Source organism: Crotalus tigris, unplaced genomic scaffold (assembly GCF_016545835.1).
Source record: "Crotalus tigris isolate CLP2741 ecotype Arizona unplaced genomic scaffold, ASM1654583v1 scf7180000018167.688565, whole genome shotgun sequence".
In the NCBI taxonomy this organism is placed as follows: Eukaryota; Metazoa; Chordata; class Lepidosauria; order Squamata; family Viperidae; genus Crotalus; species Crotalus tigris.
Window position 1 is genome coordinate 145,040 of NW_024096860.1, and position 72,089 is coordinate 217,128.

Sequence of the window (72,089 nt, forward strand, 5' to 3'; positions counted from 1 at the left end):
ATTTAACTGCTCAGAAGAAGAGAACTTAGATCCTACCATCCCGCCGTTGTGCCTGTGCTGACATTTTGTAACATTAAAAGACTTTTAGGAAAATAAATGCCTGGAAGTTCTTTGGAATGTTTCATTAGCCAGAACCACATCAACAACCTTATTCTATTGTTTTTGTGCTTGTACTAGATGCTCAGTTATTTTGTTTCAATTCTTCTTTTTAGTTATTATTATTTGTCTTGCCTCTCAACATATCACCATTATCTTAATTCTAGATTCAACCTTCCTTCCCATCCAAATCTCCAAAACTAAACTAACTTTTTGGGCAAAAAAAACCTGATGCCAGGTTAAAAAAAAAAAAAATGCAGCTGTAACATACCAGACAACTGTTAACTTTCTCTTGCTGAATTCCAAGTCAGTTCTAATTTGTTCCAATGTAGACTTCCATTTTTATTTTAATTATAATCCAAATTATCACTTGACAAATGCATTTGATATGCAGAGAAAAATTGGGTCTTGAAGCCATTCTGTGGGACAAAGCACAATTAATGAAAAGCCAATGTAATTTTCTCCAGGGCCTTTGAAACATTCAACTGAGGAGGCTAAATAAAGGAGTAAAATTCAAGGGTGTGTTAATATTGGAAAGGATATTTCTTTGACCTCAGGGATGGTCCAAATGAACAAAAACATCAGGGGATGCTAAAAACCAATCCCCTCCCTGACTTCTGACCTTCACCCACTTTAATTAACATGTTAATATATTCTGCTATAGATTTAGTGGCAAGTGACAAGTGCAAGGTGGAGGCAGAAATAAAATCAAAGACAACAAATTTGTAACTTGTTTAAAAGAAATCATTATTGTCTACTCAACTGCCATGAACCTTGATTTCCCTCTTCCTATTTTCGCCTGGAGGAGAGATTGCTGTTTCGGAAAAAGAGGTAAACATTCTCCCCCACATATTAAGCAGAATTAATGATCTATTTGCTTAAATGTCATATATTACCTCTAGTTTATACATCCACTGCATAAACGATAGATATTACTTGGTCACTCTGATAGATTTGAATGCAGGAAGGATCATCAATCAGCGTCGGCAACTGATTAGTTGTTTGTGTCTTTGACAGGCTCTTCCATCTCGCTGAATGAAAGCCTGCTGATTGCCTACACTTCTTTCCACATTCATTGCCTTCTGCTGCCACTATATTATACAGTTAATGCTGATAGTAGAAAATCCTCTGTGACAGCTAACCATGATTTTATCCCATTCCTTTATTATTACACTTATATTACTTTATATTTCACTGGGTGACTGGAATGGCTGCGCAAGGTGGCTAAAGGTACTGGGAATGTCTAATTTTTTAGAAATAAACATTCCTAGTATAATTCAAGATAAATCTCTATTGTATTACCAATTCTGTATTGATAATTGTGCATTAATGAGGCCTGGCTAGGCCTGGAGGGGGTGATGTCCTTCTCTTAAATGTGTCTAGATGGGTTTGGAGCATGGAACCAGCTTAGAACACAGAGCAGGAGGGGGGGTTATCTGTTTTCCTCTGGGAGTCTCTGTTGGTCTTCAGGGGCACTGCTGCCAAAGTTGCTGGTTGTGAGAACTTGTTTTTGAAGATAGGTTCATCAGATCAGTTGGACAGCTGCTATTGTATCATCCTCCCTGTTGTGTAACAGCCTCACAGCCCAAGCTATTGAAGGCCATCTCAGAGTTGGCTGTGGAGTTCCACAGGGTGATGGTCTTGGGGCACTTCAATTTGTAGACCTCAGAAGCAGACAGGCGTTCAGGGCCACTATGATGGCTATGGTCTATCCAAGGTCATTCATGGCCTGACTCAAAACAGTGGTCACACCAGACATGGTTTTATTGTCATAGTAGTGGCACTGTAGTCACTAACTATCTGTCCCTTCTGCCATGGTCAGATCATGTCCTTATTCTTTTATGCTATCCTCATCTGCAAGGAGTTAAGACTTATTCATTCAGACCACCTCTAGTGATGGATAGACCCATTGGGATTCCAAAAGAACTGGGGGTTTTATCTGATATTCTGTTGCATTGTCCTGCTGAGAACCCATGTAACTTCTCTTGGTCCATCACTCTCAGAACTTCCCATGGTTTAGGTTTAGGAGTTGAGGGAGCTTAAAAGGGTCAAAAGATGTCTAGAGCAATGCTGGAGGAAAACTAGGGATGAATCCAATCACTCACAAGTTAAAGCATATTCCAATATCTCAGGGGCTGCCATAAAGAAGAGGGAATCAAGCTATTTTCCAAAGCACCTGACGGCAAGACTGGTGGAAACTAATCAAGGAGAGAAGCAACCTAGAACTAAGGAGAAACTTCCTGACAGTGAGAACAATTAATCAGTGGAACAGCCTGCCTCCAGAAGCAGTAAATGCTCCAACACTGGAAGTTTTTAAGAAGAGACTGGACAGCCATTTGTCCAAAATGGTATAGGGTTTCCTGCCTGAGCAGGGGGTTGGACTAGATGTCAATATTTGCTCTTATTCCTCCACAGAGAATTGCCCCATGGTCTTGTTTAAGATAACCCAGGTCCTTCTGGGAAAGAGGTTTACTTCAGGATCATGCTGAGAAATTTGGGGTTCATCTAGCAGATAAAATTATTTGGACATGTTCTCAGGTGGAGATCAAGTGTGGTGCAGGGTTAACTTACCCAGTTATGTGAGAAAAGTTTGATTGTATTGGATCCAAGGAAGTGTACGGTATTCTTGAGACTGTAAGTGTGGCCACTTCCAATTAGATCCATGTCTCTTCTGGCTGTCTAGGTCATCTAGAAGGTGACATGTGGGTAAGTCTAGAAGGTGACATGTTGGTAAGTCTAGAAGGTGACATGTCAGTAAGTCTAGTGATGGTTAATTCATCCTTGAAGGAAGGAGTGTTCCCAACACCATTTAAGGGAACTCTATTGTGCCCCCTTCTCAAGAAGCGATCACTGGACCCTACAGCATAATAATGTTGTTGAATATTATAATAAGGTCTTGGTATATCAATGTGATTATCCAGTGAGAATGAAACTTATTTGTGCAAAAGAAGAAAAGAACAGTCAGTGATGGAAACTGGGAATCAGAATGCTCATTTTTTCTAAACAGTTCAAATGTAGGTTTCATATCCAGTGTTTTTTCTCCACCCCAAACCACCTTCTCATACAAACTATTCCGCAGGTGAACAATCACTAGGACCTTGGTATACATACCCTCCTTATTAAACTGATATTTAGAAAACTTATTTTGTACATTTTCAGCTGATACCAAGGTGGGCTTTGTACATTTCCACATTGATCTATCAATGTCCTGGAGAATAACTTAAGCAGATTGGACCTCTCTAGCATCTCCCATAGACTTTTTAATAAAAGAGCTTTAGGAGTATTTAAGAATTGAGTGCAAAAGCTTGCTAAATTATTTGATCACTTAGTGTACACAGCATTTTCTGGACTCCCTGGGTGAGGGAATTGACTTTTAAAGGATTTAGTGAAGAGCAAAGATATGGTCACTGTCAGGAAGAAGGCAACACAAAAGTCAGAACAGTAGGTAGCCAAACTGTGGGCAATTAGCATGTAATCAGGCATGTAGTTCCTTGTCCTTTCCAGAAAGTGATTTGCCCCTGGAGATTTTGCCATTTTGTATTAAAAAAGTAAATTTTAATGGCTAGTTGGGTCAATCTACATCTGTCTGTATTCCATATGGAACTTTGAGGGCCAAGCAGATCAGATTTAACTGCATGCAGATGTGGGATGTTAAAAGGCTAGAGATTCATAATCAGGACACACCCTAGTATTAAGGATACTGAAGAAGAAGCTACTTGGATAAGCAGCAAAACATTTCAAACGAAAAGAAAGAAGCCAAATTGCCATGACTCAACTTTCAGACAACCCTACCTGGATGACTGAGAATCTTCACCAACATCCTAGTATTAAAATCTCCTGCAAAAACAGCGGTTCTCAACCTGTGGGTCACAACCCCATTTGGGGTCGAACGACCAAACAATGCAGTCCACCATTTTTTTCCCCTTTTCCTTAGCTGTGCTACTCCCTTTTATTCTATTGGCTTTTGAAAGTCAATAGAATAGACTCTCTTGAATAGAGTATAATTCTATTGGCTTTCAAAAGCCAATAGGAATTGTCCAGGCTGTCTCTGCCCTGCTGAGCCCGCTAAAAGTCCCATTTTGCAAACGTTGCTGCAAGTTGTCTGCAGCAAAAGTGAGCTGTCTGGAAGTTTCCACCCCTCCCTGCTGAGCAACTACTAAAAATGTAAGTAAAAGAGGGCCAGGGGTGGGAGGTGGGAGGCCGGCGGGCGCAGGGAGGGTTGCTGGTGCTCGTGGGGCCCAGCGGGTGCCTTACCTCCCTTGGGCTGGGCCAGCTGGTGGCCCAGCTGGTGGTCGGCCTGCTCCGTCTCTGCCACTTGCCAGCTACGGCTTGGCCGGTGCAGGGGGTGGCACCACACATGCGTGGCGCTCCCAGGCAGGGAAAGTCCTTGACGTTTGACCGGTTGGGTAGTCACGACCGGTTGGGTAGTCCTCGACTTACAACCGGTTGGGGGTCGCGGCATTAAAAAGGTTGAGAACCACTGTGCTAGAACCTTCTCTGAATTGGAAAGCTGGGCTGTCAGTTCAAATAGGCAGAAACTGTTGGGCATGACTTTGAGATTAGTGCATTTAGTTCCGGCTAGGAATAGACTTTTTATCTGGATTATTTTGTTTTATTTTTTATTTTAACACTGTTTCCCCCCTTTTTTGACCTATGGCTATACATTCTTTAACAAATAAAATAAAAGTGATAGGGAAAGTAATATATATAAAGAAGGAAGAAAAGTAGTTCAAATACAGGAATGTAACATACACAACTAGAAAAGTCCTCAAAGGTGATTGATAAATTCAGGAAAACATACATATGTATCTAGGTATCTTATCTATCTATGATTCATGTTGACACAACATTTTAAAGTCAATATTCCCTCAGGAGAATATATTATTAACAGGTCCATGAAAAAGACTTAGAAGGTAAGTAAAGACGCAAAGAGCCACAATGGTACAGTGGTTAGAATGTAGTACTGCAGGCTAACTCATTGCTCATTGCCACGAGTTCGATCCTGACTGACACAAGGTTGATTCAGCCTTCCATCCTTCAGAGGTTGGTAAAATAAGAAACCAGATTGTTGGGGGGCAATATGCTGACTCTTAGGGCTATAAAGCACTATGAAGTGTATATAAATCTAAATGCTATTGCTATAAATAATAATGTTTTACTTGCCTGGCCCCATCTGCAACTGTGGATCAGGACAAAAGTGTGCAGTTAGCATTTTATCTGCGGGCTCCTCTCTTCTGGAACAGTCTGATTCCCACTCTAATGGCCTTCTCTTGTCTTTCAAAAAGACTGGATTTTCCAGAAACCATTTTGGATTTGATTAGTAGAGCAAAAATCACTAGAATACTTTGATTCCTGCTTGTTTTATTACTACTAATGTTGCTGTATTATTTTTATTAGAATATATTAACAAAATGTGGTGCTGACTACTATCTTGACTGCTCCAAGAAAAAGTTGGACCAATTCATGGGCATCATGGGGATCAATGGCTATTAGCCTTGATGACAGCAATCCCACTTTCCTAGCTTGCTCTAAAATAGTCTGATCTTGATGTCAGGAGTTAACATGATTAAGAGTCCATCTGACTGATAGGCTTTGTTTTCCATTCTCCTGACTTCATCACTCTTATAATTTCCCTATGGTCTTGTCTTGTAATCTCTGTAGTTAGAAAAATGAATGCCAAGAAGTCAAATTTCAATATCCTTGAGAAAAATCGCAGACATGCCAGTGGGGCAGAAGAGGTAGAATTTAAATAGTCATTCTGATTCAGTTTGATGGAAAATAAATTACTCTTCCTTCTCCCCCTTCCCCCCCCATGCTGCCAAAAGGTAAACAAAATACCAGCAAAATCCTCATGCTAAAGCTATACACACTTGCCTAAATCATAATGTAATTGAAGGATGCATATGATAAATCCATTTTTCACTGAGGAATCATCACTCCAGTGGTTTGTAGAGTCCATGACTTCCCACACTAGAATGAAGTTCAAAAAGAAATCATCTAAGGAAATTTTCCCATGGGGCTTTTTTCAAATAAGGAAATGTGGCCTGCTGTGGGAATTACAGAGTGATGGAGAGATGTGTAACAGAAAGAAAATAACATCAGTATGTTTAATCATTGCGATACAATAAACTCAGCTCCAATACATTTCGCAAATTGATGGGTGTAATGACAATATAATAAAAAAAAATCATTTCCTCAAGAGAACATTTTTGAAGATTAAAAAACTGACTTTAGAACTTTAGATGATTTCTTTTTTGAATAGAATTATAATTTGTTGATATACCATTTAAACAATTTTAAAAAAAATTGAGCACTTCAGGAGCTTTGTCGGGCACCAGGTTAAAGAAGATACATAATGTGTGTGTGTGTGTGTGTGTGTGTGTGTTTACTGTACGTATTTGTTTCCCATCCTCAGCTATTATGAGTCCCTTTATCTGGCCTGCTTTGATTGTGAGACATAGAATTTATGCTATCTTTTTTTACAGGAGCCACAGCATTTTGCTACAAGCCTAAGAGGAATAACACACTTGGGAACACAATGAAATCTTGGAATGTATTTTCACTAGGAAAATTGAACCTCTAGTCCAGCCTCTCTAAATTAATTTCAATTTAATTTAGAGGTGAAGCCTTTTATGTTTTAGCAAATGTTAAACATTAGGAATTCTTCCAATGTAATTTATATTATACAGAAATCTCTCTTCTTGTTGGTCTGGTAGATTATTAAGCACATATGAACAATTGCATGCAGTACAGTGGTACCCCAGTACACATCCTTAATTGGTTCCAGGAGGCATGATGAGAACTAAAAAGGATGAGTACCAAACAAACTATATGATCTTCTGGTTCGGCTGAGAAAGACTTCTTATCTGTCTCTTTTTCTATGTCAGCAACTTTCCTAGCATGGCCAATTTCCTGTCCGCCCTCTGTGGCTATTCCCCACTTTCTTTTGCAGGAACCTTCTCAGCATGCCAACTTTTTGTCCACCCTCTGTGGCTGTCCCCCCACTTCCTTTTGCAGTGAACTTCCCAACATGGCCATCTTCTTTTCTGCCCTCTATAGTTGTTCCCCATTTTCTTTTGCAGCCCGTCAAGTACCAAACAAACAATGAGTATTGGAACAACATCTTCGCATCAAAATACGTCAAGAACCAAATTCTGTAATGAGTTATGAAGTAGCCACATACTGAGGTACCACTGTATTTATAAACTTTGACCACCCTTCCATCAGTGGTGGGATTTAGCCAGTTTGCACCAGTTCAGCAGAACTGGTAGCTAAATTTTACTGAATGTACACTGTTCTCGAAGTCCATTCTAGGCCTAGAACAGCCCACTGGAAGTGCATGGAGTGGGATTAAATAGATGAAAATCTAAATATCAGTGCAATCTTTAAAAAAGATTTTGATTTCCACTAATTACCTGCAGTCTCATTCCTCAGCTTGCTTGCTTACTATACAAAACATCCATATAAAGGCTGCAGTCTTGAAAGCTCTTCACGCAGCCAAACTCTGTGTAGGATTTTGAGCCAAACAGAATAGAATAACGGATCACTGAGTTGGAAAATTTATTTTTAATCTATTAGATAATCATAACCGATGTAACACTTCAGACAAGATTTACCCACTAACTTGGTAGAATTATACAGACATTTTATTTGATGAGGTACTTAGACAATGTCATTTGATGTGATTCAAACAAATTACTGCTCAGAGTCCAGAAAATAAACCTTCCAGCTACATCAGCATTGGAAAAAATCAAAGCCCATTTTCTAGAAAAACAAAACAATGGATTTTGACACTTTCACTATTAAAACAAAATGAGTTACAGTCAGAGAACCATCAGTTCTTTTTTTCCAGTGCCACCTTGTAGAATATTAAATAGGAACTATAATCCAAGCCATTTTTATTTAGACAGTATTTCCTAAATGTACAGAAGGAAAAAAAATCAGTTTTTAACTGTGAGTGTGCAGTTTTGGGTCAGTATTTGACTCATAGTGACTGCCTGAATTAGTCCCAATAGTTTTCTTGATAAGATTTTCTATTGCCTGCTTCTCAGGGCTAAGAGAGAATGACTGGCCCAAAGTCACTCAGTTGGCTTTGTGCCTAAGGAGACACTAGAACCGAGAGTTATAGAGCTCACAGTTCTAGAACTCACAGACTAGAAAGTGGAAGATTGGTGAGTTCACAGTTTCTCGCTTTCTAGCCTAGGGCCTTATCCACTACACCAAACTGATTCTCTAATTGTAGTGTACTTTCTATAAATACATCTCACTATAGTTCAGCAATGTGTATCTTCTTTCTAGCAGCCCTCTACCAGGATATAAAAAGAGTTGCAAAACTAAAAAGTATGGTTACCTAGAAAGCAACTCCAGTTCAGCTACTTTTATGTGGGTAAATGTGTTGCTTTTAACTAAAAAAAAAAACTTCTGAAAAGTACTGTATTCAGAATTTACATAAATCTTATTGATTGCTTGAACTTCTCAGTAGAGAGATCTGGGTTTTGAGGGGATGAACAATCTTCTACCCATGTCATGGACCCATCTATTTTTTTTTTAAAGCCAATCAACATTTGTATTTCATTCATTCATTCCTTTAATTTCTATAGTGTATATTTCAAGGGTATATCTTGATAAAATATATATCTTATACACTTGAACATAGAGCTCAAAATGCATTTTCTTTTAACATTTTAGACATATCTTCTTTCAGAATACAGGTTCTGAAATATATTTTCAGTTTTTATTTGAAAGTATGTGGCCACAAGAAGTTCATGATTAATTTCTGACTGGTGTATTTCTCTGAAGGGGTGAAGACTAGGTCAGTTTGTGAGATTAAATTCCTCCAACAAAGGAAAATGATACTTTATGGTATGGCTTGGCTGTTTTAGATGGGATAAATGTGATAAATGAATAAACTTGGCCTCCGTGGATAATGGACCAATGGACTTGTAGATCCCTGATCTTTCACTACCAGCATCAAAGTAAGCAACTACACCCTTCTTCTTAGAACAGGGCTCTCCAAACCTAGCAACTTTAAGACTTGTAAATTTCAACTCCCAGAATTCCCCAGCCAGTTAAAGTCCACAAGTCTTAACGTTGCCAAGTTTGGAGAACTCTGCTTTAGAGAAAGGCATTATGGGAACAACAGGCAGAGACCATTGAAAATAGCCACCTCCCAATCTGGTAGATTGCCTCTTCCCAAATTTCCCAGCCTGGAAAGCCATTGATAGGCTGGTCATCTGATGGACATCTGTCTGATGAAGTTTGCTTTAAAGCATAGGTAGAATGCTTGCAAAATTTGCTGTGGGAAGGAATATTAAATGAATCATATCTGCAAGATGAAGGAAGAGTTCCAAGTTTAGTTCCAAAGCATCGTGTTATTTTGCAGCAACAATGCACCGAATGAATAAAATATAGGCATTTGGGAAAGATAGAAAGCAATTCAACTTGGGCTGACGGCTTCAGGCAAATGTTTATATTTTATGAACGTTTAAATAAAGAAATATATGTTTGAATGTTACAGTTTTCTTCAGGACATTAGATACCTCTGAATAACAGGTTATATTTGGGATTTTATAAAAGAGCTTTGGTCCTTTAGAGGATCAGACTGCCAAGGCATAATATGCACCCCAGATCATAAAAAATGTCTAGCGTTTATTTAGCATAATTCAAGTCTGGCATTTATCTGAGAGTTTAAAACAAACTCAGGAACCCAGAATTGAATACAGTAAAAAAGGCCAGTAGTTTCTCATGTAATGCAATTCGTGGAATCTGACAAGAGAAGGTTTGATAACAATGAAAATCACATTGCAGCCCCTGCCTCATTTACCTCATCACATATGAGCTCAGTTTGCACTGAGATCAGTTACATTTATCTCCAAGTAAACAGGATGTGTGATTGCAGCTTTAGTGAGCCTACGCACACACAATAGTCTATGAAAGGTTTCAGTGAGATAATAAATTGTGATGCAATGGTTGGCCAGGAGCAGCAGTTCATGTATTCCTAGACAAAACTATAAAACTGTATGCGGAAGACTCAAGGCTGTTGACCTGGGACTTAAGAGAACAAAGAACCGTACCTTCACTGTGGGGATCAAAAGACCAATGCTGAAGCCATAAGGGTGGGGTAGGGATTTAGGTGGAAGAGAAGAAGGAGGGTGGGTTGGAGAACTAAAGCAGTTAACAGCTGTGGGAGGTGAAATTAAGGAATTGGTGAAGTGAGCAACAAGACCTCTTACAGCAGAAAAAGAAGTAGCAGACCCTTATAGTCTCATAAGAGTTGCAAGATGCAGGCCAGCTGTAGCAATAGCACTTAGACATATATACCATTTCACAATGTTTTACAGCACTCTCTGGGTGATTTACAATGTCAGCATATCGCCCCCATCAATCTGGGTCCTCATTTTACCAACCTTGGAAGGATGGAAGGCTGAGTCAACCTTGAGCTGGTCAGGATCGCATTCCAGGGCTGTGGGCAGAGTTAGTCCGCAGTATTGCATCCTAACCACTGAACCACCACGGCTCTTATGGCCACCGATAATCGATTGCTTTTTCCCTGCGATAAGCTGATAAGAACTGAAAGCCACAAAAGCAATTCAGTAAAAGAGAGCAATCACAAGGTCACTGCAAACTTCAGCAACACTTCAGCTACTGAAGCATAAGGGCTGGGAGAAGGAGGATAATATAAGGGCTAAGTGTAATGTAAAAGGACATGAGGCACCTGGATAAAAGGAACAGTATTTGCACACCTTACAGCAAAGGTCTAAGTACAAAACTTTTTTTATTGCAAGGAAATGTGGGCTATTGGAAAAACAAGGCTGAAAGGGAAACTTGAAAATGGTATTGCTGCTTTTTACTTGTAGCTAAGTTATCACTTATAAATATATTATCAGCTATGTAGATGAATTGTGTATATTGGGTTTAACAAATTAAAGGTATATATTTTGTATAATAAACCAACCTTGTGTCTATATCAAGGGAAACACATCAGCCTCCTGGTCTGTGGTTTGCCTCATACTTCAGTTGGAACCATCTCCCACCATAGCCTTGGCTTAAAAAGTGGGCTCATACTCCAGTGCACATTTATTTTTATTTGTTTAGGGGGGTGGGGTGCCTTCACGTCAGTGTTGACTCTTGGCACCTGCCTAGACTAGTCCCTGCAGTTGTCTTTGGCAAAGTTTTTTGGAAGTGGTTTGCCATTGCCTCCTTCCTAGGACTAGAGAGAGTGACTGGCCCATGGTCACCCAACTGACTTTGTGCCTAAGGTAGAACTAGAACTCCTAATCCCCCAGTTCCTAGTCTGGTGCCTTAACTACTACACCAGATTGTCTCTCTCTTCAGTACAGAATTGCTGCTTCAAAAAAAGACAATATAGTTCAGTTCTCATCAGGACTGTCTCATTTTCTGACATTTATACACACTGTCTAATCCAGGCATGTCAAACTAATGACGTCGTGCAACATATCGGGCCGGTTTTGCCATTGCCGGCAATGGGGTGGGCATGGCTTCCATGTGACGCGTCCGGCCCGCGGGCCGGCAGTTTGACACCCCTGGTCTAATCTATATGCTTTCCATTGACATCAGTGAGATACCTACAGAATTTTTGTCCAGATTTCCCGTGGAAAATATTTCAGAGCTTAATGGAGCATGTTATGCACACTGATATGGAAGCTAGACTTATCTGTAGCTGATAGCATTCAGTGTTGCAAATGCATCTTCCATGTTTTATAATTAAGCATAACTAAAAAAATTATGCACTACACAGATTTTGAACTTGTGTGCTCGCTATCTCTATCCAGAATGGTCGCTGTTGAAAGATTATGGAAGCTGCATTCCAACAGATTTTTAAAATCATAGAATTATGGTGTCAGAAGGGTCATTTGGGCCATTCAATCCAACTTCTTGCTTAGCATAGGAATCCAAATAAAATAATCTTTGACAGATGATTGTTTAATCTTTGCTTGAAACCATAATTTCTATATGTTGCACAAGCCAATTGTGGGTTTCAGCCACTCATGGGAGAGGATAGTGGGCATGATCAGGGAAGCATGCAGGAAATCTCTATTTATTTATTGCTAAACTAGAATTATATAGTTTGCATGTAGAACAGAACATGCAAAGAGCAGTCAGTATCAAACAGCAATAGAAACATCCTTGAAAAGCTGGTCTCCAAAATACAATGTATTTGGCTGTACTGGGAAGACTTGTATTCATCCACAATGTGTAAACAAGTCTATAAATAAGTCTATAAATAAGTCAAGTCTATAAATAAATCAAGCAAAGCTCCCGTAAGCAGGACAAAAACAATAAATAGAAACTAACTAAGGAGAAAAGCAACCTAGAACTAAGGAGAACATTCCTAACAGGGAGAACAGTTAACCAGTGGAATAAATTGCCTTCCAATATTGTGGGTGCCCCAATACTAGAGGCTTTTAAGAAGAGACTGGACAGCCATATGTCAGAAATAGTATAGGCCTCCTGCAAGAGCAGGGGGTTAAACTAGATGACCTCAGAGATCCCTTCCAACTCTGTTACTGTTGCTGTTACCTACTGTTACTATTCCAAAGTGAACATGCTAAATTCTGCAGTCCTCAGTCCTAGGAAGAGGGTATCGGCAAATGCTTAACATATGGGGATATTTATAATCCATGCAACAACTCATTATTCAGATCTATGGGTACAATAATCATATTTTATTAGAAAATAAAAAGGTCAAATCTGAAAAAGGTGCATATCTGAAAAAAAGTTCCTAAGGATAAAGACATATTGTTTATGTCTATAATTTTGATTTACAGAGGAAAATTTTAGAGCACAACTAAGAAAATAAGTAATTAAATTAAATCTAAATGACAACTTTCTGCCTGTCCTTTATAACAAAGACTGTATCTTCACTGCATCTATGGGCAATTGATTCTTGTTAAAATTCTTAATATTTATATACATGCAGCCTGCTATTCTTACAGACCTAGATCAGACAAGCATAGTATATATCTTTTATTTTAGAATAGAATAGAATATAGCTGGAAGGGACCTTGGAGGTCTTCTAGTCCAGCCCCCTGCTCCGACAAGTGACTGTCTAGTCTCTTCTTAAAAATCTCCAATGAGGGACTTCCGGTTTTTGTGCCATAGCGCACAGATGCAGGATTGCAGAGCTCTGCACCCCATGGCTGATTTCGCCCTGCCAAGGGACCCTAAATGGGTCTGCAGTCTCCCCAGAGAGGCAACGAAGAAAGAGGAGTGACCCAATGAACATGGAACAATGGAAGTCATTCTGTTAGATCCGGGGGAAGCTCTAATCAGATAGGAGAAAGGTTAGCTGCACACCAGCATTTAGCCCAAGCTACTTGTAGCTGAAGTCCAAGAGCACGAACCAAAACAACGGTGAACAGCGTGCTTGGAACTGATGAGAGTATCGATCTTCTCTCCTCTACTCTGTAACTAAGTTCTTGGGAAAGATCCCCAAAGTAAGAAAACTTCCGGAAGTGAAGGGAGGGGATTACACCTCCATTCCCTCATATACAGAAGTGGCAAACTAACCTTTAAGGGGGAAAGAAATATATTGAAATTAAAGTTAAAATACTACAGTCTGGATAAATCTAGAAATAAAAAAAAAACTTGCTAAGATTATACTTTAAAGCAGTGGTTCTCAACCTTTCTAATGCCGTGACCCCATAATACAGTTCCCCATGTTGTGGTGACCCCCAACCATTTATACATCACCGGGAGCCAGGGGCGTGGCCAAAGAAAAGGGGAAAAAAATGGCAGACAGCCTTGTTTGGCGACCCCCATGAAATGGTCGTTCGACCCCAAATGGGGTCCCGACCCACAGGTTGAGAACCACTGCTTTAAAGGGTTTTGATGGAACTATAATAATAATAATAATAATAATAATAATAATAATACAAGCAGCGGCATAACAAAGTAGCAACAATGGTGCATTGGAAAATCTGCAAAAAATATCATTTGCCTGTAAGCAAAAACTGGTGGGATCATAAAATAGAGAAAGTCATAGAAAATGATAAAATTAAACTGCTCTGGGACTTCAGAATTCAAACAGACAAGCACCGCAACATAACACCCCAGACTTAACAATTGTCGATAAGAAAGACAAAAAAGTCTGGATAGTGGACGTGGCAGTGCCTGGAGACAGCAGAATAGACGAGAAAGAACTGGAGAAGATAACAAAATACAAAGACCTACAAATAGAAATAGAAAGACTGTGGCAAAAGCAAGCAAGGGTAGTACCAATAGTGATAGGCTCCTTGGGTGCAATCCCAAAACAACTGGAGCACCACTTGAACATCATTGGCATTGACAAATTTGCTATTAGTCAATTGCAAAAGGCACCCTTACTAGGAACTGCTTCCATCCTGCGACAATATCTGTAATAGCATCAAACATCCACATCTGCCTATCCCAGGTCCTGGGTAAGGACTCGATAGATAGACAAAATGCCAAATCCAGTCTCAACATCTGGCTGACTGTGTGATGATCAATAATAATAATAATAATAATAATAATAATAATAATAATAATAATAATAATATTTTTGTCTGAAAAAGCTGAAAAACAAACAACTACTGACACGTAGTGGAGAACTAGAACATAGGTCATAGAACATTAACAACACTGACTCAGAAATTGGCAAGATGCCCAGAAACAAAGAATAATCTGTTCCCTTGAACTTTAATGACCCTCAGAAGACAGCTGGGTGGGAACAAAGAAAGAATATATACTGGGCCATCCATAAGATTAAAAAGTCTCTGAAGGAAAAGAAATACTCTGATTGTTGTCTAAACTCAAATATTGTTTACAGAAAAAGAAAAACTTTGACTCTGGGCTAATCTTTTAGGGGAGAATTTACAGGACTCAAAGTGGCTAAATATACTGAATTGCAACTTTGACTGGTTGACAACTGATCCCTGAATAAAAGAACTGTTATAAAATACTGATTTTACTGATGCCTTGACAATTGGAAATACAGTGGAGTATAAAAACTATATATAAAGATAACTATACAAAATTGGGCTGTTTGGATTCTGAGTTTGGCTGGTTTGATAAGGCTAATTATAGAGATTATGGCACTGATGAAGGACTATTTGAAAGGGGGAGACAACATGGATATTGCATACTTATCAAAAAATGACAGAAAATCACGTTTAATACTTATTCCTGAAAGACCTAGCCTGGAATATCAAAGACCTCCAGAAGCAACATTTCAAGACAAGACAAATACTTTCCAGGAGGAAATGTATGTAATGCTATGACAGATACAAATGATAATAACTACAAACCACAAGGAGAACAAAAATAACTTTGATGACATAAATGAGCACATCTCTAATCTAAACCCACAATCAAAAAACACTCAGAAAATGATGGTAAAAAACGAACAAACAAATCAGACAACAGAAGATAAACTAGAAGAAAATGACTTAATCAGCGAAGCTATAAATGCAAAGAATTATAATTTAACACAAACAGGAAAAAAACTATTTTGACATAACAATAAAAATGGAAAAGATACTTTATTCATTAGAACATCAAAATAAATCTGAGGATAAGAAAGAAGATCTACGCATCCTATCTTCTCCACTCCCAACAATACTTACTAAAATACAAGAACTTCCTGGCAAACAGAATATATCAACTTGGAAAGCTATTTGGCAAAAGAAGAAGGCCAGAGATTCAATAGATTTGACTTGCCCTACCAGATGGAGTATTACATGAGCAAACACTTGTTTGAATACAGTTAAACGAACAGATAGCTTTGGATATAAAGGGACCCTACAATAAGAGGGATAAGAGATATAAGTAATATAGTATTTTTCATAATATATAAAATGTGAAAATATTTGGATGATGTTTGTGAATGAAAAGTTTGAAGTTTAAAGGTAAATTAAGCTGAAGAGAATTAGGACTAAGGAATGACTAAATACTGAGGGGAAATTGAACTTAAATAAGAACTTTGAATATAAGATTTATAGTGATTTAACAAATTAACTTTTACAAATATAAGTGAAATTTAAAAATCTCGAGTGATGGAGCGCCTATGATTTCTGGAGGCAAGCTGTTCCACTGGTTAATTGTCCTCACTGTCAGGAAGTTTCTCCTTAATTCCAGGTTGCTTTTCTCTTTGATCAGTTTCCAACCATTGTTTCTTATCTTGCCCTCTGGTACTTTGGTAAATAATGCGAGCCCCTCTTTGTGGCAGCCCCTCAAATATTGGAATACTACTATCATGTCTCCCTAATTCTTCTTTTTCTTTAGATTAGCCAAACCCAAATCCCGCAGGCGTTCTTCATATATTTTAATCTCCAGGCCTTTGATCATCTTAGTAGCTCTTCTCTGAATTTTTTCCAAACTCTCAACATCTATTTTTGTGATATGGTGACCAAAATTGGCTACAGTATTCCAGGTGTGGTCTTGCTAGGATTTTATAAAGTGATACTAATACTTTGCGTGATCTTGATTCTACGCTCTGTTTATATAACCCAGGATTGTATTAGCTTTTTTGGTTGCTGCTGCACACTGCTGGCTCATAGTCAAGTGATCTTCCATAGTCAAGGTCCTTCTCACAGTTACTGTTTTTGAGTCAGGTCTCACCTAATCTGTACTTATATCTTTGATTTTTCCTGCCTAAATGTAAAACTTTGTTTTTATCCACATTGAAACTCATTTTATTGGATAGGGCCCATTATTCAAGTTTGTCAAGATCTTGTTGGCTACTCCTGTCAGTTTGGTGTCATCTGCAAATTTGATGAGCTCCCCTTCAATTCCCTTGTCTAAGTCATTTATGAAGATATTGAAGATTACTGGGCCTAAGATGGAACCTTGTGGTACCCTGTTGCTTACTTCTATCCATGTGGATGTGGTGCAGTTGAGGACTACTTGTTGAGTATGGTTTGCCAGCCAGATACAGATCCATCTGGTGGTGATGTTGTCTATTCCACCTTTTTCTAGCTTATATTCCTTTTTACACAAGACAGGCTGTGTATAAAGAAGACTATACATATTTTTAAGCCTTTTGACTCTCCACTGTATGGAAAGCAGAATTTTTCAGTTCCGATACCTGAAGTGCTGGACAACCGAAACCTATCTCCAAAATAATCCCTCATGTATGTAAGCTACAGTGTGAATAGTAGCAGCAAAAGGACTATGCAATTCACCAAATGGTGATTCCTTTCTTCAAAGGGAAATCATTTAAATCACATAAAACATTCTGATGGCATGATCATACTTGGATGGTCCATGCCCCTATAATAGAATATTCTTAGCTAAACAAAAAATAATTATGATAAACCAGTATGAAGACAAGAAAAGATACAACATGACAGTGAGCTCAAAGGGAAGAAGAGGCCTGGGGGTGGGTTATTATTTTTTAAGCATCTGAGGTAGATCTTTCAGTTGTCTTCTCTCGTCTGTTTTTTTAGTAAACAGTAAACATTGAACGTGGGTTGGTGTCTGCATTTTCTCTTTTTCAAGTAGGTTTAATGTGGCTAAAGACACAGTCTGCAAAATAACTTCAGGAAACGCAGTTCAAATGCTAGAGGCAGAATGGGCTTTGGGGCCCATATCAAGTTAAAATATAAAAAGAAAATTGCCTCAAGACTGGCTATCATTGTGTAGTGGAAACCCCAATACTTACATCAGAAGACAAGACCACGAAGGGTTGGAGAAAACAGGTTTTTATTCGTGCACGATGGCTCAGAGTATTAGCATGACAAATTCTGAGCCCTGAGCTATTCTCAGGGGTTAATTCTTATAGTATTCACCACCCACGCCTTAGCCACAGGGTGGTCCTTATCTACCTGTAACACACTTAAACAGAGAAGTTTATATCTTGCAGCTACACGAGTAAAAAGGAGAAGTTTGCCCAAACGGTTGCCTTACCACACCTCTCTTCCCGGGTGTTATCTTACAACATCTGTGACTTTTAGTTGACACTGACACTTCTTGTAAAATGGTTTCTACATAGCATTAACACATCTCTATAATTATGACACACACAGGTTATATGATTTTAGTTACATTGCACAGCCAAACTTAATATCATCTATTAACTATTATTATTATTAGCAACAAGCATTGTTATTAAAATATATTGAACTTACTGCCCACCTCATTTCCTCCCCTTGAAACTTCACGAAAATCCCAGGATTATTGAGGAGTTTCATATCTAGGAGGATAATATAAGGTAGTATATTCTCCTTCCTCCAGAAGGGCCATGGCCTGGATTACAGATCTTTTCTCAACTAGCATAGAGAGGGTCTTGGAAATGGTGCGAGTAGCAAGAGGTAAAATACAAGGTAGAATTAAACAACCAACAGCAATAATTCCCACAAGTGCTACAATGGCTTGTAAACCAGGTAGTTTAGGAAACCAGGATGTAAATACCTGGGTAAAGTCAAAACCTTTCCATTCCTGATCTGCATTGTGAGTAAGTTGTCTCATTTCAGTGGTTAACTGCTTAATGACCCCTTATATCCACCTCCTGTGTAAACACACACACATTCCCATCCTGAGCACTTGACTGATCCTGCACATGGCAGCCAATTATGTGCTGCAGTGATCCAGGATGTGTCCGTAGTGCACACATACTTATGATTACTCTTATAGGATTGTTTCCAGGCCTCAGATCCACATCCCACCTTCCCATACTTGCCTGGCTTATCTATGGCATTGCAAGCATCAAATTCCAGAAACACCTTTTCCTGTCCTTGTTTAAGGACGGTGGTGTGATTAACATAAGCATATAGGCCAATCACCCTTCCATTCCGCCATTGTCCAAATCCTGTATATAAGGTAATGTTCAACTTTTCTGGGGTCTGGGGGCGATAACAAACATCTTTTTCCCCCAAGGTGCACAAGGTATACATTGTGCCATTATTCAGACAAGTTTTGCCTGTGGGTTTACATCCTGCTGGCATTTGAGTGTGATAAACTAAGGTAGTTATGGTGGTTGCACCTTGAGTTGCCTTTGTTATGCATTGATGACAGTTGTCTGATTCCTCTGGGGCCCTTTGGATGCGATGGATAGGGAGAGATGGAGGCTCTCGGTAGCAAAGAACCCCCTCTGTGCTATTGCATCTTTTATAAATTCTCATCCGTCGTTGGCCTCTTATCCGTCGTTGGCCATGAATGCAGGGAGGCAGATCAAACTGGCAAGTTTCGGGCCTCCCCATCCTCCTTTGCACCCTCCCATCCAGTTTGAGACATTGTGTACATGGCTCTTTCACTGGCCTTACCTGGGAATCATCCCTTACTGAGCGATGAGATACATGGCGGGGCATGTGGATTTGTACAGGAGGTATCCATGGAACACGTAGGCTATGGCACCTGACAGTGGAATTAAGTACACAACGCCAATATCGATGCCCCTCATTGTCACAGGGCAGGTGAGTGAGAACTGAACAATTTGGAGGTTGTGTGATAGAATAAACAAAGTGTTTCCCTGTAGGAAGGTCTACAAAGCATTCATCACAAGGAGGGACGTGGTCCGAAGGGTAAGGGCGTGGGTCTCCTAAGAGATATTCATCACCACTTACTCCCTTAGGATCTCCCTCCCTTATGGAAAGACTCTGTCCTACAGAGGTGGATACAGGTCCCAGAGATGTAAAAGTGGGGAATGGGGTCATATCCTGACTAATATTCAGATCATCGGGTTCAATTAGCCAATCCTCAGATACACCCTCAACCCCCTTGTCTGTGTTCCCCCTATATAAAAACAGAGAGTTAATTATAACAATGATTAACAACAACATTACCACCACCCAAATTGTTGGGATAAGCCCTTTCCTAATACAGGCAGTTTCCCTCATCCTCTGGGTGGGATCCATAACTAATTAAAACTTTTGAGATCAATGATGTGAACGCAGTTTCCAAGGTAGGGACCTTTTGTTGCCCGTGCGATGGGTGTTAGCTTCCGGGGTAACACCTGCAGGGGGTTGCTTCACCTCTCCCGTTCGCAGGGGTGCAGCGTCCGGGGTGTCACCAGAAGGGGAGAGGCTCCTTCTTCTACGATGCAGGGTGAGTTTAAGGGGTTGACCTGGAACACTCTGCACTTTCCACTGGGTGGGGGCGGCCAATTTAACCCTGGACCAATGGATCCACGACTTGATCTCAGCCACCTTAACAGCAAGGGGAGAACACATAACAACAGTATACGGCCCTTTCCATTTTGGGCTCAAAACCTCCCGTCTCCAATCCTTTACCCAAACCTCCTGTCCTGGCTGGATATTATGAGTAGGAGTGACCAGGACATGAGGTCTTTGGGCTAGAACATATTGTTGCAGCCGCTGGACTATAATGTTAAGAGCCTGCAGCTGTTTAAGCTTGACAGTGTCTGCCACTTGCCCAGTGTGGTGAACATCTGGTTTTAGTAGGTTGGGGACCCTCCCATATAGTAATTCAAAGGGAGATACTAACAAACCCCTTTGTGGGGCACACCTTACTGCCATCAGAGCCATATTTAAAGCATCTGGCCATTTAAGCTGTGTTTCCTGACATATCTTTGCCAATTTATCCTTAATGGTCCTATTCATTCTTTCCACCCGACCCCCAGATTGAGCATGGAAACTGCAATGTAGCTTCCAAGTGATCCCTAACATAGCTGCTATCTTTTGGGTGGCCTTATGGATGAATTCAGGGCCATTATCTGAAGAGATCCTAGATGGCAACCCATACCGAGGAATAATAATGTGTAGCAAGGCTTTTGCAACCTCAGTTGCTTTCTTTGTCCTTGTGGGGATGCATTCTGGCCATCCAGTATATGTGCAGATTATGACTAACATCGCTCTGTATGGACCTGAACAGGGCATGTCAGTGAAATCAATCATCAAGGAATCAAAGGGATAGTTTCCTCTGGGCTGATGTCCTTGAGGCAGTTGGGGTCCTTGCCTTGGATTGTTGGCAGCGCAGATCTCACATCTAGCACAGACATTTGCTGCAATACTGTGCACTTTATCAATGTAAACCTCTCTCTTCAAAGCATTTGCCAGTGCTCCTTTTCCTAGGTGCAGCTGCTTATGAACCTGTTGCACTGCATCCCATGCCATGTATCCTGGGATGAAGACTCTCTGATCTGGCAAAATCCACCAACCATCCTCCTGCCTTGCTTCCAACACCTCAGCTTTGTCCAAATCTTCCTGAGAATATTTTGGTTTCACCTGGTCTTGTTCTTTAGGGGTCCACAAGGCTAGACAACTCGTGTGTTCAGTGGGTGCCTTTAGAGCAGCATTGCGAGCTTCCCTGTCTGCCTTGTTATTTCCTATTTGAACCTCTGAGGCTCCCTTTTGATGGCCTCTGCAATGCATTACAGCTACTTCCTGAGGCTCCCACACACTATTCAGCAGACGCAATATCTGGGGCCCATATTTAATGTCCTTTCCCCCTGAAGTTATAAGTCCTCTTTCTTTGTATAAGGCTCCATGGACTTGCACTGTTAGAAATGCATACTTAGAGTCTGTATAAATATTAACACGCTTTCCTTTTGCTAGTTCCAGAGCCCTAGTTAATGCATGCAGTTCAGCTAGTTGGGCACTTGTACCGGGCGGAAGCGGTTCGGCTTCCCATATTTCTTCTAAGGTAACCACAGCATATCCTGCCTTTCGAATCCCTTCCTGCATGAAACTAGTTCCATCAGTGTATAAGGTAAAGTCTGGATTCAGCAGGGGAACATCTCTCATGTCTGGGCGACTAGCATAAGTTTCTTCAATAGCTTGTATGCAACTGTGTGTGGTTTCCAAGTCTGGTTCAGGCAGCAGCGTAGCTGGATTCAGTGAGTTGGATTGAATTAATGTGACTGCTGGGTTATGGGTTATTAAGGCTTGATACTTCAGTATGCGTGGGTTGGTCAGCCACAAGTGTCCCTTTGCTTCTAAAACAGCTTTAAGGGCATGGGGTGTGTAGATATCTAGCCTTTGCCCAAAAGTCAATTTGTTGGCTTCCTGTGTGAGTAATGCAGCTCCTGCAATTGCTTTGAGGCAAGCCGGCCACCCTCTAGCCACATTATCAAGCTGTTTAGACAGATAAGCAACCGGGCGATGCCAGGGCCCCATCTTCTGAGTGAGAACTCCTACAGCCACATTCTGTTTAGTATCTACAAACAATTGAAAGGGTTTCTCCAAATTCGGTAACCCTAGACTGGGAGCACACATTAAAGCTTCTTTGAGGGCTGTAAAACTCTTATCCTCTTGCTTCTCCCATTGCAACGGTTCTTTATCACTTCCCTTGGTTGCTTCATACAGGGGTTTTGCTATCAGGCTGAAGTTGGGGATCCATATTCTGCAAAAGCCAGCAGCCCCTAGAAAACCTCTTAACTCTTTTCTATTTTTCGGGATGGGCAGCTGACAGATGGCTCCTTTCCTTTCATGTCCCAATGTTCTCTTTCCTTCCTCTATGTCATATCCCAGATATCTAACTCTTGTAGCTACCAATTGTGCCTTTTTCCGTGATGCTTTGTAGCCTCTGTCCTGTAAAAGCTGAAGCAATGCACAGGTGTTCTGCCAGCAGTCCTCTTCTGTCTGACCAGTGACTAATAGGTCATCAACATATTGCAACACTACGTCTGGGTGGGGGATGTCTAAGTCCTCTAAATCTTTTCCTAATGCAGCTCCAAAGAGAGTGGGGGAATTCTTAAAGCCTTGAGGGAGTCTTGTCCAAGCATATTGGTGTTTCCTTCCAGATACGGGATTCTCCCATTCAAAGGCAAATAAATGCTGACTCTTCTTATGTATAGGTATTGTGAAGAAGGCATCCTTCAGGTCAATTACTGAGAACCACTTAGCCGTAGGGGGAATCAGTCCTAAAATGACATAGGGATTTGGGACAACGGGGTGGATAGTGACTGTAGCGTGGTTCACAACCCTGAGGTCCTGAACGGGCCGGTAGTTCCCTTCCGCCTTGGGTATTGGCAGAATTGGGGTGTTCCATTTTGATTCTATAGGGACTAGAATGCGATGAGCTAGATAGAGGTTTATTACCTCCTGGATAGCTTGTGCTACCACTCTGGGATATGAACGTTGTCTAATTCTAATAGGTACTTTTGTTGGTATTTCTTCTATTATAATTGGAGGATGATGTTTTGCAAAGCCAGGGGGGTTGTCTTCTGCCCATAGGTGCGGCACATTGAACTCTTTCCATTTGGTATTTTCTTCTACAGCTTGTGCCAGCATCACCATTCTCCATCCTTCTTCACAGGGAACTTCCATGGTTACTTTTCCATAATTAATGGTCATTGTGCCATCTTCCTCAAAGGAGACCTGCGCCCTTAATTTACACAGCAGGTCCCGTCCTAGCAACGGAATTGGACAATCGGGCATGTAGACGAATTGGTGGGTGATTGTTCTTCCCCCTATTGTGCAGCTTAGTGGCTCCAAAAAGGGTCGTTGTAATATCTTTCCTGTTGCTCCTTGTATATTGAAATGATGGGGGGAGGCTTGGCCTAAGGGTTGGGTTAGGACCGATCGGGTGGCTCCAGTATCCACGAGGAAGGGAATGGATTTGCCTCCTACGGTTAAACTGACCACAGGTTCTGGGAGGCGGGCTGAACCTGGTCGGCCTCAGTCCCATTCTTCAGTTTCGGCCAGGCCTATGAGGGGGGTCCTTGAAGATTGTTCTCCTCTTCCTCTCCCTCTCTGGCCCCTTCTTGAATTACCTCTGAAGCCTCTGGCAAAACTTGCAAATCTTCCTCTTCCCTCTTCTCGTTCCTCCTCTCTCTCTCTTTCTGGACATTCACCCTTCCAGTGTCCTTCCTTCTTACATATGGCACACTGGTTCCGTCCCAACACCATTCCCCTTCCTCTGCCTCTTCCACCTCCCCTTGGCACCCCCATCATAGCTACTGCAAGCAGCTCAGCCTTCCTTTGCATTTTCTGATCCTTCTTCTTCTCCTCCTCTTTTTCCCTATTCACAAAAGTCTTCCTGGCTACTTCCATCAGCTCACTCATGGGCTTTCCTAAGGCTCCTTCCAATCTTTGCAGCTTTCTTCGGATATCAGGGGCGCTTTGTGAGATAAAAGCCATGGCAAGCATTCTAGCATTGTCAGGTTCTGTTGGGTCAATAGGGGTGTACATTTGATAGGCTTCAAGCAGTCGAGCATAAAATGCTTCTGGACTTTCTGTGGCTTCCTGCACCACCAAAGAGGGTTTAGACATATTAACAGCTGGCTTCCCTGCTGCACGGACTGCTTGCACTGCTAATTGCTGATAAGCCTGTAACTCTTTGAGGTCACGATATGGATTCCATTTAGGGTCTTTAGAAGGGAACTTCTCTTCGACATAGTCTTCGATAGTGTAGAGTGTAGGCAAATCAGGCTTCACAATTTTTGCCACTGCTATTCTAATCTTTTCCCTTTCCTCCGGATTGAACAATGTTCCCATAAGCTGTTGCATATCCATCCAATTGGGGTTGTGGGTGTCTACAATAGTTTTAATTAAGTCTGCAACTTCGGTGGGCTTTTCACTAAACGGCCCATAGTGAAATTTCCAGTTAAGAAGGTCCGAAGTTGTGAAGGGCACATGTTGAAATAGAGGGGCAGTTGCTGTATCTGTAGGATCATCTTTATTAACAACCAACTGATCCACTTGTCTGAGGGGAGCGTTCAAAGAGACTAGCTCTGTCCTTGCCCTGGTCCTTTCAGCTACTGGCTCCTCTTCCTCCCTGTCCTCACTTGGCTCTTCCTTCTCCTCTGTCCCCGAGCTCCCCTCTGTTGCTTGGAGCGAGGGTCCTTCCTGGGCTCCTTGATCCTGGACTTCTGCTTGGGCTGGTGATCGTCCCTGACCTTTCCTTTCCCCAAGTTGGAAGCCTTTTAGCATTGGGGATAACATGTCTAGACGCCACATGGATCCCACTGCTGATGATGATGTCCCTGGGGTTCCTCTCAACCCATGTGGAGGGATGTACGGTGGTGGATGTGGCAGTTCTTCTGGACAACTTGGTAGAACTGGAATGGGCTTTCTAGGCTTTGGAACTGGCAGGGTGCGTGATACCAGAAGCTTACACTGCTCTTTGTTACACTTTTGAATCCGGGGGGGAGGTCTTTGCAACAAGCCAAGCCACACATCTATATAGGGTGCCTGGTCTGGGTGCCCTAATGTAGGATTGAACACTAGCTGGTGTACCTGTTGTGCAATGTATGGATCTAGTGTCCCTGTATTTGGCCAGCCTACGTTAAAGCTGGGCCAATCTATCTCACAGAAATTCCTCAACTTATGCCTGCTCCACTTAATGCCATAATCCTGTGTCTCATAAGCAGACTTAAAATGCTGTAGCATACACCCCAAAGGAGTAAGGGGTACACTTGCACCACCTCCCATGAGCCTCCCAGGGCACCAGACAAGACAAATGACGAAAAGGGATGAGAGGAAGGTAAGGGGTCCTTCCACTCGGGATAACACTGAGGGTTTCACTTATACGCGCTAGACCCAGGGCGCCGGAAACTCAACGGTCACCGATGGGAAATTCGAACGCCATTCACTCACAACAAACACTCAAGACAATTCCTCCCACCTTATCCTAAAGAGGGGGTGATCAGTCCTCTCCTCCGTCCCTGCTTACAGGGAGGGATTCCTTATTTCCCTCAATACTTGCCTGCAGGCGAATCCTCTGTCCTGAAGCCGGCTGGAAAGATGCCTGGTCTCCTCACCCTTCACCAGTGGTTCTTGGAGTGGCCAACCGCCGATGTCAGAGCCCCGTGACACAGGGAAGTCCCTCGGAAGAAAAGGTCCGATGGCGCCTGGGATGTTCCCTCCTCACTGCAGGCTCCTGATGTCGGGGTGGGTCCTCCAGAGAGCCCCAAGGCTCCTTGCCATCCTGCCGCGGTCGCCAGATAATTGTAGTGGAAACCCCAATACTTACATCAGAAGACAAGACCACGAAGGGTTGGAGAAAACAGGTTTTTATTCGTGCACGATGGCTCAGAGTATTAGCATGACAAATTCTGAGCCCTGAGCTATTCTCAGGGGTTAATTCTTATAGTATTCACCACCCACGCCTTAGCCACAGGGTGGTCCTTATCTACCTTTAACACACTTAAACAGAGAAGTTTATATCTTGCAGCTACACGAGTAAAAAGGAGAAGTTTGCCCAAACGGTTGCCTTACCACACCTCTCTTCCCGGGTGTTATCTTACAACATCTGTGACTTTTAGTTGACACTGACACTTCTTGTAAAATGGTTTCTACATAGCATTAACACATCTCTATCATTATGACACACACAGGTTATATGATTTTAGTTACATTGCACAGCCAAACTTAATATCATCTATTAACTATTATTATTATTAGCAACAAGCATTGTTATTAAAATATATTGAACTTACTGCCCACCTCAATTGCATTATATACCATCAAGTTCTTCGAGGTCTTGTCAGGGGCTATTTAAGTACTCCAATGCTTCTCTGCTCTTTGTTCTGCTGCTGCTGAGTCAAGATTACTGTGAAGATTTGAAACAAAACCAAACTTCACTTTTTCCACGTAAGAAATACATTCTTTTCCTCGTTTCTCCATGCAGCCTGAACTGTCTTTCATTTGAACTTAGGTAAGAGGTTTCACCCCTTTATGGATTACTGCCTTGTCGTGGCGAAGGGGCTTGTGTAACTCAATGAAACTATAAGCTATGCCGTACAGGGCCACCCAAGACGGACAGGTTATAGCAGAGAGTTCTGACAAAATGTGATCCACTGGAGAAGGAAATGGCAAACCACTCCAGTATCTTTGCCATGAAAACCCCATGGACAGTACTAAAAGGAAAAAAGATATGATGCTGGAAGATGAGCCCCTCAGGTCAGAAGGTGTCCAATATGCTACTGGGGAAGAGCAGAGGGCTAGTACTAGTAGCGCCAGAAAGAATGAAGCGAACTGGGCCAAAGCCGAAAGGACGCTCAGCTGTGGATATATCTGGTGGTGAAAGGAAAGTCCGATGCTATAAAGATTTTTTCTCCATAGGAACCTGGAATGTAAGATCCATGAATCAAGGCAAGCTAGACATAGTCAAAAAAGAGATGACAAGACTGAACATCGACATCTTAGGAATCAGCGAACTAAAATGGACAGGAATGGGTGAATTTAACTCAGATGACCATCAGGTATACTACTGTGGGCAAGAATCCCTCAGAAGAAATGGAGTAGCCTTCATAGTCAATAAAAGAATAGGAAAAGCAATACTGGGATACAATCCCCAAAATGACAGAATGATCTCAATTCGAATCCAAGGCAAACCATTCAATATCACAATAGTCCAAATCTATGCCCCAACCACTGGTGCTGAAGAGGATGAAATTGACCAGTTTTATGAAGCCCTACAGCACCTTATAGAATTAACACCAAAAAATGATGTCCTTATCATCATGGGGGATTGGAATGCTAAGGTAGGAAGCCAAAAGATAACCGGAATAACAGGCAAGTTTGGCCTTGGAGTACAAAATGAAGCAGGGCACAGGCTGATAGAATTTTGTCAAGAGAATACGATGGTCATAACAAACACTCTTTTCCAACAACCCAAGAGACGGCTCTACACATGGACATCACCAGACGGCCAACATAGAAATCAGATTGACTATGTGCTCTGCAGCCAAAGATGGAGAAGCTCTATACAGTCAGTAAAAACAAGACCAGGAGCTGACTGTGGCTCAGATCATGAGCTTCTCGTTGCAAAATTTAGGCTTAAATTAAAAAAAGTAGGGAAAAGCACTAGGCCACTCAGGTACGAACTAAATCATATTCCTAATGAATATACAGTAGAAGTGACAAATAGATTTAAGGAATTAGATCTGATAGACAGAGTGCCTGAAGAACTATGGATGGAAGTTCGCAACATTGTACAAGAGGTAGCAACTAAAACCATTCCAAAGAAAAAGAAATGCAAGAAAGCAAAATGGCTGTCTGCGGAAGCTTTTCAAATAGCTGAGGAAAGAAAGGAAGCGAAAGGCAAGGGAGAAAGAGAAAGATACACCCAATTGAATGCAGAATTCCAGAGAGTAGCTAGAAGAGATAAGAATGCCTTCTTAAATGAACAGTGCAAAGAAATAGAAGAAAACAACAGAATAGGGAGGACCAGAGATCTCTTCAAGAAAATTGGAGATATGAAGGGAACGTTTCATGCAAAGATGGGCATGATAAAGGACCAAAATGGCAGAGACCTAACAGAGGCAGAAGAGATTAAGAAGAGATGGCAAAACTACACAGAAGAACTATACAAGAATGAGCTTAACATCCCAGATAACCACAATGAGATGGTCACTGACCTCGAACCAGACATCCTAGAATGTGAAGTGAAATCGGCCTTAGAAAATCTGAGCAACAACAAAGCTAATGGAGGTGACAGCATTCCAGCTGAGCTATTCAAAATCTTAAAAGACGATGCAGTAAAAGTGCTACACTCAATTTGCCAGCAAATTTGGAAAACTCAACAGTGGCCACAGGATTGGAAAAGGTCAGTTTACATTCCAATTCCAAAGAAAGGCAATGCAAAGAATGTTCAAACTATCGCACCATTGCACTCATTTCACATGCTAGTAAAGTTATGCTTAAAATCCTACAAGCTAGACTCCAGCAGTATGTGGATCGAGAACTACCAGAAGTACAGGCAGGATTTCGAAGAGGCAGAGGAACTAGAGATCAAATTGCCAACATACGCTGGATCATGGAGAAAGCTAGGGAGTTCCAGAAAAACATCTACTTCTGCTTCATTGACTATGCTAAAGCCTTTGATTGTGTGGATCACAACAAATTGTGGCAAGTTCTTAAAGAGATGGGAATACCAGACCATCTTATTTGTCTCTTGAGAAACCTATATGCGGGTCAAGAAGCAACAGTGAGAACTGGACACGGAACCACTGATTGGTTCAAAATTGGAAAAGGAGTCCGGCAAGGCTGTATACTGTCGCCCTGCCTATTTAACTTATATGCAGAGCACATCATGAGAAAGGCAGGGCTAGATGAATCAAAAGTTGGAATTAAGATTGCCGGGAGAAATATCAACAACCTAAGATATGCAGATGATACCACTCTAATGGCAGAAAGTGAAGAGGAACTAAAGAGCCTCTTGATGCGGGTGAAGAAGGAGAGTGCAAAAGTTGGCTTGAAACTCAACATTAAGAAAACCAAAATCATGGCATCCGGCCCTCTCAATTCCTGGCAAATAGATGGGGAAGAAATGGAAGGTAGTGACAGATTTTATTTTTCTGGGCTCCAAGATCACCTCAGATGGGGACTGCAGCCAAGAAATTAAAAGACGCTTGCTCCTGGGGAGGAAAGCTATGGCAAATCTAGACAGCATACTAAAAAGCAGAGACATCACCCTGCCAACAAAAGTGCGTATAGTCCAGGCCATGGTTTTCCCAGTTGCAATGTATGGCTGTGAAAGTTGGACCATAAGAAAGGCTGAGCGCAAAGAATTGAGGCCTTTGAACTATGGTGCTGGAGAAGACTCCTGCGAGTCCCTTGGACTGCAAGGCGTTCAAACCGGTCAGTCCTAGAAGAGATCAACCCCGACTGCTCTTTAGAAGGCCAGATCCTGAAGTTGAAACTCAAATACTTTGGCCACCTAATGAGAAGGAAGGACTCACTGGAGAAGGGCCTAATGCTGGGAAAGATTGAGGGCAATAGAAGAAGGGGACGACAGAGAATGAGATGGCTGGATGGAGTCACTGAAGCAGTAGGTGTGAACTTAAATGGACTCCAGAAGATGGTAGAGGACAGGAAGACCTGGAGGAACATTGTCCATGGGGTCACGATGGGTCGGACACGACTTCGCAATTAACAACAACAACAAGAGGTTTCACTTCTTGAAAAGTGCATGTTTGGTATACATGCATTGGTTCTAATTCAGATGTGAGTTTTATTAATTAAAATTAATTAACAAATTCACATAATGAGCAAGAGAAGAACATTGTTGTTATTAGTCAATCCAACTTTGATGGCCAAGACTTAGTTAGCTGTCCTACTTTCTCATCTGTCAACTTATCAACATCTCCAATTCCTGAACTGGATTTGTAATCATTAGAAGTTACATTTATTTATTAAATTTTTAAAATATGATTTGCCTTACAGTGACAGCCTGCAGGAAAGTTCTGGAAGAATGTACATACCTCCAAACTTATTGAGCTATTCTTTTGGGGAAAGTAGGATAAAAGTAGGAAGTATTGTATTGCTGTATCTAATTTACACCAACACTATGTCCTGTATTTTGTCACATCTATGTATCCTCATAAACAATTCTTGCTTCCACCATATCATACCCTGATGCGTACATTATCTTCAAACCTCTCACCTTCCTTGTTTTAAGGGTCTCATCAGTCAATCCAACCATTAATTTCTTTCCTTTCCTCTTGGGCCCGCCATGGATTTGTTTTGCTCCTCAATCATTCTTTTAATATGACTAAAGCTTGAAAGTTAAAATGAGGACCCATATAGTTGGGGGCAATATGCAGACATTGTAAACCATCCAGAGAGTGCTGTAAATCACAATGGGATGGTATCTAAATCTAAGTGCTATTATTATTGATATTGCTATGTTCTCCCCCTTGTGTTATGTTTGTGTTATAAAATATAATAATACTAGTAATAATAATAATGACATAATAATCCACATAATTAATATCTGTATACTATTAAACCTCTTGTGCCTATTTGTAATCTTTGATTGGGTGAAATAGTGCAAGGGTCCCCAACTCCCAGACTGCCCCCCACTACTGTTTGATACTGGGCCACAGGAGGGATGGGCAAGCGTGAGCATGCATGAAGCTCTACTCATACAAGCGGTGGACATGGAGCTTCACACACAACCCCCCCCCGCTCACATGAGTAGAGCTTCACGCATGAACACAATTGCCCTCTGCTCAAACATACTCTACTCGTGCAAGTGGAGCTTTGCATGTGAGCGCAAGTACCCTCCGCTCATGCACGATGATCCATTTGCATTAGTCGTGGGCATGCACATTCGCCACTTGCACAACAGAGCGGTGTGTATGCATGTGCACCTGCCACTCCCCCTCCCCTCCCCCCCATGCCTGAGCAGGCTGCCAAGCTGAAAAGTTTGGGGACCACTGAAATAGTGCATTATAGGGCAACAATTTTTGAACCAAGGAACACACATCCAATAGGCTAATTTACAGAGTGTATCCTAACCCAGGACCCTTTACTCCTGTGTGAATGAAAATCAAGAGCAAGTTATGGAGTAAAACCCCAAAACCCAGACTCAGGAATGTCAACTATATGACCAAGACACATACAGAAGGAAAAAGCAAAAGATTTTGAGAATATAGAAAAATGATTGGGTTCTCTCCTCATTTGGTTGCTGAAATGTTTTTCATTTTGCCATACTGAAACAGATGCATTCCATAGATTGTCAGAATGATAAACTATTTAAAAATGCTTTCTTGCAAAACAATTAAACTTTTGAATGTTTCATGCATATTGATGATCACTGTGCCTCTTTCCTATCTTTAGAGAAAGGCATTTTGACCAACTGTTTTTCCATTCTCCTGTTAAGGAATGAAATATTGCAATTCTATCTAAATGTTTCCAACTTCAGAGAAATGAAAATTACTTAGCAAGGCATTTGGAATAATTAGTTTAAGATTCTCATTCAAATGGTTTTCTGTGTTATCAAAGGCACGTACAGTACCATCATTATTTAACATGCCCAAGAGATAGAATATTGGCCTTTATCTCCTGAATTTAATTGTACAAATAGAATTTATGCTGAGCTTCTTCCAAAGGAGATTCTTTTAAAAAAGTAAAGTCCAAATAATAACTATTTCTGAAAAATACTACATGGCCAAATCAACTCATATTAAGTCCATAATCAGTCTAGCAGTCAGGAAATAGTATTCCTTATAGGCCTAGCACTGAGACAAATGGGCCCATCAACAGATCAGTGAACTGAATATGATCTACCATGTAGTCAGATGGCTTATCCAAATAGTACCTAGCAAACAAACAAAGAGAACCAATCAAAATACAGGCAACACCATTCTTGGCAACCAATTAACTGATGCCTCCCAGACACCTCTGAGTTCAAACCTTACACAGACTACAAACACTGCAAGGCAATCTTTACTTTGGTGTAGAAGGAGTCAACATGGGCAAAACGTGCGCAAAACAATTGATCAATACTGTGGTACTGATTTTCTGAAGCCTGGAAAACCCAACTGCTAAGTATGCATTTACATAGTATGTAAAAAGAAATCTTGGAAAAAAATAATTATATATACATACATACATACATACATACATACATACATACATACATACATACATATCTTTGGTTATTCGGGTTTTCTCCTGCGTAAAATTGGAAGTGTCTTGGCGACGTTTCGACAAAGTCCCATTAGTCATCTTCAGGCTGGTGTCTTTGGCTTCGTGCTTCTAGGAGCAATGTGTGATCGTAGCTGTTTCTTCCTTTTAACTGCCAGTGGGGGTATGAACTGATTGGGTGGGAGCTTGGCTGTGTTCTGATTGAATGGAAGTGTGTTCTGATTGGTTAGGGGCTTGGCTGTGCTCTGATTGGATGGGGGGTTGGCTGTGCTCTGATTGGATGGGGTGTGTTCTGTTTGGGTGGGGGCTTTGTTGTGCTCAGGTTAGTCTGAGTTGCAGGGGGGTGTGAGATGGTGAGCTGTGTTGCTGTTGTTTGGCTTCGCGTTTGTTGTTGTGCCTCATCTTCATGGTGGGTGTCAGTTTGCTTCGTGTATTGATTGGAGGGGTTTAAAGTGGCTAATGATGCAGCTGTGGTCTGGCTTCTGGAGAAAACCCGAATAACCGAAGACCTACATACAAACACCCACGAAAACCTCAGAAAACAGTGCAAAGAACACTTGTCAGCGGTGTTGCCTGAAACCTAGCAAGAGTCAATAATGTCAAATGTTATAACAACTACAGCCAGTCCCTGACTTGCAATCAGTCAAGGTATTGATTTAATAGCTAACCAGTTTATGTAATGTAGGATGTAGTGTGATGATGAGAATGACTCAGCAGGGTTTGTGTCTCTTTAAGAGCATTTGTATAAAGCAGGGGTGTCAAAATGCCAGCCCATGGGCTGGTTTCATCATACCGGAGCTGCGCCCACCCCATTGCCAGCAATGGTGAAAAAGCTCCGATACATTGTGTGATGTCACATGATGTCGCAAGTTTGACATGTCTGGTATAAAGGGAAGGCTCTGCTGATGTGTTCTCTCTCTTCAGTTTCCTGCTGTAATTGCGGTTTGTTGGATCCTGCTGTATTAGCACGTGTATGTATATTGTTCCCGGTGTATGGTATTATAGATAGTATAAGATAAACCACCATTTAATACAAACCACTGTTTACTGTGTTTACTCCTGGATTTTCTCAGCGCAATAAGACTGTGCATGCTCTGACACAATCCTTCATTTAGTGACTGTTTGATGTTCCAATGTAATTGAAACAAAAATGATTTATGACTGGTCCTCACACTTATGATGGTCACAGCATTCCCTGTGTGACATGATCAAAATGTGGGTGTTTGGCAACTGGGATGTATTTACAACAATTGCAGGGTTCCAGTTTGATAGGACCCCCGTTTGTGACCTCTGACAAGTCAGTGAAGGAAGTCAGATTTATCTCTATGGCTGGCAAAAAAAGTTTGTGAAAAATCAGATGACCTCATTTAACTACCTCGACTAGCAACAGATCCCAGTTGTATTTGTAAGTGAAGGACTAGCTGTATTTTAGCAGGATAAAAATTACTATACAAAGGAGGAAAGAACTGAACTTCCTCACTGAGTCATTCCCTCCACAAATGTAGCATATATCTCATTTATCTTACTATATGTAAAACACATGGTAAATCACATGATCCTCATTACAATCTAATAAAATTTTGCAAAGTAGCTGTCGTTCACCAGAGCTCAAAATAGCTATAGCACTTAAACTTATATCCCACTTCATAGTGCTTTACAGCCCTCTCTAAGCAGTTTACAGAGTCAGCCTATTGCCCCCAACAATCTGGATTCTCATTTTAGCAATCTCAAAAGGATGGAAGGCTGAGTCAACTTTGAGCTGGTGAGGATCAAACTGCTGAACTGCTAGTAGGTTAATGGACCAAGAATGGACCAAGAAAGTTGAATTATACATTAGATATATTTTATATCCCCTAAAACCATCTATTCAAAGCTCAATATTCTGGGATCACAAAGGTGTATGTCAGCAGACATATAATAAGTAAGATATTCTTAGTTATATCTTTACATGAGAAAATTATATGCAGTTCATTAAAATAATGATGTAATTAGACATTTCTACGTATAACAAATCCAAACTTACATACACACACACACCATTCATCTAAATATGTGAAAGGATTTAATTTGACTGATGTTGTAGATTTCCTTTCTAAAGGAAGCACATTGCATATTCTAAGTAAACCATTTATTTATTCGTTCACTTAATTAATTAATGGATTTATGTGCCTCCCATCTCATCCAGAAGCAACTCTTAGGAGTCTTCCATGGAGTCAGATGTTAATAGCCTACCCAGAAACCATGAGCAGACCAGTTTTCCATGTGCTCTTCTCTCTTTAAATATTATGTAGCCAATTCATAACTGAGAGTCTAGCTATGACAGTTCTATTTACAGTTCTATCCAGCACAGATGCTAAATTATTAGCCTGCAGTTACATGGTGGGCTAGTATCAGAGTCAAAAATCTGTACTTCCATAGCAAGCACAAAAAAAATGGGTCCCGTCTTCTGATTCATCTGTACAGTAGTGGCCAAAATTGTGGAAACCTTTTGGGAAAAGTGTACAGTAGAAATGCCACCTTTGGTTAAGTTTCTACCAATTTTTCTTCTAATTTCTTTATAACTGTAGCCTTGTTCACTTAATAATACTATTTTACATTGCTTTCTGGGCAACCAGTCAACTCTTTGCACCATTACTTTAATTTTATTATGTTTTACAAGCTCACTAAATGAAAGAACACAAAAAAACCCAACCAACTTGATAGCGATCGCCTAACACACTGACAAATCTCCTCTCAGCTTCAATACATGACATCAATAACTGAATCCTACTGTGATCTGATTGGGTCATTGCCAAAACAAGATGACACCTGATTGGCTCTCTAAACACTCATGCTCATTGGCTACAATCAGATGAAGGAAAGCTACCTGATATCATCCTAAGTAAGTTGTGCTTCCTTTTTCTGCTTATTTGGCTATAACGTTTCATAGGATACAGTACAGATAATTGAACAAACTATGTTGCATTACCTTCTTGATTAAATTATATTTCCATTGATATATAATTTTATGGTACTACTCCCAAAAAAAAAAGAAAAGTGGTGTTATTAGCCATCAAACCTCAAAAATACACTTTTCCCAAAAGGTTTCCACAATGTTGGCCACTACTGTAGTTGGGGACTGTTTTTCTTGGGTTAACACAATGCTGCTCATGATTCATAGATTAGAGAGAGAGAGATTCTAAGCTCACTTATCAAATATAATCATTTCCCATTTAGTTTTAGAGCTGGGGGAGGAAGGAAATTTGATGAAAAGCAAACTGGTTTACCAGTTAATGCACTGATTTGACTTGTAGTCAAGGTTAATTTGATTGAAAGGGGCTGGGGGGGGAAGTGTTCTTTAGAGAAACACTGCTTCCTCACAGAGCAGTTTCAGCTAATAAGAAAAAGTAGCTAAAAACAAGGAAGAATTACATTAGAAATATCTTCCAGATCATGAGCCGGGGAGCACATCTAATGGTCTGCCTACAGGAGCATTTATGCCCAATAAAGGAACGTGAAAATATGTCAAAGGGTATGGGAAAGTATCCTGCTAAGGTTACTAAGAGCCACAAAAGATGAGCTAATGTATTGAATTGTGTTAGAACAAAAGACAAGGCGGAAGCAGACACACTAAGGCGGGGTAGGCAACCTTGGCTCTTTTATGACTCGTGGACTTCAACTCCCAGAATTCCTGAGACAGCATGGCTTGCTCAGGAATTCTGGGAGCTGAAGTCCATGAGTCATAAAAGAGCCAAGGTTGCCTACCCCTGCACTAAGGCCTCTCAAGATAAAAATATATCCTCCACAAAGACAGTGCGTGGATTTCAGCAATATTTATTTGTTAATTGGTTTGGTGTTTTGATCTCATTTATCCCTTTTAAAAATAACGAGGCGAGACTTTTAGGAAGAGCACAGGCTCTCTTTTTTGTGTTGTTTGGGAGGGAGAAAAAAAAACTTGCACTTTTTCCAAAAGAACGTTTGCTGGTTCGGTTTGCTTTGTAGTTAAATGGGTATTTCCTTCCTTTCTGTTCTCTCTTTCTAGTCCCTTGAAGATATTTTTTTCCCCTTCTCTGCAAAAAAGCCCCCTACCAGGAAGGATAACACAAAACACAAGAAGGCTGCATTCAGAGGGATTGCAAATGGGCTCGGGGCGTTTGCAGGCAGTCCCGGGCAGGTGCAAGCTGCCCGGGACCAGACAGGCTGTCGCCAGCGCCTGTGCGCATGCGCGGGTGCTGGCGCGGGAAAAGTAACACATTGACCCGGGAGATGCCTATATATGAGGCTGGGAGCTTTTGGGCATTGCTGAAGCCTTCATCTGTAAGCTGAACACAGAATAAAAGAAAACCTGAGAACTACAACTGCTTCTCGTGTCTTGCCTTTCGCGAAGGACTCAACACTGGCAACGAGGATGGGATGCCTTGCAATGACTGAAAAGAAAAAGGTGTAAGCTTACCCAAGTGAGTCCTGAGCGGCAGAATGGCGTTGACTCGGCAGCTACCCGCCAATCCAGTGCGCATTCGGGGGTAGGCTGGCTGATAGACCCGTCTCCCGAAGATGGCAAAAAATGGAAGGCTTTCAGAGTTCGACGTCTCACATCCAGAGAGGTGGGAGTCCTACGTAGCCAGGGTGGAAAACTACCTCAAGGTGAACCAAGTGAGGGAAGATAGCTTGAAGGCTGCCACCCTGCTGTGTGTCTGCAGTCAAGACGCCTTCGAAATTGCGGAGAACCTCGCAGCACCTGTCCCATTAGAGTCTGTCAGCTACGCAGATCTAAAAAAGCTACTGAAGGAGCACTTCCAGCCTAAGATGTCCGTCATCGCATGGCGCCACACCTTCGAGCAGAGGGATCAACGATCCGGAGAATCGGCCAAAGAATACATCGCCGCATTAAGAAAGGCCGCCAAGCACTGCGAGTTCAAGGACCTCGAAGAACGACTGAGGGACCAATTCGTGTGCGGGCTAAGGGATCGAGAGTTACAACAGAGGCTTTTCGCCAAAGAGGACTTGTCCTTCCAAGATGCCTTGAGAGAAGTCACCACAGAAGAAGCAGCAGGCGGCGCCATCAAGAACATGCGGCCGATCAGGAACAGTCCAGATGTTGCATCCGTGCACCAAGAAGAAGTCCAAGGAAACTCCGAGGAGGATCCAGACGTGGAAGTCGACCGTCTCCACCCCACGAAGGAAGGGAACCAGAAAGGAAGCTCTTCAGCTCCCCTCAAGTGCATCGGCTGTGGAGGTCGCCACAGGAGAACCGACTGCAAGTTCCGCTCCGCTATCTGCCGGGCGTGCGGAAAACAAGGACATATTGCAGCTGTGTGTCTGGGCCGACGAAAGGTACAACCTCAGGAAGAATTGCACCTGAAAGGTACCAGGGTCCCCAGCCAGAATAGGATGGGGTTTTGCGCTTCGCGAAGGAGCATCTTTAGGACAGGCACACACAAGCCCATTAAGAAAAAGATGTCACCCAAGGTGAAGCTACAAGGGGTTCCATTAACTATGGAACTAGACACGGGGTCTGCACTTTCAATCATCTCCTTACATACATTTAGGAAGATTTGTTCCGGCAGTGGAACTCAGGCCAAGTTAAGGCCTTCTGACATTGTGCTAACAGACTTTTAGAATTCGAGAGTGTGTGTTAAGGGGGAGGCCACCCTTAACGTACAGTATAAGGATTTTGAAGGTCCACTAGATCTAATAGTAGTAGGGGGTGAACGAACGAGTCTCATAGGACTCCATTGGTTTGAGGCCTTGGGGATACACGTCACGGGGCTCAACAGCTTACAAACACTCGACCTGCAGGAAGTCTGCAAAGAATTCGCAGATGTCTTCAGCTCCCAGCTGGGCACATTCAAAGGACCCCCTGTGTCCTTAAAACTAGACCCCACTGTCACTCCTATTAGAATTAAAGCAAGAAGGGTCCCTTTTGCTTTAAAGAGTAAAATTGACACTGAGTTGGACAAACTGATCCAACAAGGAATTCTAGAACCTGTTGACTCCAGTCCTTGGGAGACCCCCATTGTCACGCCTCTAAAGGCAAATGGGGACATTCGCATTTGTGCCGATTACAAATGCACTCTGAATAAGGCATTACAGCAACATGCCTATCCTGTTCCTGTGGTCAGTCATATCCTGGCCTCTCTCAAGGGGGGGGCGTGTTTTTGCAAAGCTTGACCTAGCTCAAGCGTATCAACAGCTGCCTGTTGATGATGATGCTGCTATAGCTCAGACTATTGTGACCCACAGGGGAGCCTTTAAGGTAAAAAGGCTACAGTTTGGAGTGAATGTCGCTCCTGGGATTTTCCAAAGCGTAATGGAAAACACACTACGGGGTATACCAGGGGTTTGCCCCTATTTTGATGATGTCTTAATTGCAGGAGACTCCACACACATTCTAGCTGAAAGGCTAAGGGCTGTCCTGTTAAGGTTCAGGAAAACGGGACTCAGACTCAAGAAGGACAAATGTAAAATTGGGGTACCTTCTACTGAGTTTCTGGGGTTCAAAATTGATGCTGCTGGGATTCATCCTGCTGAATCCAAACTAAAAGCCATTATGCAAGCCCCTAGGCCAAAGTCTAAGGCCGAACTGCAGGCTTTTCTGGGCCTTCTGAATTTTTACAATTCTTTTCTTCCACATAAAGCTAGTGTAGCTGAGCCTCTTCACAGGCTATTAGACAAACAAGCAGTGTGGCAGTGGTCACAAACACATAAGACTAGTTTCAATGAGGTCAAGGCCTTGCTCACTTCTAACAGTGTACTTGCACACTTCAATGAGTCCCTTCCTGTGTGCATCGCTTGTTATGCTTCCCCTTACGGGGTCGGAGTTGTCCTGAGCCACCTCAGGTCTGATGGAACCCAGGTTCCTGTTGCATATTACTCCAGAACATTGTCTTCTGCTGAGCGCAACTACACTCAGATAGACAGGGAGGCTTTAGCTGTTGTTGCTGGAATTAAAAAATTCTATGATTTTTTATATGGCAGGCATTTCACGGTCTTCACTGACCATAAGCCTCTGCTGGGACTGTTTACCACATGTAAGCAAACTCCCCAAATCATTTCACCTAGAATGCTCAGGTGGTCTATTTTTTTGTCTGCATATAATTTTTCCTTATTTCACAAGCCTGGGAAAGAGATGGGCCATGCTGATGGCCTCAGTAGATTGCCCCTGCCAGTAATAGAAGCTGACCCTGCGCCAGCTGTTAACATTCTATCCATCCAAGCCTTGCCAGAGTCCCCTCTGAACGCCAGGGATGCAGCCGCTGAATCGGGCACAGATCATACACTTTCACGTGTCCTTTCTTGGGTTTTGTCTGGATGGCCTGAGCACTGTCCTAGTCCTGAGTTTCAGAGTTTCTGGTCTAAAAGGAACGAGTTGTCCACCTCTCAGGGTTGTCTGCTTTGGGGAAACAGAGTTGTCATTCCCACCTCAATGAGGACTAGGATCTTAGGTTCCCTCCACGAGGGTCATCCTGGCATTGTTCAAATGAAGGCCCTTGCGCGCAGCCACTTGTGGTGGCCTGATCTAGACAAGGACATTGAGGCTAAGGTGCATGCATGCCACCTGTGCCAATGCTCTCGCCCAGAGATGCCCCAAGCTCCTGTGCATAGATGGGAGGAAACACAGTCCCCATGGTCTAGGGTGCACATTGACTACGCTGGGCCCTTTCAGGGCCAATTCTTCTTGATCCTCGTTGACAGCCATTCAAAATGGCTTGAGGTTGTACCTGTCTCATCCATCACCACTGCAAAGACTATTCAGGTATTGAGGGGGATTTTTGCTGCACACGGGCTCCCAGATGTCATTGTGTCTGACAATGGCCCTCAATTTACTTCCTCCGAATTCCAAGCTTTCTTGCAGGCCAACATGATTCGTCATGCCACTTCTGCACCCTTCCACCTGTCCACCAACGGTATGGCTGAACGCGTGGTTCGCATCACCAAGGACGCCTTGAAGAAACTCACCTATGGGGACTGGCATCACAGGTTGGCTGACTTTCTCCTTTCTTATCGCACCACACCATCCACTTCTACAGGGAGAAGCCTAGCTGAACTTCGCTGGGGGCGCAAACTGACTACGAACCTTGACCGGTTGCATCCGGACAGACTGCCTTTATCTACCTCACACCCTAGGGCACCTAGACAACTACTTGTGGGTGCCCCGGTTTGGACTCGCAATTACGGGCCTGGTCATACATGGGTCCCCGCTTCTATTTCCAGGGTCACAGGTCCTCTGTCTTACGAGGTCTCCCTGAACAACGGTCGTGTCCTGCGTCGGCACATTGACCAACTCCGCCCTAGGCGGGACCTTCCTACTGAGACTCCTGGGTCTTTTCCAGGGGGGGAGGGGGACCCCCTTGAGCAAAGGGAAGGGCACGAGCTGCTGCCCATCACCAATGATGGAGCCACAAACGGCACATTCCAAGTTTCTGCGAGTGCCCCAAACAGGAATTCTTTTTTTTTTTTTTTTATTGAAATTTTTCAAAAGTTTTACAAATAAAAATCCACCCCCCCCTCCCCAACCACCCCACCCCCCCCCGACTTCCCAGAACTGAATATAGGATTATTTAACAAATATTTTAAAAATAACATTTGCAATTTATAAAATAATTAATAATAATAATAAAAATCACAGTAATAATATATATAAAATAATATACATAACATAAACTTTAAAATGAATAATATATACTAAAAAAGAAAAAAAAAGAAATAAGAAAAAAAGAGAGAGAGAGAAAGAAGAAAGAAGAAAGTAGACGAAGAATAAAGCATATATATATATATAAAAAAAAAATATATATATGAATAATACTACGTAAAAAATGTATATATATAAAAAAGAAAAAGAAGAAAGAAAGAAAGAAAAAACAATCATTACAAATTATAAAAAGGCTAAATAATATTTTTCCATATCCAAATTATGTTGTATAAAATTTATCCATTTTTCCCATACCGCAAAAAATTTTTCTTGAGATTGCTCCTTTAAGAAAGCCGAAATCTTTGCCATTTCTGCCAAATACGAAACTTTATGAAACCATTCTTGTAAAGTAGGCAAAGATTCCTTCTTCCAATATTGTCCTATTAACAACCTAGCGGCTGTAATCAAATTTAACATCAATATAACCTCCTTAGCATCACAGTCAATAACAATACCTAGTAAAAATAATTGCGGAGTAAATTTTACCCTCCTTTTAAAAATTCTTTGAATATTCCACCATATCTTAATCCAAAAAGCTTTTATATGCTTACACGTCCACCAAATATGGTAATAGGTAGCATCCAAATATCCACATCTCCAGCATTTCGGCTGTAGATTAGGGTACATAATGGACATTTTCTTTGGGTCAAGGTGCCATCTATAAAACATCTTATAAAAATTCTCTCTTAAATTTTGCGCTTGTGTGAATTTAACATTTCTTATCCAAATAAGTTCCCAAGTATCCATTGAAATCGTTTCACCAATATTCTGTGCCCATTTAATCATACAATCTTTAACTAGTTCAGGTTCTGAATCTAATTCCACTAAAACCCCATAAACTCTCTTAATATGGGTTGGCCTTTGATCTCTTACTTGCCAAACAGGAATTCTAAGGGCCTATCCAACCACCAGGCATTCACGCCTACTCCAGCCAGGGACTCACCCCGGGGGTACAACCACTATTCACCTGCACAGCACAGTACTCCAGTCAGGGAGGATACCCGGGAGCATCCAAATAAATCATTCCCCGCAAGAGAGCTGGCACACAATCCCCAGAGTTGGCCTGACCTTACCCCAAGTCCTACAGGGGGTCAAACATACAGGGAGGTGGTCGAGGAACCAAGTCCCGACCGCAACACCTCTAGCCCAATCAGGGAGTAACTGAGTTTTGGGAAGGTACAGAAACCCACACGAGCCCGGACACAGAACGGGGTTTAGGGGATGGACAGCCTCCTGACAGGTCTTGGACGGACCTAGGAGGTTCTACAGAGACGCCCAGCAGTGGCTATCACTTCGAGGGGCCCGAGGGCCTACAGCTAGGCAGGTCAACCAGGTCACAAAGTGACAGAAGCCCTGGCCTGATGAGCCCGGTGGGCAAGCAAGCAGGCCAGGCATTGGGGCACAGTCCTTGGAAGGCACCAAGGGATGATAAGGAGAACAGGCTCACATCACCCCTCAGTCGGGGAACACCTGTCAGAAACCCAGAGCTGAGAAGGTCACAGAGAGCAAGGAAATCGCCTAAGTATTTAGAAGATTACATAACATTGCTGGCTAAACAAAAGCCAGTAAACAGTAGGAGCACTGGGGAGTAGAACATTGAGTTAAGAAATGATTGTATGTTGGTAGTAGTTTTAGCCCGGGGGAAAGGGGTGTTATGTCCCGAGCCTTGCAAACGGGCTCGGGGCGTTTGCAGGCAGTCCCGGGCAGGTGCAAGCTGCCCGGGACCAGACAGGTTGTCGCCAGTGCCTGTGCGCATGCGCGGGTGCTGGCGCGGGAAAAGTAACACATTGACCCGGGAGATGCCTATATAAGAGGCTGGGAGCTTTTGGGTATTGCTGAAGCCTTCATCTGTAAGCTGAACACAGAATAAAAGAAAACCTGAGAACTACAACTGCTTCTCGTGTCTTGCCTTTCACGAAGGACTCAACAGTCTGCCTACAGGAGCATTTATGCCCAATAAAGGAACGTGAAAATATGTCAAAGGGTATTGAAAAGTATCCTGCTCAGGTTACTAAGAGCCACAAAAGATGAGCTAATGTATTGAATTGTGTTAGAACAAAAGACAAGGCGGAAGCAGACACACTAAGGCGGGGTAGGCAACCTTGGCTCTTTTATGACTCGTGGACTTCAACTCCCAGAATTCCTGAGACAGCATGGCTGGCTCAGGAATTCTGGGAGCTGAAGTCCATGAGTCATAAAAGAGCCAAGGTTGCCTACCCCTGCACTAAGGCCTCTCAAGGTAAAAATATATCCTCCACAAAGACAGTGCGTGGATTTCAGCAATATTTATTTGTTAATTGGTTTGGTGTTTTGATCTCATTTATCCCTTTTAAAAATAACGAGGCGAGACTTTTAGGAAGAGCACAGGCTCTCTTTTTTGTGTTGTTTGGGAGGGAGAAAAAAAAAACTTGCACTTTTTCCAAAAGAACGTTTGCTGGTTCAGTTTGCTTTGTAGTTAAATGGGTATTTCCTTCCCTTCCGTTCTCTCTTTCTAGTTTCCTTGAAAATATTTTTTTTCCCCTTCTCTGCAAAAAAGCCCCCTACCGGGAAGGATAACACAAAACACAAGAAGGCTGCATTCAGAGGGATTGCTTAGCTATGGCTTCCTAGGCTGAAGGGCAGGGCTTCTCTCTGCTGACCTGCCTTTTCTTTTTTTTTGCCAGCAGCATCTGCACAATGAGAATGAAAAGAGTGGCCTTCTGTTTACAAAGCATCCGACTGCCAGCTTCCTGCTAGCTGCATGGGGTAGCTGGGCTTTCACAGTGTAAGTTTTTTATTCATGGGCTATCAATGTCAGAAAATGGAACCATACAAAGAAATAACTACTGGAGGTGAAGGCCAGTTGGACAAGGCTCCCAATGTTAATAGGTTGTTGGCTCTCCTCCTTGGTCCCCCTCCCTGCTCGCCTTCAGAAACAGAAAGAAAACACAAAAAGGACCCAACCTTTGATTTATCTAACAATTGGCACCAAAACAGGGAAAGGGAAGGAGGCTCTGCTTTAAGAGAATCTTTGAATCAAATTGAAAAAAATATATATGACCAGAAGTAGTACATATAAATATACATTGTTGTTGTTGTTAATTGCGAAGTTGTGTCCGACCCATTGCGACCCCATGGACAATGTTCCTCCAGGTCTTCCTGTCCGCTACCATCTTCTGGAGTCCATTTAAGTTCACACCTACTGCTTCAGTGACTCCATCCAGCCATCTCATTCTCTGTCGTCCCATTCTTCTATTGCCCTCAATCTTTCCCAGCATTAGGCCCTTCTCCAGTGAGTCCTTCCTTCTCATTAGGTGGCCAAAGTATTTGAGTTTCAACTTCAGGATCTGGCTTTCTAAAGAGCAGTCGGGGTTGATCTCTTCTAGGACTGACCGGTTTGAACGCCTTGCAGTCCAAGGGACTCGCAGGAGTCTTCTCCAGCACCATAGTTCAAAGGCCTCAATTCTTTTGCGCTCAGCCTTTCTTATGGTCCAACTTTCACAGCCATACATTGCAACTGGGAAAACCATGGCCTGGACTATACGCACTTTTGTTGGCAGGGTGATGTCTCTGCTTTTTAGTATGCTGTCTAGATTTGCCATAGATTTGCCATTTCCTTCTCCAGTGGATCACATTTTGTCAGAACTCTCTGCTATGACCTGTCCGTCTTGGGTGGCCCTGCACGGCATAGCTTATAGCTTCATTGAGTTACGCAAGCCTCTTCGCCACGACAAGGCAGTAATCCACAAAGGGGTAAAATTACATAGCTTGATATAATAAATTGCGAAGTATCTGGGTTTTTTCCTAAACAACTAGGACATTAAAAGGAGAGTTTCTTCAGCTGTTCTCGCTACGAATTATACTTTTTCAGTGTTTCAGTTAAAAATAATTCAAAGCAGCAAATATATCAAGCGGCTTCCTCCTCCTATTTTTCCCCACAAGAACCCTGTGAGCTGGGTTTTGCTGAGAGAATGACTGGCCCAAGGTCACCCATCTGGCTTTTATGGCTAAAGCAGGACTTGAACTCACAATCACCTGCTTTTTAGCCCGGTGCCTTAATCATAAAACCAAACTGGTTTAATTCTGATCTTATATCTAATATGGCTCATCTTGCGAATCAATGTTTTCTGGGAAAGTTAAAGGATCTTGAAATAGTTCAAGAATTGTGTAAAACTGACTAGAAATATCTTTTTAAAGTTAAATATTCAGAGTTCAACATCTTTACCCAACTAAGAGAAAAAAATTGAATAAATATAAGATTAATATCACAAAGGGTGTAATTCTGACCTATGTTTCTCCCAGTGGAATTACTTACAATAGAAGTTGGATAACAATTTCTCTTTTTTCTCGAGTTCTGTCCATTGTAAATATTGTGGCTCAAAAGAGCAAAATTCCTGTTATATGCATAAAAATTCTATTATTCAACTGACAACCCAATCATCTAAGCAGAAATTCATTCATACAACTTTAAAAAAATTCCCATAGTTTTTAAAGCAATAATGTTATAATGCTTGGGTTCCTACTATTATTAGAACTACTACTAGATAAATTTCAGAATATTTTCATACCAAACTAAATAGATCTGCTCAAAAAGAACATCTCAATCTGCTTGGTCTAGAATACATTAGAAAGAGTTAAAAAAAAAATCCAAAAATTTGTGTAGGGTGTTTAAGATACAATAACAATACTCAGTGCTTTTTTTGTAAAAAAAAAAAAAAAGGTGCCGGAACTCACACATGTCATACAGCCCACCTTGCCTACCCTACAAGGTTCCATCCAAAAAATGTGCCGGAACTCCGTTCTGGGCATTCTATGATTAAAAACGCCCTGACAATACTTAGTGATTCTAAAAGTCATTTATGACAACATAAAACTTTTCTCTTAATTTTAATAGATCATCAGCTTTTTTTCTTACAGACAATGAAAACTACCTTGATTTACTCTGCTGAAGAAATCTGTACAAAAATATTAGCCTGAATCCTAGTAACTCATAACTCTTGGCCACTGATCATAATCTTCATTTCCACACATAGGGTTCACATGACAATTAAGGATATTAATTGTACATTCCTATGCACAATTAAATCCTGTGGGACTTGTTTCAGTGAAAATGTATAGCAGAAGTCATGTCAGAGTAAAAGAGCACCAAGAGAGGAAACTGGAAAATGCTGCAAAGATTTGAATGCTGAGGAAGGAAACAACATATGTAATGTGATAGTGGGCATGGAGTAAATTTGCTAAGCTCACAATTTAACATTTTCTACACAAATAAACACACTGAAACACGGGTCACCTTTCATATTTGTGCTTCTATATTTTCTGATGCAGTTCTGCAAATAAATTGCTAATGGAAGTATTAAATCACAAGGCAGAATGAGGAATTCAGAATAGGTTTTCATTTTCCAGAGAGAAGCAAGAGGATCAGAAGCCATACATTTGGAACTTAATAGTAATAGCAATAGCACTTAGACTTATATACTGCTTCATTGTGCTTTATAACCCTCTCTCTAAGCGGTTTACAAAGTCAGCATATTGCCCCTCAACAATCTGGATCCTCGTTTTACCTACCTCAGAGAGCATGGAAGGCTTAGTCAACCTTAAGCCGGTCAGGATAGAACTGCTGACAGTGGGCAGAGTCAGCCTGCAATACTGCATTCTAACCACTGCACCACCAGAGCTCTTAAACATGAAGCTCTGACCTTTTATTTCTGTAAAGTTTCCCAACTTTATTAGCCATTTTAAGATGTGTGGACTTCAATTCCCAGTTTTTTAGAGCTTCTCTCATTAAGCAAAGTGGTTGTTAAGTGAGTTGTGCCCAATTTTACCTTTTTTTCTCCCCATAGTCATTAAGCAAATCCAGCTTCCTCCATTGACTTTGCTTCTTGGAAGTCCCTGGGAAGATCACAAATGTTGACATTATGACCCCAGAATGCTGCAGCCATTGTAAGTACATGCTGGTTGCCAAATACCTAGATTTTGATCATTTGACCTTGAGGATGGTTGCCAAATACCTAGATTTTGATCATTTGACCTTGAGGATGCTGCAATGGTTGTGGAACAATAAGTTGTAAATCACTTTTTTCAATGCCATGGTAACTTTTTGTTAAATGGTTGTAAGTCAAGGGCTATATGTAGAACGGGAAAAAAATAACATGGAAGAAAAGTAAAGGGGATTAAAAAAATAGAGAGAAAATAGAAATTCTGCAGGAACAGGTTCTATCTGCAATAATATTAGACTATGTCCTTGTAGCTTTGTTGTGCTCAGTTTCCTGCCTCCAGATCAGGCAGGATATATCATCTATTGAAATCTTCCTCCAACTAGGATGCACCACATATGAAGTATACTACTGCACAAAATGCAGGGTTTTTTTTCTCCTTTCTGCTCAAATGATTTGCAATATGACCACTAGGTGGTAGTATAGTAGGTGGTAGTTTAGTATTTTTTAATCTTTTGAGTGCTACCTACTGGTGTTCTGCTTTTATGCAACCAGGATTCAAACTGTGAATAAATATTCTGAAGAACTGGAATTAGAAAATGGCTGAGCTTAGCTGCATGGATTATTGTGGGAACTGTAAACTAATCAACCACTAACTAAATAAGCTGAAGACCTTAAGCAAGAAGCCATGACTGCAATGAAATACCTTCAAGAAAACAAAGCTCAGAGAGTATCAAGGACCCCCACAGATCAAGGTCAGACTGAAGGAAACTAGCAAAAGCAATTTGAGCCAGGAATTTGCTGTCACAGAGCATGTAATTTCAAATATCTTCCTGACACACATCAACACAACATCACACAACACAACACATCAATCACACACACAGTCACCCTGACTTCTTTATTGTGAGATAGGCAACAATATAAATTGATTTAATAAGATAAATAAATAAACATGCCTATATTGCCTGCACACAGCATCTTGAAGTAGTATATCCCTAAACCAGGGCAAAACTGGTTCAAGGATTTGATAAGATTACTCTCCAAAAAAATGAATGAAGAATGAACATGAAAAAAAAGATGCTATGGAAGCTGCTTGGAACAGAGTGAAAATACTTGTTTACTGAGACCCACAGAAGTGAGTAGAATTGTGCCAGATTTTTCCTTTTAAGTTGAAAAACATATGAATGTGACACAAAGTATATTTTGTGTTTGTTGATTTAGAAAGAGTGGATGCTAATGTGAATAGGCTTGAATTGAGAACACTGTATAAATATGGTGCTAAGAACCTCAAATTTCAAACCTGGTGCTAGAATAAGCCCTTCTTGAAAATTGTGTCAAACTTTTTAGGTATTCTTCAAATTGGAAAATAGTTTTGTTCTTAGCCAACCAACTTAAAGATCCATGGCAGATTTAAGTACTGATATCTAGGACTCTCTGTTGAAAAGTTTCTCTTGCCACAAACTAAATTTAGTTTACTTTTGTTTTGATTTCTTTTATCTCCTACCTTAATTTGTTTTGTTTACTGCTCTCCTGTCCCTTGGCCTGAAAAGAGATCAAATCAGTCAATCCTAAAGGAAATCAACCCTGACTATTTCTTTGGAAGGACAGATAGTGAAGCTGAAGCTCAAATACTTTGGCCACCAAATAAGAAGAGAGGACTCACAGGGAAAGATCCTGAAGTGGGAAAAAATTGAAGGCAAAAGAAAAAAGGAGGGCAGAGGATGAGATGGATAGATAGTGTCATTGAGGTAATAGACATGGATTTGGGCAGACTCTGAGAGACAGTGGAGTATGACGGGGGGGGGTTGGCTGGCGTGCTATGGTTCATGGGGTTGTGAAGCTTAGAGAGTGCTTGCACTTAAAGCGGTATATAAGTCTCATAAATAAATAAATAAATAAATAAACTTAGTGACTGAACAATAACAACAACTGCTCTTCTTTCCCCTAAATTTTGTTTTGGAGTTTTCAGCCGAAGCCTGGTGAGACTTCATCCTCAGGCCACATAAACAAAAACTTACTTTTGTCTTATAAGAATCCCTAGGGAGTTACATAATCCTGACTATAGAATGCTGCCTGTAGTTTAATAGAGAAGAAACTCTTCATGAATTTCAGCTTGTCTAATCCATAGAGGTAAAAAGATACTTCCACATTGCACGACACACTTCTGTGCAGTTATTTGCCAGTAATGGATTATTTTAATGCTAGTGCCAAACAATAAGACGCTTAGCATTTTCTAAAAATTATTTTTCCTGCAATTAATGGACCTTCTATCCTCCCCTATACTGAAGGGTATGCCACGGCAGCAAACAAATGAGCTGACTATCCAGTTTTCCCCCAATTAATATCTATCCATGATCATTTTCAGAATATGCTTAAGCAGCAAGATGAGATTGGGTTAAAGAGACTGTGTAAGCAATTTTGTCAGAGGGATGGCAGAGAATGTGTCTGTATTGGACATTGTACAACCTGTTAGGACAGCAGGAAGGAGAGAGAGGGATACTGAGAGATTTCCAGTCCACATATGAAAAATTATTCCTTCCCTCCCCTTTTTAAAAATAAACAAACAAGTGAACAGTTAGAGATAAAAGGGCACAGATATCTTGGATAAATTGGCAATGATATATAGTGTCAATCTAGCTATGACAAAGGACTTGAAGACAAATCTTAGAAAGCTATTTCAATCCCTATTTATTCATATATTCAAGAAGGCTTCATAATCAGTTCCAAAAACGATTTGTAGAGATTTGTGAACATCACAAAAGACTTCCGATTAAAACATGAGGAGATCCCTTAATGGAAGATAAGAAAAAAAAATTAGCAACCATACATAATGTGGCTTCATTTCATTGTTTCACCTTTCCTTAACCTGATGGCTGATAAGCATTTCCTTTTATTGTTGCTTCTTATGATTCTTCCTGCTGAAATTGGAATGCTAACAATTTGCTGCATTTGCTTGTTTCTATGTTCTAAGGTTAGATAAGCTGTAAAGATAGATTTTTGATCAAACTAAAGAGAAGAAAGCTGGTGTGAGTTACAATACAAACCGGTCTGAATATTAGCTACCTGAGAAAGTCAAATGAGCTGTAATGTGAGAATCAGAAGAAAGCAAAATAAAAATAATACAAATAATGAGACTTACTCCAAAGACTAAAATGGATGTAGCCAAGGTGTATCTAATTGTTCTTCAAGACAGAGCAGAGTTATTGATACACTTCTCAATCCTTACAGCTTAGCTAAATGGATTACCTCATTGATTTGATATGGCAGAATGGAAAACTTTCAGCATCGTTCATCCTCAATAGCTCTAGATGGGAATGAGGTAATTTCAAATGGTGATTTACTGTAATTTAAAATTCACACACAGATCTTAATCGGGACTACCTTAAACCTTTTGTATCTGAGCCAGGCCAACTCATTTCATCTACTTAGAGACGTTTAGCCTCTAGTCAGAGACATTTTGCAGTAGTATTTTGAGACGACCAAGAAGTAACTTGGATGGAGTGTTCTTTTTTCTTTCATTTTCTGCCTTAATGGCTGTTAGTTTCTTCCCCTTCTGAATCTGCTCATTTCCTCGACAGGTATCAGGCAGAATTGTGAAACATTGCTTTGTTCTGAGATTATCATACATCCACAGTGCCAGTCGTGGGATTCAGCCAGTTTGCACCAGTTTGGCAGAACCGGTAGCTAATTTTTTGATGCCCAGGGCCAGAATGGACTTCCAGAAGCAGCATCTACACAGAGAACCGGTTATTCCCATATTTGAATCCCACCACTGCACAGTGCCCTTGTAGGCTGAAGGAAGTGGCATTATTCCATCTCTCTATCCCCCCCTTTTTTTTACTGTCTTTAAAAGTATAGAAGGGGATCTGACACATGTTAGTGATTAAATGTGCAGAAGTTTTCCCTTGAGTGATTTGCTGAACAAGAAGAGGTCAGATCGGTCAGCAGGGATGACAAAAGTAAAATCACGGAGTCAAAGATCCTGTACAAATGCTAGCCATACGTATGGCAAAGCTTCGGAACAGATTTCATATTCGTTACAATACCCCATGAATGAGCTGCTAAGCTTCATTGATAAATCTCACCTTAAACAGTTTATAGATTTCTTTTCAAGCTATACATCCAAGCCAGCCGTCCCTCGCATTTTGATATCCCAAGCGGTTTTCTAGCACCACAGGTTAGCCCTTATATAGCACTTAATAACAAAGGGAAAATTGCACACAAAGAGAGAAGGAGCCAACAGTTCCTTTAGCACTCTTTTCTAACTTCAGAATATTCAGCAACAACATTCACGCCTAATGTAAGGATGGCACAGAGTATCACATCATTGTTTTTTTTAAAAAAAAACAAACAATAAAAATGGAACAAGTCATCCTGATATAGAAAGGATAAGAGGCAGTGAATGATCAAGGACACCGACTTGCTTCCGTAGGAAAAGCAAAGGATGCACAACTCTAAGAGTCATAAAAGAAAATACACATGCAAACACTCACAGACACTCACACACAGATAGGCACACATTTAACTTTTTCTGTCACGTTGTCAGCTTTGGAGAAAGGCTTAGGAAGGATGCTGACTCCAGCTGGCAAAATTAAAAATGCTCCCAAAAGGAATAGGTTCCAAATAGGCCAAGATATTACTATGCACAGTACTTTACATAACAAAGGTATCTTTTTATTTATAGTAATTTTATTCAATCTTATAATTAAAAGAATAAGAACTAATGCAAACTTAAAAAAATAAAAATAGAAAAGAAGGAAAACAAGTAATAAAGATGTATATATAAGTGTAAATGGTTTTAGTAACTTGTCAGCTTCTCTTAACATGCAACAAATGATCTTTTCAATCCATATCTCAACTTCTCTATAAACAAATCCTTGTTGTTCAGTTCTGGTCAGCAAAAACCCATTAAGGTTGCCAGAAATAACAAGTATAATATCTATTTTAATTGTGATCTAATGAACCAATTTATATTCCTTTCTTTTAACAATTTTGATTCATATACTCTCAAATACAGTAATGTCCTAGAATTTGATATCTTCTAACTTTTTTCTTTATGCTTTTTCACACAATTGGCCCAAAATTTAGTAAGTCTCTTTTATAAATCCAATCTAAGAAAATTATCCAAGACATTGACTTATTTTTTTAAAATCAATCAATTTTAATTGAATTTAATTGAATTTGCATATTCAATGTAGCCTCTTCTTCCACTCACTCCAGTAGCCTGTCACTTTAAATCCACTTCAAATCAGTCTCAGACCTATTCAGTAAAACTTGCTCCTCTTTCACATCATCTTCCAAACAGAGTTTGTCTATAATAGCAGACACTGTTAACCTTAAATTTTTGGATCCTTTGTTCACAAATACCCTTTAATAGATCCAATGTTAAAACATTTCCCTCCATTCTATGTTAGTAAGTCCATTTTTTTTCTTTTTAAGTCCAATCTTTGGGGTTTTTTTCTTGGTTCATCTAGTGTCCAACCTTTAACATTCCATCTTACTGCCTGTGTGCATATATGTGTGTGTGTAATCTAAAGAAAAGAAGAAACAGGGGTGACATGATAGCAGTATTCCAGTATTTGAGAGGCTGCCACAAAGAAGAGGGCATCAAACTATTCTCCAAAGCTCTAGAGGACAAGAAACAATGGTTGGAAACTGACCAAAGAGAGAAGCAACCTGGAATTAAGGAGAAACTTCCTAACACTGAGGACAATTAACCAGTGGAACAGCTTGCCTTCAGAAATTATAGCGGCTCCATCACTGGAGGTTTTTAAGAAGAGACTGGACAGTCACTTGTCTGAGATGGTATAGTATAGGTTTTCCTGCTTGAGCAGGGGGCTAGACTAGAAGACCTCCAAGGTTCTATTCTATTCTATCAGTTGAGTACCAAGGTATCCTTGTAGAATGGCTACAAACACAGAAACCATTCCATTCCAGGAGTCCGAGTGGCACAGTGGTTAGAATGTAGCATTGCAAGCTGATTCTGCCCATAGCCAGGAGTTTGATCCTGACCAGCTCAAAGTTTACTCGGCCTTCCATCCTTCTGAGGTTGGTAAAATGAGGACTCAGATTGTTGGGGGCAATATTCTGACTCTGTAAATCACTTAGAGAGTGCTGTAAAGCACTATGAAGTAATATATAAGTCTAATTGCTATTGCTATATTCCAGACTCAGTTTGAAGTTGGGCAATCCCAAAATCAAATCAAATCAATCAATCCATAATCTACTTCTGGTTCTGAAGGTGAATATTCTTACAACTCCCAATCTTCTCAGAACCATATCCCTCCAGAGATTCAACTTGCTCCAACATTATTGGAATTTAGGAAGGCAGTCAAAACCTGTTTCTTTCAACAGCTTTTTGAAAGGGAGATTATTTGAGAGTATACCGTTAAATGGGTTTTATGATTTTCCAGCACAGGGATACTTTATTTTGTAATAGATTTATTGTTTGTCTGTTGTGTGCTGTTTTAATCTTTTTTTTTGGGGGGGGGGAGTATGGTAGGATTGCAACCTAATCAAAGTTACTTGCAATGGGAATGCCAAATAAGTCTAGTAATAAATTCAATGTATTTATGTCTCCTTTCCCTTTTCTTTCCCTCCTTTTACTCTGTCTATTTCTTCTTCCTCACACCTCTCCAAGCTCTCTCAACCTTTAACTTTACCTTCCTTGTAAAGAAATCTCTAAACTGCTTTTCCATCATAACCCTTGAATTTGGGTTGAATTGATTCAGACTTAACCAAAACTTGCTTGCCATGAAGATAAATTTCTATACATCAATTTCCCCCAAATACTAGCTAGAAACTGAGAAATTGGAAACTTTATGTCTAAACCAGATGTGACTTTTTTCTCATTACAGCTTTTTTATTTAGAAAACAAAAAGAGGAGATGCTCACTGATTTTATGACTCTGATATACCCTTGTCTCAACACCTCAAACCAATTTTCACATGACTGACTTTCACATCCTGCTCTCCAGCAATAAGAACTATTTAGCCTATGTTAAACAGACAGGTGCAAAATTTGCCATCATTGTGGTGAAGGGTTTCCATCAGCACTGGCATGATTGTTCTACTAAAGAATATGTAAAAGATGACCAGGCGGAACTGGAAGGAGGGGTCAAATGAGCCATCAGCCTTGAATCCCTTCAGGCCCACAAATGAACTAAATTCAGCCCACCTTGAATTGAATTGAATTGAATTGTGTTGACTTTTATCTACCGTCAATTTACTTTGATTGTTAACAGTTCAGATTTTTGTAGAGAGCATTAGCATACAATAAACCTATATTCAATTGAACTGCCTGGACACCTGATTTCTTGTGCTTGACAAAAAAATGTTGTGTGGCCACCTTTATAAAGAGTAGCAACAGCCAAGTTCTCTCCCTGGCCATCATTTTCTTTTCCCAAAAAGTCCTCTGATGAATTTTTCTAGCATATTGTCAGAAGAAAATATTTTGGCTGCTACTGGCACAATCATTTTGAGTGCTGAAGTTAATTATTTATGTGTGTATTATTAGTTCTCCCTGTTGTAATATGTTGCAAAACACATTGGATTCTTGGTGAACAAGTGTGTTTCATGATTCCATTTTTGTAAAATTGGAATCTGGTAGCCTAAAACAAGCAGGCAATGAATAATGTACCATTACTGACTTTTGTCAACTGAAATATAAATTACATTGGCTAGAAATTCATGGAAATGAATGTGTGTTTAACCAATAGCATCGTAACCACAAGCCACTTTTGGAACTATTTGTCCATTTTCCATTTAAAGAGAATTTTTTTCCATATGGTGGATACAAACTCCTTGAAAAAATAATGCCCTTCACACTTATTGTTCATTAAAACTGCTCTTTTTAATGAACCCTATCAATAATTAATAGGGTTAATAGGAGCAAAATTTAACAGATAACAGACACGCAAGTCTCCAGCTCATTAACTTAAGCTCCTGTTCCAAACTAAAGTCTTCCTTGAAAATACCTCTATTGATTTTGTTAATCACTAAATGATCTATTATTTCTGAGCAATTTCAGTATTGCGCATTACAGAATGCTTGTCATGCTCTAGTTAAAACAGGGCAATTTTATTTCTAAAGTTTTATTTCTAAATATGCTAATTTTGACAAATTTTGTAGAGAGTACATTTTATGCATTGGGCTGAACATCACAGTGCAATTGTGTCATTAAAATATACAATGTACAGTACAGAGGTTTACAGTATTCTTTTCCGAGGATATAAATGAGTGTTTCTCAAACTTGGCAACTTTAAGATAAGCCCAGAGTTCCCCAGTCAGCATGAAATTATTTTTTAAAAATCCTTTTACAACTGGAATCTGGAATAAAAAAAATTATGGCGTGGAATATTTTCATACTTCAAAGCCATTCCTTCATTATAATTCTATCCAGTTTCTGCCCACAGAAAGAATTCAGCCATTCATAAAATAAACATACAGTCATCCTTAATGGATTGTTTTGGGGTTGTCTCCTCTTAGAATCTTTCCTTTGCTCTTTAAAATTCCTGCAAACCAAGTCACTGAAGTTGCTGATACTTCCAGATAAGTGCCTGTAAGGTCATTTTAGCTACCTTGGGATCTATATTCAGAGAATGAATGCATTATTTGCATACACAATAGACAACACCAGTATCTCTATGTGTAAGTCGGTTTAAGTGTACGCACTGGCTTTTGTTAAAATAATGGAAAGGATTACTTCTCTTTAAACCTAAATTAGATGAATTTAACAGAGAACATCTCCATATCCTACCTCAACTTTCCAACTTTCTCATTTTATTTAACCTTCACTGTCTGAGTTGTTTCCATTAGAATCACTACATCTTGGTTAAACAAATTTGAAATTATTATATTCTAATATATGCATACACATGACATTAAGTCAAAGGAATTTGAAATATTACCTTCATTATACAGTGTTTGTGTCTTTAAGTCATACGTTGTTAAATTTTTATATGCAAAATATTCAGGCAGCGCACTTATGCAAACAAGAGGGTATGTAGAAAATCAAACTACAGAAAGGGGGAAAAAATCATTGCTGTAATAATTGTCAACAAGAGGATGAGTGTATCCTGCTTTGAAGTACAAAAGAGCAAAATTAATAAACTGATTAATTTGCTTCATTAGTCCTAATTTTTTAATGGTAGCTACACTGAGATTGTGTGGAATCAAGAGCCTTGTGTAATTGGCATTATCATCTACATGATAATTAAGTCAATCTAAGCCTTCTTTCACGATTATTTGAACTGGATAAAAGTACATTCAGGTCTACTGAGCTGGATTCCCTTTGCCAAAAATTGTGAGACTTAAGCTATTTCTTCACTATTGCCTTATAGTGTCTTTACAGAATCATCTCCCACTGTTAAAAGCCTGTGTTCATTACTGATAATTTGACCCAACGATGGTTGGATAACTTCAAATGACTGTATAAGTATGATCTGTTTCTTACTATATTCTCGTTCTTGAATCATCACACCATATGGAAGACACATTAAACTTAATGTAAAAATGATCCCATTAGCTGTCTCATTATTTGTTTTAATAGTGCTGTAAATGAATTGTGACTCCATTAAATATTTATGGTGAGTTTCAGAGATCCATTTGTCAAACACTGAGATGAAATGTGACAAAGAAACAGTGTTTCAAGGATATTTGAGGAAGGGACAAGTGAAATGGTTGTTCAGGAGGATGCTGGTTAAAGTGGGGACAACAACAAAGAGGTAAGCTTTTCCATGGTTCACTCAAACTGGTAGACTGAGATTCACTTCAAATTGGAATCATAGAGGGAAGTACAGGAGCCTACTCTGCTAATGGAAGTTTTGTGGGAATAAGCGTAGTCTGAGAACTGAGAATTTCTGAGAATCAAAATGAGAACGTAAGAGAAAGAATTGGCATAGAACCAATTTTAACTATATACAAAAACAGCAAGGACTTCCGGTGGCGACGGCCGCGGCAATGGTGGCTTTTTTCAGCCGTCCGCCCTGGGATGTGTCAAAGCTAGCTGAGACAACAATCAACAGCTGCTCACGGCTTGGAACCTCTCTCCCCAGGTGAATGGGAGGAGGTGAGCTTTCCTCAGATAGTGGTAGAGCTCCCCGAGACCCTAAAGTTTTTTTTTTTTGATGGTCAGAGGGTGAGAGCTCCCACGGAGTCTGGGGTGTTCTCCACATTCCAGGATGCCTTTGCCCTGATTTTCCCAGGGCAAAGCTAGATGCTGCTTCCACATCTGCACTTAAAATGAACTTGTAAGTAAAATTTAAAGCAGACAGAGCTGACCAGGAGAGACTAAAATGGGGATTATTTTGAGACTTTAACTCTGGAAAAGAACTTATCTTCTCCTTCCTTTAATTAAGAGTGGTGAAAAATGGTGCTGAGATGTTGATTCTTTGAGTGAAAGGACCGGAACTTCTATTTGGAACAACATAATAGATTTTGTATTTGTATAAATTGCAAGAATCTTCTTTTTTTCTTTTAAGGGGGCTTTTCTCTTTTTTCTCCTTTTCCTTTTTTCTTTTTTTTTGGGGGGGGGGTATTTGTTGATTTTATAAGATTTTAGCAGACTTTTTAACAAGTGGTCTTAAAAATAAAATGGCTTCAAAGTGTCTCGGAGCTTCTGTTGCTTCTAAAGCCTCGATCTTCCTGGTAATGCAGACAGCTCAGCAAGCTAAGTCTAAGTTTCCACCACCTTCTCCATTGTCTTCAGCATGTATACTTAAAGATTTACAGGATGCCTTGGAAAAAAAGGCATGGCAGATTAAAGAAGAGATGGAGGGTTTTTTTGAAAATAAATACATGAAACAGAGAGAGGACATAGCATTCGCGTCTCAAAGGTTTGTTGATCACATAGATCGTCTGGAGGATCGTATTGATAATGTGGAAAATTTTGAAAAACTGGAAGATCGAATTGACAAAGTGGAAAACAACGTGGAAATAATACAGGGTGAAATTACTATGTTACAATACAGAAACATGGAATTTGCTTTAAGAATAAGGGGAATGAAGGAAAATATGCAAGAGGATTTGAGACAAGTGGTAAAAGATATAGCTTTCATTTTGGGGGCTGAGCCTGAAGAAATATTGAGAGAGACGGAAAAAGTTTTTAGGGTTAATTCTAGGGTTGCGAGACAGAGGAATTTGCCATGAGACGTGGTTATCTATTTTTCTAGGAGATCACTTTGTAATGAAATTTTACAGGCTTTTTATAAGCAGAGATTTCAAATTGCAGCTCAAGATGTTATAATTTTAAAAGAAATACCTTCAAAAATTCTTAGAAAAAGAAAGGATTTTGCTTTTTTGGTTGATGAGCTCAAAAAATGACAGGTTCGATTGAGATGGGAGATACCAGTTGGAATAGTGCTGAACTATGCGGGGATATATTACAGACTTAATACAATGTCAAAGGCAAAAGATTTTTACATTTCGGTTTTGAAGGTGGGCTCTCCATTTACAACCTGAGATAATAGAAGAAAAGTTGAAAGAGCAGCCAGTTGAAAGTGCTATGCTATTGGATGTAGGAGACATACAGGCTGAACCTCTGCAGCAGTCTCTCGAGATAGAAGATTTTTTAAAGAAACCGAGAATGACTCGTGCAGCCTATAGACGTAAATTAAAAGAACAGCAGAAGATGGATGTTGGAATAAAGAAAAGGAAATGATGAAGTTTTGTAATGGTTTTTTGAGATAGAAGATGTTTTAAAGGAATAGTGAATGATTTGTATTTAGTATGTTTTAAAGGAACAGTGAATGATTTGCGTAGCATGTAGATGTAAAGAAAAAGAATAATAGAAGGTGTTGATTTAGTGGAAAAGTTTAAATATTTGGGAGTATATATATTATAAATTTTTAATTTAAAGTGAAAAATAATTATGAGATATTATGGGTAAATGTGTAAAAGAATTTAAATTCTAATGATCTCTGTTGGTGAGAATTTTAGAAGATGAATGGTTTGCTGAAACTTTTTAAATAGGAGGGTATTAATAGACTTTCTTAGGGGTAAAAAGCAAAGAGCCAATTTTATCGAACGTAAGTTTGTTGGTTAGGTTATATTGGAGGGAAATTTTGGGGTTCATTATGGATGAATGGTTGTTTAAAAGAAATATACACCTCAGCGAGGTGAAGATGGATAAATTATATGTAGAGTAAATATGGGTTATGATATGGGTTTAAAATGCATTATGCAGATTATGAATAATTTTTAGTTCTTAATTTGGAAATGCTTATATTGTTATTTTTTTTCTTTTTTGTATTTTAGTTAAAGTATATTATTGATTTTACTATTTGTATAGTTGGATAAGTTTATTTAGAATTTGCTTGTTTATTTGTAACCCTGTAACCAGCTCTGGGAAGTGAGGGGGGGTGGAGGGAGGGATTAATTTAGGGGGGGATATTGTTAAAAACTTGTATAAAACTTTTCAATAAAAAAACAGCAAATAAAATGGTTTGCTTACCTAGGGACATCTTGGGATTCTATACCATATAAGACAGGCATGCCAAACTCGCGACATCATGTGACATTGCACAACATATTGTGACTTTTTCCCCATTGCGGGCAATGGGGTGTGCATGATTTCGGTGTGATGCATCTAGTCTGCAGGCTGGCAGTTTGACATGCCTGATATAAGGTATGTACAAAAAGAGAAGGCCAAACATTATGGGGTAGATGGAGAGACAACAGATGGAGAGACAATAATAATAATGATGATGATGATGATGATGATAAAGTTGGAAGGGACCTTGGAGGTCATCTAGTCCAACCCCCTGCTCAGGCAGGAGACCCTATACCATTTTGGACAAATGGCTGTCCAGTTTCTTCTTAAAAACTTCCAGTGTTGGAGCATTCACCGCTTCTGGAGGCAGGTTGTTCCACTGGTTAATTGTTCTCACTGTCAGGAAGTTTCTCCTTAGTTCTAGGTTGCTTCTCCCTTTGGTTAGTTTCCATCCTTTGCTTCTTGTCCTGCCTTCAGGTGCTTTGGAGAATAGCTTGACTCCCTCTTCTTTGTGGCAACCCCTGAGGTATTGGAACACTGCTATCATGTCCCCCTCGGTCTTCTCTTCGTTAAACTAGACATACCCTATTCCAGCAACCGTTCCTTATATGTTTTAGCCTCCAGTCCCCTAATCATCTTTGTTGCTCTTCTCTGTACTCTTTCTAGAGTCTCAACATCTTTTTTACATCATGGTGACCAAAACTGGATGCAGTATTCCAAGTGTGGCCTTACCAAGGCATTGTAAAGTGGTATTAATACAACATCAAAGATTCATTACAACAGCTGCCAGAAGAGTAAGCAACATAACTTGGTATCTCCCAAAGCAGTAAAAGAGGAAGTAAAGAAGAAGACAAGAAGAAATCTGAGAACTTAATAAAGGTAGTACAGATGGCTTTTAAAAAGACACTCTGAAAATTAATTGAAACTAAAAAAAAATTACAATTCCATATTTTCTTCTTTTATTATTCTTAATACTTATTTACCTTCTCACTTCAGATTAAGTTTGTTTCTTCAGGTAGTTGGTGTTTTATGGATTTTTAAAATGGAATTGCTATACTTTTGATGTTTTCATTCTTTAGTCATTTAAGTTGAGTGACCTAAGATTGATTGGTTGATTAGCTGGATAAACAAGTATTTTTTTCTGTTGGAACATTTGGAATTTTGAGACATCATTTGGAGAATCGACTTAAAGTTCCCCAAAGCGCCGTCTCAATGTTGCTTGACTAAGTACTACCCTACGGCTTCATTCTGACTTCTATTAGCCTCAGCTGAGGAAGGGCTCTTGTCTTGAGGAGTCACTTGGCAAAATTGGGACCAAAGTAGGACTAAAAAATATTATCTCCCTTAGGACAGTGGAAATAATATTTTTTTTATTCCTACTCCCAAACATTAGTTTAAAAATAATTGTGGAATCCCTAGTTATAAAGCAAAAAATGGTTTTTAGAGTATTTTCCCGGGATTAAGCTGCAGGATATATTTAAGGAGCTTAAGGAGTTGGTGACCAGGTGATACATGTAGGCTCCTGCATTCTCTTCCCTTTTTCCTTTCAAAGATGAAGTGTTGCACAGTTATGCTTGAAGCCCATGTGCTTCCTGAATGAGCAGCAGAATGATTAAAGGTGGGCTATATAGATCTGAAGTCCTATCCCCATCAGGGAAGTGGGTTTCAGAGATGCATCTGAAAAGATAATTAGCCTGATGTAAGGATATGTAGGAATGACCTTGGGAGACAGAAGGAAGAACCACAGATTGGAAAACCAGTGTGCAAAATGTACCTCAGTCCAGTAAAGAAAAGGAAGTCCTGGCAAACATTTAAGAAGGATTGTGCCTGGACTATCTTCCAGGGCTTTATATTTTTTATTATTTTATTTTATTTTATTATTTATTTAATTTTATTCTTTTATTTTATTTTATTTTATTCTTTTATTTTATTATTCTTTTATTTTATTTTACTGCACTTATTTTTATACTTGTTTTTCTAAGTATATAAGTAGTAAATACATAAGTACATCCAGATTTTAATTGATTATGTACCATCATGTTGTTTTTGACTGTGATAATACAGATGATTTTTTTTTCAATGAGATCTAGCCTTAACATAATCCTTCAGCTTTTCCATTGCTACTGTAACTGAGTCCATTCACCCTGCTGCTGGTTCTTCTCTTCTTCTCTTTCCTTCCATATTTCCATAAGCATTATTGCCATCTCCAGAGAACAAGGTGTTTGCAAAATGTGTCCAAAGTAGAACATTACCCTGAACATATTAGGTTTTAAAATTGATACCTCAAGATCGTCTTCCCCAGTTGTATCATTTAATCACTAGGCATCCTCCAACTATGTATCCAAGTACATTTGCCTTTACTGAACTTAAATAGAAGTCATTTTTCTATAAAGAAAGATATCTCAGGATTCTAGGACACTCTTCCCAGGAGGAATCTAAATCTGGTCAGCTTTTCTCCTGCTCCAGGAATTATGGAGAGAATAGTAAAGTTTATCCAAGATCTGGGAAAAGGAAAATGTAGACTTCCAGTGAAGACAACATAATACATTTCAGTTCCAGATTTATTTATTTATGAGACTTATATACCGCTTTAAGTGCAAGCACTCTCTAAGCGGTGTACACCAGTAAGCAATGTATATATATATATATATATATATCTACATTGCCCCCAACAATCTGGGTCCTCATTTTACCTACCTCGGAAGGATGGAAGGCTGAGTCAACCTTGAGCCGGTGAGATTTGAACCGCTGACCTGCTGAACATAGTCAGCTAAAGTGGCCTGCAGTACTGCACCCTAACTGCTGCGCCACCTCGGCTCAGATCATTTTCATGAAATGAATAAGGATTGTACTTCCTAAATAAATGTACTTACTTTTCTTAAATTGTTTGTGAATATGTCATTCTTCTTGGGCAGATATTATATGCAAAAGTAGGGTTAATAAGCTGTTTAAAAATGTATATACATGGAAGCGATTTATTAATATCTATGAATCTAACCTACATTATTTATGGCCAGATATATTTAAGCATTTTGAAGCTCATGAACAATGCCTGACAGGGCAATGACCAATCATATTCACCTACCACTCAACTCCCAAACCATGGATTTATCCTGATTTAGATAACATTGATTTTCATTTAAGCAGACGTGAAATCCATGTACTCTGACTTAACTAGCTGGTGGGTCATTCAACTGCATATGCCAGGTTAGCTTCCTTATGACAACTTTGGTGGAACAGTAGCTGAGTCAAAGTGAATATGACATACTGAGCTACATGAAGCAATATAAAGTGACAGGACCGAAGCAGCTACCCTGGAAAAGGCAATATACTGAAGGTTTGTTCATGCAGAATGTGTTGATTTCTTTCTCTATTGATTGAATTTATATCCTACTTTTCCTTCAGGAAAAAGTGATGGTGAATAATCAATCAATTTTCTTCAGGAGCTGAAGGCAGCTTACATAGCACTGTCTACTGTAACACCATCTGGTAAGGTCCCATAAGGAAATGTTGCTCTGGGGTGTGTTAGAGTTGACAATGTCTTAGAGTTGTCTTAGACATTGTCTTAGAGTTGACAGTTCTTGAGAGTGAGTCTTATTTGTCATGTCCTTTCTTTTCTGGTCCAACATATGCCTGAATTATCCCTGCTTCCATCCTGGAGGACAATTAAAAGGAGGTTCTTCCAAAGGATCTTTCAGCATGATCAGGACAATGAAGGACCTCTGGGGAGGTTGTGCAATTGATTGTGAAGAAGTATAACTTGTATTATTTTGTTTTGCAAGCTTTGTTCTTAATCATACTGTATTTAACCCAATTATTCTAAATGGGAGAATGGAAGTCACCAAGAGTTATTTTGGATTAAAAATATCATATAAGCTCTAATAAGTAAGCAAGTGTTATAAATAAGCCCCCCTCACACACACACACAGACACAGACAACCTTGTTACACATGGATTTTGCTGAAAGAGAATGACTGGCTCAATTCACCCAATGTTCTTTCATTGTTGAGAGAAGACTAGAATGTTATCCAATATTTTCAGACTCGGTCCAACAATTCAGAGTTGTTGGGAGTTTGGGCCATATACAAATGTCATCATCATCATTATCATCATCATCATCATATCACACTAGGTTTTCATTTATATTGCTGTAGCTATTGTAAATTAGATGGTCTTGATGTAGCTATTTATGCCGGTTACTACTGTAAATTAAGCTTTTCCAGTGTAAATGCCAGTAACTGACATTTAGCAGGAATATAGTGGCAGCATAATAGTCCTTTAAATCCTAAACTGACAGCATTTAAAGCAGGGTTGTCAACTGTGGGCCGGTTGCATTATGCGGAGGCCGTGCCCATCCCAGCTCCAGCAATGCAAAAATGTTGCAATACATTGCAACATGTCACGTGATGCAGCAAGTTTGACACCCGTGATTTACAGGGAAAAAAGAAACATGATTTGAAAATATAGCTTCGTCCAACTATAAAAACTGACATTAGTTGCCACTGAAAGCAATCCACCTATACAGATAGTCTTTGTTTTACAATTGACCACAACTGAGCCCAATTCTTTTTATTTTATAAAAGTTCTCTTGAAGATCATAACATAATGTAAATTTCAACCCTTTTAACCATATATTTTCCCATGGATCCATCTGTATATTATAACCAAAATGCTTTGTGTGTTTATCATATATTATTTAACCCATTTCCTTTCCCCGCCCCCCCCCCTTCCCTCATACTTCTTTGGGTGTGGAATTTTGGAAAATAAAGGCATGGGAAGAAACGTGTATGTAGACATGTATATTGAGGTAGCAAGATTTCATATCAGGTACTGTGGTAATGTATAAATTGTTGATGAGATTGAAACTTCAATATATTTTTAGAGTAAAGGTTAGATAAAAGAATGCATATCATGATTGCTGTTAAGTTTAGGAACAGATTAGATTAAAAATTAGGCAAGTACAAGCCTCAGAGAATGGCAGCTAATAATGAAAAATAATGACATTGAAAGAACATTTATATTAACCCAATGAAAGAATAGATAATGATGTAATCCATTAATGTCCCTATAATAAGATCAGTTCATATTTTAATACAAGTCATTTGCTTTGTGCTTCCTACACAAATGCAATTATTCTTTGATATTTGCATGTATCCACACAAGAAGTATATTGGTAAAAAGAAATAAAATGCCTTGAGCTAGGGAAAATTTGCTTGGAAAAAAATGTGCTTTTTTAAAATGGTGCATACAAAATGTGAGCAAATTGCTAAGAGGACTTTTCTTTTTAAAAAATGCAAACCCATTTTCAAAGAGGACCAAACCAAATGATAGAAAAGTGTGTGGAATTACAATTAGCAGACTCTTCTACCTTTATGACCAAAGTACATGAGATGGAAGCAGAGATTAAGTAGCATAATAGCTTCCCATATGGTTCACAGTAAACTTACCTTCTACATTATTTTAGGCACTTCTATTCTGATTACACAAAACTTCCACAAAAGTGTGTATGGGATTTAAACCTTAACAGATGTCTTAATATATTTATATACCCTTTTAGATCAAGTCCAAAACACCTTCTCACATCAATCAGTACCCAGATAAACAGAATATCATGGTTCCGATAGATGAAACTTTTCAAAAGAACTTTGAGGCATTGTTTACCTTAAAGAATCTTTTATTCAAGAAATAAAGTATCGGCACTACCTAGTTGAAACCAGAAACTAAATTCCCCTCCCCTGGACACAAAGTAATAAAGTGCAATTCCCTCCTCCAATATTTAGTCATAAATCACATTCCCCAATTAGCTTGAAGCACGAGCTTTCTCCCCAGCCCTCCAGCCCGCCAAAACACTATCAGCTCTGGGCCCAATGTCCTTGGGTTCCCACGATTAAGTTATTATTGTTATGACTAGCTGGACTCTCATTCCTATTCCCACTCCCAGCAGCAACTAATTCTAAAAGCAATAGAGAAAATGGCTGCATTTCCATCTGTTGTCAAAGCAAGAGAATCCAATGTTAGCAGCGTTGACACAGAGATTAACACCAAGATTACCACTAGACCAGGGGTGTCAAACTGCCAGCCCGTGGGCCGGATGCGTCATGTGGAAGTCATGCTCACCCCATTGCCGGCAATGGCAAAACTGGTCCAATACATTGCGTGACGTCACGTGACATCGTGAGTTTTACATACATGCACTAGACCAACAATTCAAGGAACTACCAACTCAGACAAACAAGCTAACAATAAGCAACAGCCCAATCAAGCAAACACCAAGACCACTCCCACCAAGCCACAAATATTTAAAATGAGAGCAAACCACACTCATTTCTAATACTGATAGTGTTGCCTAGTTTGGTAATGAAACATCTGCAAGAAAACCAGGATTCCACAGTTCAACCCTGAGCTTACAAATATTCTCTTCTATCAAGGCTTTATTCCAGGGGGTCCTAACCCTTTTGCTATCACACCTCCTTTTAGTGTAATCTTACTATACATACCCCTTTTAAAAATCCAAACACCAAAATGAACACAAATGAACATCAAAAATAACACAATGAAATTTTATTTTCAATACACATGAAAAATACAAAAGCAAAGGGTTTTCACACTTCCCCCCTGGATATTATGTTTTTCAGATATGTTGGACAACATGTCTAGTCACCAATGCCAAAACTGGATGGCAGTGACAGAAACTATAGTTCAACACATCTGAAAATCATTCCATGGGAGGAAAATGTTCCATTTCTTATAGTTCACCCTCTCCCCTATAAGTTTCTTTGAACCTTTTAAAAGCCATTTAAGCTAGTTCTTATTATCACAATCTGTGCAAATGAATCCCATTAATTATTCACTGATCAAAGAATAACTCTGTACCTACTACAGCAGTGACAATTGTGCATAGCTGTGTGCATTTAAGGGGACAGATTTCCCTGAAATTAACAACAACCACAAAAACAGCTATTGAAAAAAGGACCAGATGGCATGTTTGATGTCAGAAAACTAGAATGTTTAAAACAACAGCAACAATAACAATAATAATAATAATTTTCTGTTTCACATCTTGAAAAGCTCAGAGGCTGGACTTAAAGGTTCTACCCAGTGAAAAAGAATTGGACCTCAAGCTGATAGTTACCCCCAGTATAGGTGATAAAATGGAGCAGGATGGTGGCCAAAATTGATGAAGCAGTTGGCTTTTAACAATTGTTCCTAGGAGAATGGTCTTCTTTAGGTGAAAGCTGTGTTTCCTGTCATCTTGGTCTGTTATTCTTCTCTGGTGCACCTACATGTCTATCAAAATTGTATTTTTTCTTTTTTAAAAAAATGGCCTGAGTTAAAATTAAAGACAAATAAGAGGAAGAAATGAAGTTTTTTATTTAAGGACAGACATCTTTCCACTATGCCAATTTTCTCCCTTCCCCATTTTCCTTTAGATTAAGATAGCTTTTTCAGATTAAAAAAAAAGCAAATACAATATTACTGACTTCCTGATAAATCTGTAGACCAGCTTCTTGACCTCTGTCCTGGTCTAAGACGTGCATTGATTGGAAAAAAAAAATACCGTCTTGGTGAAAGAAAGGCTGCTTTTTTGTTGCACACAATTTTGCTTAAGGAATAAGCCCCATGCAAGATAGTTTGTATAAAGAGGGCAGCCTATAAAAAGTTGCATCAATACATATTAATCCAGGGGTCTTCAAACTTGGTCCTTTTATGGCTTGTGGACTTCAACTCCCAGAATTACTCAGCGAGAGTGCCTGGCTGATGAATTCTGGGAGTTGAAGTCCACAAGTCATAAAAGGGCCAAGTTTGAATACCCCTGTATTAATCTATTCCATTAAGCTTTTCCTCTAATTATAATAACTAGCACACATAAGTAGAAAGTACCCCATATAGCATGAAGCCAGATTACCTGTCGAGCCATCTTTGGCCCATAAAATCAGACCATCCCACCCAGTCAGGCAGGGAAAGTATACTGAAGATTAGCTGACTGGTAGGATCCAGGAAGTCAGCCCTTGGAGGTGAGACAGTCTCTCCTGACCTTCCATAAATACTTGAAGACCAGGTTCTGCCAACTTGCTTGGGGCCCACAGTACAGCATGCAGTAATTCTTAATTTTAATTATTTTGTTTTTAACTGTTTTACTCTATATTTATGTATGGCTTCTATATTTTTATATCTATTTGTGCACTGCCCAGAGTCATTCAGTGAAGCAGATGGGCAGTTTTTAAATGTGCTATATAAATAAATAAAATATTTATTGCTACGGTTTTAATGTTTTATTTTAGTGGGGGGTTCTTAATTATAAGTCACTAGAGTTGCCTCTAGATGAGATGGGCAGCATATAAGAGATAGATAGTGTGGGAAGTCAGCCCCTCCCAGAGAAGAAAATATTAAAAAGGCAAAATATTATATTTCCTCAAAGGATCTTAAAAAGGCAGAAAAGCATGCCCAGTTTTTCTTGATAGCCCCAAGTCTCCCTCCCCCCGAGCAGAAATCAGTTCTGTAGAAATGCAGATATCATAATCCTTTCAGAAAGACTGGCACCAAGAAGCTTAGAGCTGATGGGATTAGAAAGACAAAGATCCTAGAATCAATAACCCCTCACCCCCAAAAATCCAACACAGGACATAGCCATCAGCCACAGACCCAGAGAAGCAGGATATGACCTTTAGGACATAATAGGATTAACGCACCACCATCAGAATACCAGAAAGTCACATTCAGACTCAGGTCAAAGTACATGACACAGGAAACACAAAGCCTCAAACAGGAACAACTCCAAACACAAAAGCCCAGGGAGGTATAAAAACCCACCACTCCCAGAACATGTTGTCAACTTTCCCAGAGCTTCTATCTGGCTTTTCTCTTCAATAAACTACAACTTTCTTTCTAAAGCAGTCTCCATTTTATAATTATAATAATTTTTATTTTGCGGTCACAGACCAAAATACAAGTGCAACAAAAGAAAACACAAGAAAAATATAATCACAAACAATTAACACCTGAAGCCTGGCTATGGGGAATTACAACATTCTCCTCTATTAGTTACAGCTCTTAAAAGAAATTTAGAAACCTGAGAAGTAATATAGGAGGAGCCATCCCCTAGACAATATAAAACCAAATTACTAACATTAGAGCCAGAGGGATCAATTCCAAGGAGAGGCAATAGTTTAATTCTGGCTGTATTATACATAGGGCAGTATAATAAGACATACTCCACAGTTTCAACTTCAGCCCTATCACAGGGGCATAATCACTCACTAAACGGGAGCCTCTTGAATCGCCCATCGAGTAGTGCTGAGGGCAAGACATTGAAATGGGCCAGGGACAGTCTCCATTTTGTTTATTCCCAGCTTGGACTGGACCCTGATGAAGATTTTTCTTTCAACAATAGATAGATAGATAGATAGATAGATAGATAGATAGATAGATAAGATAGACAATACATAAATAAAATATTTCTCTATATATTCTGTACAGAAACACTGTCCTATCCTTCAAGGCTTAAAACTCAGGAAACAAGAATAACTTGGATTTTTAAAATGATCTTTATTGATATTAGGGAAGAATAAGAGAAATTCAAAAGTCTGCCAATTAAATTCTCCAGATCATATTATACCTAGGCATAATTAAGGTGGAATAACTCTGAGTCCTTTCCTCATGTTTTTCATTCCCTTTCCTTAAATTAGTGACTTTTTTCTATGCTTCCTCCTCCATGTTCCCAGTTCTGTTTGACGTTCTGTCACACTGTGTTTCAAATGGAAAATGACTACATTCAAATAATCTATTAGGTAGTTCCTAATTTTTTTCAGTTAAATGCGTCACTCTCATTGTTATTATGAATACCAACATTCATGCATCTTTCTTAAAATTGTATTAGTCACAGAATTGAATTCAGACCAAAGACACTCACCGCTGGCTGTTGGAAATCTTAGACTATATAATCTGCACAAGAATAAATGAGGGTGGTGATCAATTATATAGAAAGCATTCCAATTAAATGAAACTAAACAAAGCCCTCGCTGATGCGTTGGCAGACATCTTTTTAACTTTAGGAGGAGGGTAAAACCTGTGACATAATCAGACATGAAATGCAGTTGAAGGATGCTCATTAAAATAGGTTCATGTACTGCTATCTGAAAGCTGAGCTGAGATGGATTTTTCCCAAATTTATGAAGCTGCTTGAAGTAATCATTAGGAAAGGCTCTCTTCTAATGAGAGAGATCAATTAGAGATGACTTGGCACAAGGTTTAACCTCATTAGGACTCTCCTCATCTGTTTCCTGGGAGAATTCATTTTGAGTACACAACTGTATATGATGGCAAATGTAAGAAACCACAAACTGGAATACTTATTACAATCAAAGTCATTGAAAGCAGGTGGCGAATCTGATTCTTACCCTTTATCACCTATTGAGAGATCAAGCGCAGCAATTTTTTTTAAAAAAAGTATCTGATTTGCACTTCAAATAATAATAATTTTCTTAAAAAAAGAATGAACATTGGAAGGTTATCTTCCTATAAAGCAACCCAAGAAACAATGTTCCTTATCTCTGTTATGTTTGTTCCTTTAACATTCCTACAGCTAAGATAAATAATGTCGTTTCCATGGTCTTTTCCATGCTGCCATAAAATATAAATACCAATGCGTAGCAGGTTTAATTTCACTGTGACACTGATTACTACCAGCACTTTATGACTTTTATACAGATTGGCTCTTAGCTGAGTACTGCAGGCAGGTTTCATTGAGCTCTGGAGTAGCAGATAAAAAAAAAAAACCTAATCCACATGAACTGTAGGGCAAATGGATTTTAAAGAGAAATGATTGATTCACTGACCACAGCTATAATGTATTCCTCCCTGAATCAATGGAGATTGATATAACTAATGTCATTTTGACAGGGCAAACTAAAACCACTCTGAGCCCCAGGGAACCAAATGTCAGCCCTTCCTTTCATTTGTAGACAACATTAAATTGTAAAACTGAATTACAGGCCAAGAAACAACCTATGGTATATTTTAGAGATGCATAAATTGGTACTTATGTCACTTAGTAGCTGTTATTATCATTTAATAATAATAGTAATAGTAGTAATAGTAATTATAGTAATAGTAGCAGCAGCAACAACAACAACAACAACAATAATAAAAAAGTTGGAAGGGACCATGGCGATCATTTAGTCCAACTCCCTGCTCAGGCAGGAAACCCTATACCACTTCAGACAAATGGCTGTCCAGTCTCTTCTTAAAAACTTCCAGTGTTGGAGCATTCACTGCTTCTGGAGGCAGGTTGTTCCACTGGTTAATTGTTCTGACTGTCAGGAAGTTTCTCCTTTGTTCTAGGTTGCTTCTCCCTTTGGTTAGTTTCCATCCTTTGCTTCTTGTCCTGCCTTCAGGTGCTTTGGAGAATAGCTTGACTCCCTCTTCTTTGTGGCAACCCCTGAGATATTGGAACACTGCTATCATGTCCCCCCTCGTCCTTCTCTTCATTAAACTAGACATACCCAATTCCAGCAACTGTTCCTTATATGTTTTAACCTCCAGTCCCCTAATCATCTTTGTTGTTCTTCTCTGTACTCTTCCTAGAGTCTCAACATCTTTTTTACATCGTGGTGATCAAAACTCGATGCAGTATTCCAAGTTGGCGTTACCAGGGCATTGTAAAGTAGTATTAACACTTCACGTGATCTTGATTCTATTCCTCTGTTAATGCAGCCTAGCACTGTGTTTGCTTTTTTGGCAGCTGCAGGACACTGCTGGCTCATATTTAAATGATTGTCCACTAGGACTCTGACATCCCTCTCACGGTTACTACTGTTGAGCAAGGAACCACCTATACTATACCTGTACATTTGGTTTTTCTTGCCTAAATTTACAACCTTACTTTTTTCACCATTGAATTTCATTTTGTTAGATAGCGCCCAGTGTTCAAGTCTGTCCAGATCCTCCTGTATCCTAAGCCTGTCTTCTGGAGTGTTGGCTATTCCTGCCAGCTTGGTGTCATCTGCAAATTTGATGATTTCCCCATCTATCCCCTCGTCTAAATCGTTGATGAAGATGTTGAAGAGCACTGGACCTTGAACAGAGCCCTGCGGCACCCCACTACACACTTCCCTTCATGTAGATGCAGTTCCATTGAGGACCACATGCTGAGTAAGGCCGGTCAGCCAGCTACAAATCCATCTGGTGGTGATGCTGTCTAACCCACATTTTTCTATTTTATCAAGTCTAGCATGTTGTGATCTACTTTATCAAATGCCCTACTGAAGTCCAAGTAAATTATATCCACAGCATTCCTCTGGTCCACTAATTTTGTCACTTGGTCAAAGAATGCAATAAGATTTGTCTGGCATGATCTGCTTTTGACAAAACCATGTTAGCTTTTAGTAATGACTTTGTTTGCCTCTAGGATGGTGTTTGCTGATTCGTTGTTTGATTATCTTTTCCAGAATTTTCCCACGTATTGAGGTCAGGCTGATAGCTCTGTAATTTCTTGGATTCATTTTTTCCCCTTTTTTGAAGAACTACATCAGCTTTTTTCCAGTCCTCTGGTAGTTCCCCTGTGCTCCAGGATCTTTGAAAAATATAGTTCAGTGGTTCTGAGATCACATCTGCCAGTTCCTTGAGAACCTTGGGGTGTAATCCATCTGGTCCTAGTGATTT

General features: G+C 40.0%; 1 protein-coding gene across 1 annotated transcript; it reads right to left on the reverse strand.

Moving 5' to 3' along the window:
• Positions 1–23,650: 23,650 nt before the first annotated feature.
• LOC120310336 lies at positions 23,651–24,914 on the reverse strand. Its single transcript, XM_039348648.1, has one exon. The coding sequence runs from the start codon at positions 24,903–24,905 to the stop codon at positions 23,652–23,654; it is 1,254 nt and encodes a 417-aa protein (XP_039204582.1). The 5' UTR covers positions 24,906–24,914; the 3' UTR covers position 23,651.
• Between the last annotated feature and the right edge of the window lie 47,175 nt (positions 24,915–72,089).

Coding starts and splice junctions, on each gene's coding strand:
- LOC120310336 (XM_039348648.1), bottom strand. CDS start 24,905: ATGCTAAAAGGCTTCCAACTTGGGGAAAGGAAAGGTCAGGGACGATCA.